The following is a 72,089-nucleotide window of genomic DNA, read 5'->3' on the forward strand; positions in this document are numbered from 1 at the left end:
GATTTTTTTCTTGGTTTTAATCTTGGCCATTGTTATTATTTTTGCTCAGCATTTCTCCATTAGATTTTCCAATTTCATCTTTCAAAACCAGAAGCAAATGGGGCTCATTATCAGTGAGGCGTTCTTCTGATTAAGAAAGGATGGCACAGGGATGAAGAGGCCTTCTGAACTGTCAGAAAAATGATAGCTAAGACTGTCGATATCATTATTTTGGTTAATAATGTGCAATGAACACAAATTAAACATGCACATGAAGAGAAAAGACCAGAAGAGAGTAGAAGGCCCTTCCAAAGGGTAGCTATGGACAGACATGAAGCAATGGGAGCCACCATGACAACTATTCCACCATACTGATGTTACAGTACCCTTTGGCTTTTCTAAACATCTCTTTCTTCCTTCAAATTATAGACATGCTATCTTATGTGTTCCATTACACAACCCCAAAGATGCACGGAAGCTCTAACCCCAGTACTTATAAATATGTCTTCATTTGGAAACAGGATCTTTGCAGATATGATCGCATTAAGATGAGGTCATTAGTGTAGGAACCTAAACTATCTGTGTGCTTAGAAAAAGAGAAAATCCCTTATGCTAATATCGGCCAAGAGGAAAAGGCCTGGTGATGACTCAGGCAGAAGTTCGTATGAGGTAGCACAATCCCATGAATATCAAGGATGGACAGACATCTCCAGGAGCTAGGGACTGACAAGGAAAAATACCACTCACAGACAGAAGGAACCATATCCTGCCAACAAACTCATCTCATCCTCCTAACCTCCAGAACTGAAACAAGAGACCTCCATGGCTTCAAGCCACCTCGTCTGTAGTTCCGTGCTATTGAAGTCTTAGAGGACCAATGCAGATCCCAGCTTGCCTGGTCAAGCTTTTGTCAGAAATGAGTGAGAACAGAGACTGGAGCATTCAGCCCTAAAAGTGGTTGTTCTGAGATCATGCTGGCCCCACTTCATATGGGGTGATGTTTTCAGGCAGGCTTGGACCGTAGAGCTGTAGGAGTATCACAGCTGCCTTAGGGCCCTGGTGATTGAGGGTTTGGATTTTCGAAGAGAAGGAATCACCAGCTTCACTTGTCTTCCTGTCAGCCCCCATCCAGTTTTTGGTCATATCCCCAGGCTTCTGCGCCTGCTCTTCAATCCCTGAGTTCAGAGCAGAGCAGGCCGGCAGGGCCTTGGATTTTTCCTTTTACTGCAGCAGGAGATGCCCCAAGCTCTGTTGCTGGCCTTGCTCCCGCGTAACTCAGGCTCTGGGAACATTCCAGGAATGCAGAAGCTAAATCCAATCGCCCTTACCTTGTGATTCCAGTACTGTGACCTCCAACCAGACTCTCTTACCCAGAGAATGTCTGGGCATTGCTAGAGCCAGGATTTGTGCTATCTGCATCCAGAACAAAGACCAGGAAAGTCTGGCATGATGGCAAGTCTCACATCTCTAAGCATTTTTGGAAGGCTAGATACCTGGAAGTGCTTCCAGAATATACCACTGGATGGTCTCCCAAATGATCCCCGTTGTTTCTCATCCTCTAACATTGCTTGCTCTCTTTTCATTTACTAGAGAGGGTTTTTACCAAATATCTGCTTATTGAAGTGATTCACAACTTTGAGAACTTTAAAACATTGGTTAAAATGTCAAGAGCAAGGAACTTGACACAGATGGCCTGAATTTAAAATGTATATTTCATACTCGCTATGCGTCCTTGTGTGAGTTGCTCCGTCTATCTGTAATGGAATATTATCATCTGGTGAGAGGAAGTAGCATTGTTCTGAGAACCATCTCATAGAATGGATCCGAACTTGTTCATCTGCCTATATAAGGGTTTAAAAAGAGAAATTCATTCATTAATTCTTTCATTCAACTAATAACCATTTAAGTCCTATTTGTGCCTAATCCTTTGCTAGATGTTAGGGTTAAATAATGAATCATATATTTGAAGTATCTGCTGTCATAGATCTTAAATCATAATGCAGAAAACATGAAAGTAGCAAACAGATGCATGGACATATTTGCAAATATATAGTGCTAATTTATCATAATTGTTAAGAAGGAGGAAAACAAGATGAGGCGGAGATTAAGGAGGGGAGACCTCTAGTTTGACGTGTGGATAGAGTTGTTGTTATCAGAGTTTGATTCTAATTCTTTATGCCTGGAGGGAAAATCTGGCAGGCAGAATTTGGCTTCTTTGTTGTTTTCTGTATTTTCCAGTGTACTCGGAATTCTCCACACACCTGTTTGCCTTACTGCTTCCTAGCTCTACTCATTGGATTCCAGTGTGTGTGCCTTCTAAAAGATGCTGGGAACCTTCTCTACAGAGTGTTGATCAATTAAGAAGGGATTTAAGTCACATGAAGCCAAAGTTTAGAAAGCAAGTTTTTATTGATGAGGAAAACCAGATTTTAAAAGGTTAAGCCTTCCTTTATATAGTAAAAGCAATGTATGCATTCTGAATCCAGGAATTCCCAAACCAGATCAGGAATAGTTTAGCATCTGCTTATGGAAAAAGTCCAAGAGCTAAAGGAGCATCAAGTTCCCTACACCTAAAGAGAGAGGAGGAGGGGAAACTGAAGGTGAATGGGTCAGATATGTTTCTCTCTGGTAAACACAGCAAACTTTGAGAAACATGCTTAGAGAACACTGTCGAGCAAGCTTCCTTAGTTGTCTAAGTCTTAGTTAGTAAGATGGCTATCTCCCAGGCATCCATCTTCCTTTCATGGTCCAAGAAAGTAGAAAAATGGAACTTAGTTACAGGGTGGGACTTAGTCTAAACTAGTGAGATGACTCCAACCCTCTATATGGCAGCTGGTGGCAATCAGCACATACAATTCTTCTGTTGACTCTTGCTTGTTCTCAGCTGACACAACCAAGATGAAAGGAAAAGCCTTTGAATGCAAGGTCATGGGGAGAGCTTTATCTGCTTTCTTGACGATAGGGGAAGCAGTGTTATTTACATTGGGCTTCTGACCATGAGGGAAACCAGCTCTGGAATGAAGCCAGCAGTGTGGTTTTCAGAGTGAAGCAACAGAAAGAAATAGCTCTACCTGACATTGCCGAGCCCTTGAGTCAGCCAGGCCCAATGCCAGCCTCTGTATTTTGTGATTTAATATTGCTCTTTCTTGCTTAGTCCGCTTGTGCCAGGGTTTCTTTTCCTACAGTCCAAAGCATCCAAGATAATACAATAGAGAGGGAGAAAAATCACACAGTTCTGGAGAAATGGCAAGAAATGGCAAAACAAGAAAATAAGCTTCCTTACTCTCACCAGAAGATACTAGAAACACTTCAGTGTTATTAGTGTTATCAGAGTTTTGAGACTCAAACTTGGGCTCCAGTTATTTCCAAAAAGTGACGCTAAGCCACCTGTCCTTTAGCAATTTAAAGAGAGACAAGCTATAATGAAAAGCAGAGGAAGGAGATTTATTCAATATGGCCATATTTGTTAGAGGAATAAAGAGGTGCCATGAACCCCAAGCCTGTCTTCAGAGTTCAAAGACAGACCTGTTTAACTTGAGGACAAGAAGTATGTATGACTAAGCAAACTAGGTCAAGATGTGACCCCCTCCTGCCATCTGTCCCTCATTTCTAGGATCTAGTCTTTCCCGAAAGATGGTCTGACAAACTGTCAGAACTCTGTGAAATCGCTTCTGGGAGACAAGTTCCTCCCCTGAATGACACCAGGTTTCAGCCTTTTCATTCCCCTAGCATGGGATTCCAGGAGAAACTTCAATATTTTGGGTTCAATATCCGACAGTCTGGTGGCCAAAAGGAAAAGCACCTGTGTCTCTCTTTAGAACTTTTATCACTTTGCCAGAATGGCTACATCAGAAAGGTCCTATGCCAATAAGGAGAGACCAAAAGAGAAGGTAAGTGGACACTTGGCACAATGTAACTGGGCTGCAAGAATATTTTCCGTTACTCTGTGCTTTATAGAGAATCCAGGATCTCCAGAATAGAAGGCAAGTAAGAACATTGAGAAAGCCAGCTTGTGACTCTATCAAGTGACTCCTCCATGGGAAACGTGTAGTGATTCAGTAGTAGATGGGTACAAGGAGGGTTATTCAGGCTGACGTTGAATAGGACTCAGTACCATGTCCCAAAGAAGAAATTTACCACTAAGTTCCAGACAGAACAACATTAAGGACAGACTATGTATTGCAGAAGACATTGAGTAGTAAATGTAGAACGTTTGGAATTTTACCAGTTGAGAAGAGAGCTATCCGAACATAAAGTTATTGGGAGCTAACAGAAAAATCACAAAGGAAAGAATGAAAACTCCTCTCTGTGCTCCATCCCCACATTAGAAGGGAAGATCATGTGTAAGAGATATTGAGAAGCAAGAGATACAATCTTGAGACCACATTTGAATCAGAAGCAATTCATCATTCATAAAAGTAAGAGTGAGTTAATCAAAAAGAGACTGAGGAAGCTCAATCTACTAAAACCCACCTCAATAAGGTGGTTGTAGCAGAGAATTCTAACATTTTTTGCCCATTCCTGTATCTGTGCCATTTGTCATGTGGCCTTATAATTTCTCTTTCCAATGAGGTAAAAATCGAGGGCAGAATCAACTTGTGCACTTCTTGAATCTGGGGCTGGCAACATGACTTGCTTCCATGAATATTATGAAGCTGAAAGGAGAACCTTTAAGTGTATTTCCCACAATGCCTTGTGATTTGCCATTGCCACAAGAGCACACCGGGGCTTATGGACGGTGTGGAAGAGAGCTGAATCACTAGTCATCCCCACTTGATCATCCTAGATCAGCGGGCAGCTGCACATGTTTAGTACATTAAATTTTAATTCTCTCTGCAGCATATTGTCCAAATCTTAGTGCCTAAAACAACACAAAATTAATATTTATGGATGTGGAAATCAGAAGTTTAAACTGGGCCTGAAGAGTTACATTCCTTCTAGAAGCTAAACAGAAGAATCTGGTTGTTTATCTTTTCCAGCTTTTATAAGCCTTTATATTATTTGGCCTTTAACTTCTTCTTTTCCCATCTTCAAAGTCAGTATCATATTTCCCATATAATCTCTCATTAAGCTTTTAAAGACACTTGTGATTTTAACAGGTCAGCCTCAATAATCAAAGAGTACCTTCATCTCTAGGGACCCTTAGATGCATCACACATGCAAAGCTCACCACGCAAGGTAACACAGTCAAGATTCAAGGTAACACACGCAAGATTCCAGGGAGTAGGACGAGGATATCTTTGGGACCATTTTTCTGTCTTTGCTATCAATGCATGGACTATACATACCCAAAGCAACCAAAACATATATACAAGCACCCAAAAACTAATATATTTTATATGGGGTTTGGGGACCCTTTCTTGTGTAGAATTGCTATGCTAACTGATAATTGATATATGGTTAACAACTGAGTAACTTTTAATTGATGAATTTAAAATGATACCCTGTCATGAGTATAAATGAAAAATACAGAGCAAGATGAAAGCCAAAGAGTAATTAGAGTTACTTTGAATTTTTCTTATAAAAAATGTCTATCTTCCCATAGTTCTTTGTTTGATCATAGAGAAAAAAATGTCAAAAATTAAAACAAAAAAAGATGCTTTAGAAATAAATTCTAAACAAACTAATCTCAGATATGTATTTCTTGTATTTTGGTGCATATCCACCCAAAGATTGTCAAACACTTTTTCCTTGGAAGTTCAGTTATAGGACTTAAAACTAGAGACTGAATTGACTCAGGGAATCTCCCCAGCCTCATGCATAGAAATCACAGAGCATGTCTGACTATATTAATGAGGAACAGAGAAGGTCAGAGTTAATATATTTCAAAGTCGTGTACTAGAGTAAGATGCAGATCCACATGCATCGTCTGAATGACATGCTTCAATGTTTAAGAGAAAGCATGAAGCTAGTGGCCAGAGAGATGGCTCAGTGATTAAGAGCACTTGCTGCTCCTGCACAGGACCTGCATTTGATCCCAGTACCAACATGGCGTCTCACAACCACCTGTAACTTCAGTTCCTAGGGATCTGACACCCTCTTCCAGTCTCTGTGGGCACTACATACATGTGGTTCACAGACATGCACAGAATCACAGAAAAATAATCATACCCATGAAAAAACACATAAAAATAAACAGAAGGAGAAACTACAGCATAGTGGAAATAAATGTGACATTTGAACCAGTGGAGAAAGTCAGAAGGAAATGAACCTCGTGTTCAGGAGCAGAAGGGCAAAACAAAGAAAAGTCTCCCAGAAGAAATATAAATAATAAGATTAAGGGATAAATACGAATATGAAATTAATGACAATAAATACAGTTACATTATACAAATCGTAGGGCAATCATATTAATTAAAACTTGTAATTAGGGATATGGCTCATAGAGCATGTACCCATCATGGCATGGCCCTGGGCTCAAACCCATACAGAAAACAAACCAAGAAGCAAGCCAATCTATCCATAGATGTATTTAATGTAAAAAGATTAAGGATGGTGAGAAATAAGACAATTAGAAAGGAATTTGTTATATGAAACAAACATTAAACAAGAGAAAGCTGGCATTAGGCGTGGTCATTAAAAATACAAATGAAGTCACACACAAACTGATTGTTACAGCAACTCAGAAAATAACCTAAATATCCATATGTGTGGAAAGATAAGTAGACTTCTATGAGGGAGTGCTGTGTGAAAGGGTAGAGCCATGCAAACCAAAACAGATAAAAATAAATGCAGAGGGGGAAAAAGAAATGACAATATATCATATTCGGTCTGCTAATATTCAGCTATGTAGAAAAACAACTCTATATATTTTCTATGTGGGTGGTGAAAATATAAACATCTGGACTAAGGGCTGATTGGCTGGGAAAGAGAGAAACAGAATGGAGATTCAGCCCTGTTCTATAATATGTTAGTTGTTTACTTAATGAGATATAATGAATAAGTGTTAGCCTTATCATTGCATGTAGTTTTCTGTACTTTGAGAGAAATTTCAAAATATAGGAAACATAGTTTAAAATTTAATCATTGGATCTGTGTGTGTGTGTGTGTGTGTGTGTGTGTGTGTGTCTACATGTACATACATGTATACAGGTGCCTCTGGAGGCCAGAAGAGGGCATTGAAGTCCCTGGCGTTGTAGTTACCATAGTTGTGAGTCATCTGATCTGGTGCTGGGAACTAACTTTGTCTTCTACTGAGGCTTCAAGTGCTTTTGAACAGGTGAGTTATCTTTCCAGCTCCAAGATTATAATTTTGTTCAGATGTCATCTGCTTGTTCTTTTCACGTAAGAGCACAGCAGCTATAAATACAAAGCGGAGACACAAAAATAGTTTAGGAGACCCTGACAAAACAAATGTGACCACGTACAGCTCACTGTACCCAAGCACCACCCCAAATACGGACCAGATACAGACAGTTTTATTCCCTGGCAATCTGTGTTTTTTCCAGGGTTGGAGGTCACTGGTCACACTAAGCATTGCCATCTGTATCACTTGGAGCTGCTGTATTTGGCTCCAGGACCCACCCCCTGGCTCAGAATATTACTACTTCTGGCTTTGCAATAGACTTTTATTTCCCGGCTGAAGATGGTTTCATCCCATGGCTCACAATGCAACCCCATTCAATGCTTCTGACATTGAAATAAAGGACTTTTGTTTTCCAGTGGACAACTCTATTTTAGTTTTCTAATACTAGGGGGACAGTTTTCAAAGGGAAACATTATTTCCCCAACATCTTTCAAAATATTTTTTATTATTTTTAATTATGTACATGTGTATGTGTGTGAACCCATGAGTGCCGGTGCCCTTGGAGATCAGAGGCATCAGATGCCCTGGAACTAGAGTTACAGGCAGTTGTTGGGCACCTGATAAGGGTGCTGGGAATAGAACTCAAGTCCTCTGCATGTGCAGTTTATGTGCTCATCCTCCCAGCCATCTCTCTAGCCACCCAGCATCCCTTCAAAGCAAACCCTGGAATGCTCAGGGCCCAGGAATTAGAAGTGGAGCTTCTTTGAGGCATGGACCTAGAGCACCAAAAGCTTTCAGACAAGACGGGTTAATCTTGACAAATCTTCTTTTCAAGGAAGAAATAACCCCAGACACTAGTTAGAGCAAAGAAGACAGGAGGTCTACCTCCTGATGCTCAAGAAGATGGCAAATACCAAATAGTTTTTTGGTTTTGCCTCCATTAAAAATGACATATTACAGATAAGAAACCTCAGAAAATACCATCAATTTAGTAAGTCAAAGAGAGAGAGAGAGAGAGAGAGAGAGAGAGAGAAAGAGAGAGCGAGCGCTGAATTTATCACCACAATGTTACTTGAAAATTATTTAATAGTAATGGTTTGAGTCCCTGAGAATATTTGCATGCCCCAAAATTACCATTAAGACTCCTTAGCAAATATATTTTTCCATTTGCGAATGAGGCTTCCTTCCCTGTCTTGTCAGTACACAGAGGACTTCTGGAGCAAAATGAATCTCGATTAATTTCCAGCATCTCTTACTGTCACAGCTTGTGCTAGAAATTAGATTTTGTGACCAAGAATAGTGGAAAGGGACACCTGTTTTGTGCCTGGCTTCTGTCTCCCAGCCAAGGATCTCTATGGAAGCGTGCCAGACTGTTAATTTAAATGGTCTCCTTGGACAGAACAGCAGCCCATGCCCTGGACCCTGGCAATTCCCAAAAGAGGACTTATTTACTATGTGCCTTGCTTTGTTGGCCACACTTTTCTTGCCAGAAAATGCTTATGCCCTCCCTAAATATCGAAATAATCTCTTTGATGTAAGCATGTATTTCTTTTATGACAAACAGACCCTACATTTACTCTCTCCCAGCAAGCTAAGCGGCCAAACATAAGTTGGTGACACTTTGGCATTTGTCACAAATGTACCTGCTGGAAATAGCAACTACAAAACTGTCAACCAGCTAAGTTGAGTGGAGAACAGCCCTCCTTTCTTTGGTAGATACATTCATAATAATAATTGGGGCTTATACACAAGTAAAAAAACAGTAAAATAAAATGAGACTCACAAGGGGATCTGATACAAATATAAAGCAACAACCGTGGAATAAAAATTTCGCAAGAACCTAGTCTTCAAAAGGATGCAAAGTTGTCACAATCAACCCTGATGTTCTCTGGATGGGCAAATAAATATTAGGGCACAGGTGTAGCTAATGGAGGTCCTTGCAAAACTGGAGTATCCTAGGACAAATCGAAATGTTGCATGGGGCTGAAATATCAAACACTGTGCTCCACCTGGTCTTCAGATCTTCCACTCCAGCTCACTGTTCACTTACTCCACTCAAACATGCTGGAATTCTTCTGCGGACCAGTGATTGGCTCCAGAGCTAAGAGGGTAGCTGTGGATGCTCTGAAGACAAATGTGCATCTTGACTATAACTTCCTTCAAAGACACAGTACAAGGGTTTCCCAGTGTGTGGTCCGGAAAACATCTGCAACATTCACAGTGGGCATCTCTGTCTAATGCCTACTTCTAAGAACAGAGGCTAATTTTTTCTAAAAAAAAATTTTCCACTCACTATTTGAAGCATCACACAGCCTCTCCCACATTTTCATTTCCAGCCCTTCAACAGGTCTGTTCTCCAGGCTTATGACTACGTGAAAAGTCCCTAACCCCTTAGGCTATTCAGCATGGTAGTTCTTTTAAAAATCATTTTCACTTTCGCCTTTCACAGAAAATTCCAGTAAATAAAATTATTTACTGCAGCATATGGAAGTCTTCTCCTTTTGAGTATGGTCTGCTAGAATGTTGGCTCTAAAGACCCCAGCACAGCACGTAATGAAAAGCAATAAACATGGTAGATAAGATTTCACTTGTGCATCTGGAAGAAAAATAAGAATCAGTCTCAGAATTCATTTACAGCCTTTATGAAAATCCTCTCCTCTCCCAGCTCTCAGAGCTTGCAGATTTTCCCCTCCTCTGAAGCTCGCTCTTTCTGCACACCAGCTTTTTCTGTAGACTTGCACACATGTGGCTTTCCTGTCTGTTCTGTCGCTTCTCTCAACTCTCTCCTCCCAGTTCTACATTTTCTCCACCGGTTATTTAGACTCCACCAAGACAATTGCATAACAGGTCCCCATCCAACAAAGGCAGGAGAAAGGACAAAGCACTGAAGGATCAAAGAGAACACGATCAGAAGCAGGGAGAAGAGCGTGGGGTTGGGAAAGGCTGAGAGCCCCATCAGATGACAGGGGTCACACTCAGCACACGAATAGACAACTATCTCTGACATATTAAGCAGCATCTCCAGGCCATAGCACATGGAGATGAAAACCAAATCCAGAGGAGGAGTCAGATGGTCCAAGCCACACCATCAAAATACTAAATCCTTTGCTCTGTGTAAACAGAACCCACTGTCCTGTTTTCTGAGTTTGTTGAGTAATTATGAGAATAATACTATTCAATCTTCCTCTGTAGTAAGTTTGGATAATGTATGTCCTAACTGTGGCACAGAGTTTATTAGAATCACTACGACCTGTGCCTTATGGGAAATAACCTTTTAAAGGAGCAGAGTATGAGGACAGCAGTAAGACCAGACAGAGCCTGGTCCTTACACGATCAGAGGAGGATGGGTAAGCTCATCGGCTTTAGTTCCTTTTCTGCTAACCAGGGACGGAGATTTAATTTATCTGTGAGTTCTTGTTGGCTCTCTGCCATGTGACTTTGCAAGACTGTCCCATCAGGAAGTGGAGCTGTGACTTGTTTTGACTAACAGAACGGCGCGAAGCGATGCGGAGAATGTTCTGAATCTAGACCTCAAGGGATTTCATGCAATTTTGTTTTCACACTTGGAACTTCGACTCTGTCATGTGACCAAGCTCAGGATGGGCTGCTCAAGGGGTAGAGACACTTGGCCTAGTCACCTTCAGACAAGACTTTAGTCACCAAGTTCAGAAACAGAACTAAGGATATCTTTAAAGTGAGCCTGTTTGTTTTTGTCTTGAGCTAGTATGTACCATTTAATTTAATGGTAATGTTTTCCACATTTAACAGACACACTAACCTATCGTGGCTCTTAAAGGGCGTTGAAGCAAGAACTCAAGGCATAGGTGTTTCAGCCTCATCTTCCTCTTTGATAGCCATGAACTTGAAAGTACAAAAGCACCATTTCTTGTTTCTTCGTCTTCAGCCTTGAATACCCAAACTGCTTGTTGGGTATTCGGTTATGCCAGAACTCATTTTTCTGCAATCCAATGTAGCTTACAGTTTATGTGACCTATGAGCTCTGATAGGATGTCTTGCACCACAACTTCAGAGGCTCACATGGCTTCAGGAATCTTTCAGTCTGTTGGGTGATCTCTTCCATGTGGCCTTGACTTATAGGGGGACTTTCTACGGGTGGTGACAAGAGGGTAGGTGGGAGTCGGTCTCCCATATTGTGCTTTGCTGAGTGGGATTTCCAGAGGAACGGTTTGGTGGGGAGAGGCAACAGCAGCACCTACCATTAGGATGATGTTTCCGGGCTTACTGTGGGTTACAGTCACCTGTGCGAACTGTTAGGAAACACTTGCATAACAGTGATTTTCACGGTGTCAGAGGTGACCTGAGAATCGGTATTATTTTAAACCAAGCAGTTCTAAGACAGAGCCTGGGCAGAGACTTAACTGCTAAATTAGGGCTATTGATAACTAATTGTGCCTTAACTCCGGTGTGCCCGGTAAAGCTATAGGTTTCCTACCCTGGAGGAAGCCACGGGAGTGGACTCCCATGGAAGCCGAGGAGTGGACTCGGGTAGAAAGGTAGCAAGGTTAATGAATGGTCCCTAATGGGACGCATATCAGCAACCACCTCCTGTGAACACAAACTGCCAGTCTCCAAGGCAATTTCTCGAGTTCGATTTTGAAGAACTTTTGTTCGTGAAAGCTGAAGCTCAATGAAAAGAGCAGATTAGCTTAGGTGGTCAGAGAGGCCTGCCCGCCCGCCCTCAGTCCCTGCCAGGGATTTAAATGGATAGAGAGCTTCTGGAATAGACGACCTTTCTGCCTGTCGAGCTCCAGCCTGGCCACTGGAGGGGGTGGAGCATCCCAGGTCTGCTGCTGCGAGGTGGTAAGTGTTGTTTTTCCTCAGCTGGTTGGAGGACTGGATTCTCCTCATCGCTGAGAGGGAAAGTTCTGGCCAATCACAAGAAGCCAACTGGAGTCTGCGAATGTGAGGATGAGATGGCAAAAATCCGTTCTCAGTGCCGCAGGAGACGCACCTCTCGGTGCGCAGAGATGCCCCAGAAACTTGTCAAGCTGGCGTTGGCGCTGGCAGCTGTGACAATCCCTGGTGCGGGGCGGGGGGGGGGGAGGGGAGGGAGGGCGCGTTAGAGGCTGCAGCTGCCTGAGGCTCCGCACTCATTTTTTTTTTCTTTTTTCTGAAGTTGAACTCTGGGCGTGAAGTGGGGGCTGGGGGGTTGGGGGTCTGTTAGAATTTTAACCTGGGGGGAATGAAGGAAAAACTTAAGGAAAGGAAAAAGGAAAGAAAACGAATGGGTTGGAAACCGCACTCCTTTCTGTGATTCTTGCCCGCATCCCTCCCAGAATCTCAGTTTCCTAACCTGGAAAGTGGGCACTAGATGCCTTCTAATACTCTTCCAGCTTCTAGATATAGGAGGTTACAGTGGAGGAGCAGTCTGCTTTTCAAGCAAGTGGCATGGGGGGGGGGGGTAACATTTTGAGCACCCTTGCTTATTATGAGCAAAAGACTTTATTTAAATCTAGTCCTTTTCTTCCCTCCTGAGAGTGTTGACTCTGATTTCCTTAGTAGAAGGCCTGCGGGGGGACAGTCCACGCCTACCCAAGGTTTTAGTTTCTCTACTACCTGAGGGTGGGCTTCAGCACTTCTGCGGATAAGGAGTGTCAGTTCCCTTCCGGTTTTTTGTTTTGTTGGGTTTTGTTTTTTGATCTTCTCCCGTCCTCTGCTCCCCCTTCTCCTTCCTTTTCTCTTCTCCCCACTGCTGTTTACTGGTCTCCCAAGTTATGATGACGCTCCGGGCACTTTGCCATAAGCAAGGGCCCCCGAATCCATCCGGGGGTGGCTTAGAAGTTTCTGGTCTAAGGGAATCTCCGGGGGCAGAAGTCGAAATAAACAAAGAGTGACAAGGCAGTGACAGCGCAGGGCCCCGAGGGCTCCCGAGGAAATGCGCACAGGCTGTTTGGAAAGCCCGCGGGACCCCTGACCCAGGGGATGCCTCGCTTCGTCTCCTCCGCAGCTTGGTCTCCTCCGCAGCTTGCAGGGGCGGGAGTCGAGACTCCAGCAGCCCCGCAGCAGCAGTGACTCAGGAGACCGCCCGCGTACCGCCGCCACCCGCTCACTGCGGCACTGGGGACACAGTCCCTCCGCCTACGATCAGAGCTGAGTCCCTGGCGCCCTCCCCGCCGGCTTGCCCGGGCTGTGCCACCCCCACTTTGTGTCCGCCGCGACGGCTGCCGGGCTAGGGGGGGAGTGGGGGAGGGCAGCTCCAGGAGTGCTCTGCTCTGGGGGAGCTACAGGAAGGAAAGAGAGACACAGGGCTATTGGAATGACTCAGGGTTTTTGAAGCAGCTAAGCCATAGCAGGAAGGCCTCATTCTAGCTTGGGGGAAAGCAAGCGAGCCTCCTTGAGAGCTTTCTGGTCTTAAACACAAGTCCTGCCCAGCCTCCCAGCTTGAATTCTGCAGGAGCATAGAAATGCACTCATAATTTATAGCTCTAAAAATATCAATATTACTCAGAAAAAAAGGAAATGGGGTCTGGAAGCCGTGAGTACCCTTAAAATAACCATTCTGCTGAGTTCTTCAACACCACCAGCCTTAGCAGTCCATCTTAGGGAGTCAGCAGCAGCTAGGGTCCTTTGATTCTTAACCAACCAAATGGCAAACCTCGACAACAAAATCTCCTACTTCCAGGAACTATAGTTGTTCCTGCTTGGATTGAGCTAGAGGGACACTTCCCAGACCTCCTCAGTCACTATGGCAGCCTTCTGGGGCCTCCCTGTGCTTCTGCTTCAAGCAGGATGGTCACTGGCATGCTTAGTAAAGCACCAGATTCCCGATGCAGCCTCACAGAGAGGCAGTGGGAAGCTATCTGCCTGTTTCTCTAGGCCATTCCCAGCTGGCTTCTGAGAAAGGAGAAGGTTGTCATTCTTTCCTACCAAGATGATTCAAGGTCACACTGGAAGCTAAGACAGACCATACTTTTGCCTCGGGTCTCTTCCTACGCAAAGTCGTAGCTAAGCTGAGATGACCCTCCATAGCCTCTACCTGCCATTTCTTTCTCATCCTCTGCTCTTCTCTCAGGCCTCTTTCTGCTCTAACCATGTGGCCTTCCTGTTTCTTTACACTGAGCACCTGTGTCTGTGGGTCTTCAGCCATGCTGACCCTTCTACACACAGGTAAAGTGAACCCCTAGGGGCCTCGAAGACTCCTAGCTGACAGATCCTGTCCCTGCAAGGTGCCAAGTGCCACCCGCTTTCATTCACATCAGTATGCATTATTGTTCTGTGAATATGTGTCTCCTCTAGTGATTGGATCACTAGACTTGGATCTTGGGATCAAAGACTGTATTTTGTCAGTCGTTCCAGTGCCCATGACTGGCACATTATAAGTGCTCAATAAATACGCAAGGAAAGAACAAGACAAGGATGGGCCGTAAAGCTTGTTCAACTCCATACAGTTAATGGCCTTTCCCAGAACATCTCTCTTGTCTTACACTGCAAGCTGGTTGGCTAGAAATGACCTTGAGCTAACGTCAGAGCAGACTGTGACTGCCCAGCAACCTGGACATCTATACAAATGTAGATTTTTAGGATTTCTCAATTTTGCTGTAAGCTCAAATGTCCCATGTCTTCGGAATATAAATATTTTTAAGTGGTTAGTTCAAATAGATATTGATAAGCTCACAATACACTGTCAACCAGTGTTCTCTCTTTATATCTTTCCTTTGTCCTCTTTTGAAGGCTTTGCTGGGGGCTTAAAGGCTTTGGGATGTCATACTGTAGCTCCTACAACCCCCTAAGTTACTGTAGAAAGAGTCGATGCTGCCAGTTGAGCACAGAATCATAAGGTCTGTGCTGACATGCAAGTGACACGTATGAGTGCCACTCATCTGGGCAAGAAGAACCTCACAGGCGGTCATCTCTTCCAGTCAGTTTCCAGGCATGCCGGCTTGTTCCTTTCCTTAGCAATTTTCTTTTCTCTGGTTGAATCTTATAATGACTGTCCAAGAATCACAGCAACAGCGGTGCTTTTAAAAAACAGCACGATGTGAAGAAATAACAGCAAAATTGGGTTTAAGTCTGGGCTGCTTGATACACCAGCGGGGGCCACTTCTTTTTACTCTGAGTTCTCATTTGCACAGTTGGAGTCCTGCTACCCTTCCGCCTCCCAAGACCACCACTGTGAGGGTCAGATGAATTAACACCAAATAAAGTGCTTTGTGAGTGTCAGCATTGGGCACTCCAGCAGCCAGCATGATGCTATTAGAATGTGTGTGTGTGTGTGCACACACATGCACACCTAAGTAACACTGAGAACCAAAGCCCACCTTTCTGGAGCTCTGCTCAGGGGCTAGGGGCTGTGTATAAACACAGTCCAGTTGAGGGATATTAAGAAAAGGACCGAGAACCCAATGGAAAATCTATAGGCATCAAGAGTTAAGTAGGAAACGAGCTGTGCCAGAGATTAAAGAGGAAATGAGATCAGAGAAGACTTTGGGGGATTTGTGATGTATGAACCATAGGTCTGGAGCAAGGCGGATTGGAGGAGACAGGCAGATAGCTTTGATCAAACTGAGATGAAACAGAGTAGGAAGATGTTGGGGTGGGCAGAGCAGGGGCTGGTCACTGGCTTGCTCTCTTATTTCTTCACCCAGTGCTTACCAGATGTGCTAGGCATAGTATTTTTCCATCGCCTCCAGGAAGGGTTCCAGAGAACGAGCCTTTCCTATAAGTGGGCAGGTATCTGAACATTCTTCTCCCACTGTAGCTTGGGAGTTGCTTCAAGCATGCAAGAATTTGAACCACTGAAACAACCCGAAGAGTCATATAATTCTTGACAGGTTAAAGTTTGTTGCATGTTTCTTGGGAGGAAACAGAACTGGGTTTTCTGGGGCTTTGGAAATTATGGTACAGTCAGAAACACTGAAATGGTAATCATGCCAGACACCGAGCCTAATCCTTTTATCCCCAGTATGTCCCAAACCAACTCAAGTCTTCTACCAGGTGCCAAATTCTGCACTGTCCGTTTTCATTAACAGTCCTCTAGGGGGTGGACATCTTGCCATTTGCAGCACACCCGGCATCAGGCCACAAGGCAAAGAAGCTTGAGAGAGTTGGCTAATCACAGTGTGTTTTCTCTAACTGAGTAACATAAAATAGCTGTCGCATGGCCAAATGTTTTTAGTCACCCCTTGACTAGCTGTTTCACATCTTACAGTGTTTTCTTTTCTGGTTGCTACTTCATTTTCCTGAGTTTTACTCCCATCTCAGTTCCTAGTGAGACTTTTATAATTCTATGATGATACTGTCTCTGATATTGAACACGCCAGTGACTTGTAACTTAGGAAGAAGAGGCAGTTCAGGGCCTGTAGAGAAACAGCAATCACAACAAGGCGCAGATTCTGTTTGCACTGAATTAAAGGTAAGAAGATGACAGAAAAGTAGTGGCAGGTATCAGTCAGCCATTGCTGTTTAACAAAACCGCCCCACAGTAATAACTAATAACATCAAAAGAGCAAAGTCAGGCAATCTCATTTCATCTTTGCTTACGTAACACTTGCTAGGAATCCATTCAGTGAAGCAGATCTCAGTCCCACAGCTGTCTGAATGAAAGCGGACTATATTCTGCTTCAAGTAAGATCTGCAAAAGACCATGAATACAGGGAGAGGTTCAGAGCTGACACAGACGAGGTGGAGGAAATTCATGGCCTTCTTTTGAATGTCTCCAGACTATGAGCTGCTGCTTTGCTCTGCCCGCTACTGTGGTGACTTCCTGAAATCAGACCATATGGCTTAGGCCATTTTAGGACAAGCTGAATTTTTTTTCCCCAGTGAAGACTCCTTTGATTGGTGGCTCACAGGTCAAAGCCAGGTCAGATTCATTACCGGACAGAATCAAATGAACTTAGGTTAAAGTCACCATGATACAGTTCCCCTGTTGTGCCCATGAGTGGTTATTTAACCTCTTTGCATCTTCATGTCTTTCTCATCTATAAATGGGTTAAAAATCCATAGGATTGCAATAAAGTTTAAAATCAGATATGATTTTGAGTATGAAAGTTTTCTGTACACTGGACATCACTGAACATGTAAGACAGAATTTCTGGGCAGAGAGCTCAGGGCCTTTGATGGATACTGCTTGTATGGGAGATTTGTGAAATCCATTTACTTAACTAATTCTACTGATTCAAAGACCTGCATTACTCTTAGGACTTGTCAGTCTTGTCTTGCAGCAGCCAAGATTGAATTATGAAGTACTTGGAGTTGGTGGTAGGGTCATCAGGGCAAATTATTGGTAAAGGGCCAGGAAAGAGCTGAAATATTCAAGGAACTATTCACTGTGAACAAGTACTGGGTACACAAGAAAGCGAGTTCTAGCAACCCCATTTCCAGTCTTGTATTTCTGGACGCGAATACTGCCTCTCCAAGACCCTGCAGCACACCCTTTGTTGAAGATGTCATACTGCCTAGTGGTTTCTCTGGAGGGTGGAGCATGCTGTAGAGGCCAATGTCAACAAATAAAGAATAATGCACAGCTTCCAGGAGATCCTTGTGTTTTCCTTGGCTTGCTTTTAATTTTACTTATGAAAATCTTGATTTTCATGAATCCACCTAAAATACATACTTATTTAACAACCTTAGCAGCTACATCATGCATATTCATATCTGAAGTGCCATCTGTTCCATCTCTTGGAAAGATTCAGTTCCTAAGTCTGTACCATCTAACCTCATTCAGGAGATAGCCCGGGGAGTCCATATGGCTTCTGGCAATTTTCTGGCTACACCAGAACCCAGGCTGAAGCCCAGAAGTGACCTGGGATTATAGATAAGCATCAAACCAAATGGACTGCAGTATAATTTGGCTTTGCAGCCTGAGAGGAGAAGAGAAGGAATGAATATTTTTACAATAAGAAAGTGATGAAATTCATTATGTAGAAGGATTTATTCCCAGTTCAACTATCTAGGCAAGGCCAGTGGTATAACCTTAGGTTTTCTAAGAAGAAACATCTATCTCACATTCTGTATGGGTTGAAAAGTAAGCTCAAAATATGATAAAATGTGGGAAAAAATTAAACCAAAAGTAGCATGAAGTGGCTATACAATGAGGAATGTTGGTTTCAAGCCTTAGCTTTGTCTAGGATTAGGTATGAAGTGTTAGGCAAAACCTTTCATTGATATGTGCCTCTCTCTGTATCTTCATCTGTGACAGAATAAATTGTTCAGATGCTATTCGAGTCCTGTCCAATTTTACCATCTAAGGCTTTGTGCCTTCTCTGCTCTTACTGCAAAGATAAGGAGATAGATGTCATTTCAACACGTGATTCCACAATTGTACTCTCTAACAGGAGTACAATGAAATTGCCTTGCTGCCCATACCTTTATGGGGAATACTATGTTAAGGTGTGTGACTTTTCTTTATGCTGCATTTGTTTAACTCTGTGAAGCTGTGCTTCATTGCCTGTCTAAAACACCTGACGGCCTAATAAAGAGCTGAATGGCCAATAGCAAGGCAGGAGCATGGATAGGTGGAGCCAGCAGACAGAGAGTGTAACAGAAGGAGAACCAAGGAAGAGGAGGAGCAGGACAAGGAGAGAGGACGCAAAGGTTCAGCCACCAAGCCAGCCATGGAGTAAGAGCGAAAGTAAGATACACAGAAGTAAGAAAGGGAAAAGCCCAGCGGGAAAAGGTAGTCGGGATAATTTAAGAAAAGCTGCCAAGAAACAAGCAAGCTAAGGCTGGGCATTCATAACTAAGAATAAACCTCCCTGTGTGATTTATTTGGGAGCTAGGTTGTGGGCCCTTCCAAAAGGTCAAAAGAGCAAAACCAGCGCTCATAGAACAATACCTGTTCTGGAGACAGTTAGAAACTGCAAAACAGAAAGAAATTCAGTAAAGACACGAACATACTTCTCATATTAGCATAAATAGTTTGCTTAAAATGTTCAAATATAAACCGAGGCAATGGATTCATGGTTGAGAACATTTGCTGGGTAAGCATGAGGACCTGGTTTTGAGTCCCCAGGATGCTAACTAAGGTTAGGTACTGCTTCATATGCCTGTATCCTCAGGACTGTGGGAGACAGAGACAGGAGAATCGGTGGGACTTGCTGTCCACAAGCTTAGCCTGAGTTTTAGGGACAGACACTGTCTGAAGGAAACAAACTGGAGAATGATGAAGTTCACCTCTGGCCTTTACATGTATGCACTCAACCCACACATTTACCTCTACCACCACTAGCAGCAACACACACACACACACGGGGGGTGGGGTGGGGAAGGGAGGGAAGGCAGGAAAGAAAAATTTAAACCTTTTAACATAACTCTTAGACAACATCCCAGTAGGGAGTCAAATGGGGAAATTCATTATTGAGAAGCTTTTCACTTGACATGTAGCATTTGGAGTGTATGTTTCCAGCAGAGCCTCATACCTACTGAGTGTGTGTGTGTGTGTGTGTGTGTGTGTGTGTGTGTGTGTGTGTGTGTGTGTGTGAAGATTAGGAGGGAGGCATCACAGGAAGAAAATAAATCCGGAGATTAAACCTATCTATGTTGCTCATCTTTTCGGGTCACCAAATTCATAATCTTGGTGACACTAAAATTCTTTTCGTGGAAGGACTTGGACATTGTCCCTGTTTTGGAAGTCTGAGGATGGATTAATGAGCATCTTTATGTATTGGCTTAATCATGCTTTTACTTTGCTTTCTCTCCTAAAATCTTCCACCCCTGACCAGGATTTGTCCCTAGTGCTTAAAATGGCTTTTGGAAACCTATTCTCTTCAGAGGGATACCTTGTTCAACCTAGATATTTGGGGGAGGGCCTTGGTCTTGCCTTAAGTGATGTGCCAGACTTTGTTGACGCCCCATGGGAAGCCTCCTCTCTGAGGAGTGATTGAAGGTGTGTGGAAGGTGTGGAGAACAGGAGGAAGAGAGGGAGAGGGAACTGGGATTGGTATGAGAAAAATGAGAAAAGATTGTTTTAAAAAAATAGATATATAAAAGAAAAACAGTAGAAAAAGAAAAACAATCTTCCCACCCCTCAACTGTAGTACATAAAGGAGAGAATTATCTGAGTGGGATTTCAATCTGTAGTTTTCCTCCTTGTTGTGTGACTTTTCCTAAAAAGATGTGTAGAACACCTGCTCACCTCAGCTGGAACATAAGTGGCAGAGTAAAGGCACAATTCTACCAAAGTCTAACTAACATGACGAGTCAGTCAGTGTATTTGGTTACTTACAGGAGTATAGTTGAAGGGTTACTTAGTGGAACAAACAAAACATGGGGATGGGGCATGTAGGAAACTATGAGTAGATGTTCCCTTTCTTATCAAGAAATTATGGACCCAAATAACATGTTCTCCAGATCACAATGCTATGATTCCCCCACCCCGGCCCCAGCAGACATGTAGTCTGATATTGTCTTGTAATTCTAGACAGTGAGCTACATCTCCCTGTTGACCATCAGATCACGAGAGGAATAACTAGTAGTCTTTAGAGTGCTATGTGGCTAAGCTAGAAATTTGGTAGCTTTGATTTCCATTAGCATCCACTATCGGTGATGCTTTTATGAAGATATAACCTTATCATAAGTCAAGTAATATTTGCAGCAGTAACTTAGTTACAAGGTGATACCAACAAATCATTATATAAGAGGGAATTGAGACAGAAAGGAGGGCAGACAGTTAAGATCAAATCACTTTGTCTCAATCCTACTGGCATCCTCCAATAGCCCACAGAAAGCATAGGCTTAGCCTTATCCCAAGGAAACAGGACTCTGAAGTGTTCATTTACTGGCTCTTGTCATTCTGTTATTGAGAGCTGCCTCACACAGCTAGAGAGCACATAGCTGCTCTAGATTTTCTGGAGTGAGCCTTGGAGTTTGGAGAAAATAGTGCAGTGGTTAAGATCTGAAAGGGCACAGTTAGTACAGCTCACCTGCACTTGGAAAATTGGCACAGAAAGAGTACCACATACTAAATGCCTAAATGCCTAAATGGAAATAAGAGAGAATCCCTAATTCAAACTTGAATGATAATGGAGGTGTACTAATCCAACACCTACATGTCCAAAGATCAGCATGGCTTCTTAAAACAGCTTAAGTTGGGCTTCTGTGTGTTTTTGTCAGACCTGAGTTTCTTTTCTCAAATCCCTTTCCCTACTTGGTGTATTTTGATTCCATTCTTTAGTATTTAGTTTTTATCTTCATAGCTGAAAATAGCTAATAATTGCTTTTAGAGCAGTATTTTCATGGCTCAATATTCAGTCACAAAGAAAAAGAATTGCTTTTCAAATAGCTTAAAGAAATATCGGAATTAATTCTTGTGGGCCATAATTGGCTTGTAGAAGGTCATGCTTCCACCCTTGACTCTATTACAGCAGCTAGGTGACTTACGTCCTTCAAAACTCACTCTTGGGTGGGAGGGGTGAGGTGGTGCTAATTCAAAATCTGATGCTGAGAAATCTGAACTCTCATAGCACAGGTACCGGAAGTGAGTTAATCTGGCACCTTTAACATCAGTAGCACTGATGGTAACAACCTTAAGCAACGGAGTCAAATGCTATTTATTGTTATTGCTTCAGTGCCCTGATGTTCAGGGGACACAGAAAGAATTTAGTTGTAATGTGTTAAAGGAAGGTGTGGAGTGGGGACAGGCAGGAAAATTGATGTTGAAAACCGCAGGTACCCAAGCCCCTCCAGGGAACGGAATTCAGACTGTACCTTTGACAATGCTAATGCTCGGTAATATTTATTTAGCTGAGCCCAATAAGCAGTGTAAAGAGTTTCATCTCTCATACTGGCACAGCAGGGGGCCATAGCAGCCAGGCTGCTGATAATTAACAGTGAAATGCCTGGCGCGCTCTCTCCCTGAAACATCCTAAGGGATGGCTGGGACTGCTGGGCGAATTCATTTTCCTCTTGCTGGCTGGGTAAAGACAGAGTTGCTGCAGAAAATTACTGGAGAGGCAGCCAGCCAAAAGAAGAGCAAAATGGCTGTTCTGAGCAAGCAGCCTGAGGAGGGCAACCAATCTCCTGCCTGGGCAAGATCATATCCTCACACCCCCAGTGCGTTCAGCTCTCACAATGGATTCTAATACAGGCAAAGGGGGTTTACATCATTTATAGATCACAAGTGCCACATTTGAAACAGTAGGTGCAGAATGGTGGCATGTTAGAATTTATATAACCATAGAGATTTTGTAATCCAACCATCTTTACTGATGAAGAAAGAGGGATTGAGAAAAGACTGTAGTGTATGTAGCAACACAGTGAATTTATTATAGACTTCACAGAAGAACCCATGTGCTCCTGTCTGCCAGGCTGGTGTCAATAACAGCAATATCTATGGTCTAAGTTCTCAAACTCCCATGTGGATATAGACTTTGTCCCTCTCTGCAGCTGAACTGATAAGTGGTAGCCCTATAACCATATGGTAAGAGAAAAGCCAATTTTAATCATCTCTGCCCACAAATAATTATGGAATTTGTCTAAACTAAGACCATGAATGATAGTAATACAATAAATACATAATAATTACTCAGCTTTCAAAAGATAGCCAAGTACTGAGTTAGACCATTTGTAAACATGATTATTTTAAATTTCATTCACCATAATAGCTTTCACATGGGTGTAATTCCCAGTTAATATAACAGGATGTTGATGTTTGCAAAGTCTATGGACTTGCCCACAAACCATACCCTTAATAAATGGTGGAAGGAGGATTTAATCTCACTGATCCCATCCCAAAGCCCCGACTTACTTTGGCTTTTCCTTCTTGGCTCATTCAGTGCTTCAGAGACTTCCTACACATTTTGATTCTCCAATATGAAGTTCTGAATCATGATAAATCAGGCATAATTTTCTTTACTTCTAAAGAGCATAATAAATTCACCGTACTTTGTAGAACTGCTGTTTAAGATTTTAGAAATATTATTTTTTTTAAAAAAAAATATGAGGCACATTTATATACTAAAAGACAGCTTTCCTAAATGTCATTTCTAAACTATAGATAGATTTACTAAGATTTGGAATTGGAGTTCTTTTTCTCTCCCTTGCTGGCATTCCTTACTGGGAAGAGTCTGCAAACTGTACCCTAGAATTCAGAGGGGGAACCTAACCCCACCGGGAGACTCCTTGCCAGACAGCCTCTCCTTTTCCACATTTCCCACCCCTTATCTGTGACTTCCAATTCTCCTTCTTGCATTTTTCTCCAGATGGCAGACATATTTCTGCCTCCTGGCTCCTGCAACTTCTCTCTGCTGAATGGAAGCCAATTCTTGAAACCCAGCTTCCTCTTCAAATGGATGTGCGTAAGCTTCTACAAGGACCAGCCCATCTGACTCTATTGCCTGCTGTCTTCTCTCACCAATGTCCTTGCTTGACCTAAGCTTCCCTTTAACTGAGCCTTATGGAAGATGACCATGACTGGGCCTTCCTTGCATCTGGCTTTCTTGTTGCTTGGTGTTTCATCCTAATGCCCCCCCTTTTCAGTTTCTCCACTAAAATTTATTCTCTAATTTGGAGTTGTTTCTACCCTCACTATAACCCTCACTATAAAAGCATTGTTATAATTGAAGGCAAAAGTGGATTGACTGATATTTTAAGCTTCAAGGTGTTTTGGTAATTAGATCAACAGAATATCAATGATGCCAAAGAACTGCATTTCCATCCATAGGGTGTGGGAAGACCTGCTCAGCAGAGAAAAGCACCCTACAGAAGGACAGCTTCTGAGACAAAGGCATGAAACACACAGGGCACACCTAAGAATGGCAAACTTTCCTAATTTTCGTTCTCTTCCTTATCTTAGTTCACAAGTACCTGCATTTTCTCTTTAGTAGCTTTATTTTATATTATTATTTTTATCAATTCTATCTTTGTCTTATTATTTTATGTGGTATAGTCCAAACTACTCCCAAATTGTAAGTGAATATTGTCTCCTGTTTCTAACAAATTTCCCCTGAAGCATAAAGGTGCAACTGATTGTGACTTGTTGAGATACTACCTTTTAAAAAAAGAAATATGTCTTTTGCTCGGTTAATCTTGCCTCCAACTGCAGCAATTCTTCTGCCTCATCCTCTCTAGTTACTTATTTATGTTCAGTGTAGGCACTTCATCTGCTGTCTGTCAATGTTTATATTTCAATTTTAAATTCTTTTATGCAGAACCTTAGTAAAGTATATGAGTTCTTTCTCTCTTTTCTCCAGGATAATGTCCAGTTATTGCACACACATCAATTGCATCCACAGCTTCCAAGTGCTCATTGCCCCTCACCCACAAAGGTTCATTGCTGATCCTGTGATCAGACTGGCAGTTCTGTTTTCTAAACACTGCCACCTCTATGATCAGGTCTACTCCCCCCCCAAGGCATAAATTCCCCTCCCATTCTTCAATGTTCTAGTAACTTTTTATGTACCTTATCTCTTCGTGCTTTTCCATACATTGTTCACTAGACAGATTTGGAGTGCCGTCTCTCATGGCCTACCATGAAGAATCCCATGCATTGTTCTCCTTCCCACTAATTAAAACATATGTGAATTCTTCTCTAGTCTAAGCACCAGACATAAAAGGCATATACACAATTCGGATTCATGGCTTCTTTCTTTACTTTCCAAGTCCCCAAAGATTTTATGTCTTTGATAATACTCGAGAGTATGTAAACAAAACCTTAATAATTATTGGAAATCCATTAGTATAAGTCATGTTTATATTCATTTATAAATAATAACACAATTTAAACATACCTAATGAATTGTTGCATGCCAGGCCCTGATTTGGGTACTGTATATAAGAGCAGCTGAGTCACTAAAGTCTCTCCTGTCATGGAACTTCCTTCATATTGGAGGAAGGAAGAAAGGAAAAAACGGCAAATAAAAACCAAGAGATGTTTTCAAACACAAGGAGTTTGAATTTTTGGAAAATATTCTTTTAAAACTGAGTTAGATATTGTATAGAAAGTACAGAATTTTATTTTTCACTAGGGTGATCAAAAAAAGCATTTCTGATGTTTTATTTGAGACCCGAGTCATAAGCAAAAGCTGGTCAGCTAAAGATGGGCAGAGAAAATATTTAGCTAATAGAAAGGGCCTGAGATGGGAGCTTTCTGAGAACATCAGCGGGTCAGCGAGGATGAAGAATATTCTTAAAGAAGTCAGAGATTTCAGTAGAAGCAAGGACCTAGACTGACCCTAAATGGCAAAGAGATATCTAAGTTCGCAAATTCGTTGAAACCTGGCACACCGGAGTTACCTTTACACTGTTGTGACCTAAGGAAATGTTTTGCAAAAGAAATAAATACTGTTAAGAAAAGTTTTATATCCAAGTTATTTTGACAATGTTAAGTTGCTCCATATTACAACCCCAAAATGCTCTTCCCAAGTTACATAATGCATGCCCATGGACACAGTTGGCAAAGAGGAACTTTAGCTATTAAATAACCACCCTTGGATCTCAATTTCCTCCAAGGACCATTGCAGGGATTTTTATAGGACTCTAGCAGCCCTACTTACTCTGCAAGTTCCCATTCACTCTACGGTCGTTGATTCTATCTTATCACTGCAATGGTTTATAGCTTCTGGAGTTTTACAAGCTTCAATCTGCTCTTGGCTTTTTGCCTCTGACATTCAATTTTTCACACCTACTTTTATGAATTCAAGAATGGTACTAGACTGGCTTCCTTTCATAGCTCTTTTCTCTTCCAACTTACTGTCAAACCTTCCTTTAGAGGCTTGTATAAAACATGTATGTTCAACTCTAAAAGTAATTATAGAGAAAATACTTCAAATACACACATAGCTACTGCATAAGTTAAGGAACCAGAATGGTGCAGGTAGGAGGTGGCATTTTACAGCTGCAACCATCTTTAGAAACAGAATCGTCATGTGGAACCGCTTCATAAGTAAAACCACCAAAGTTCAGAATTGACAAGTGGTATTATACAAGTTGGTGACCAACCAAGCTGGCTGGGAGGCATGAACTCTAAACTAGCAGACTCTTCAGAGACCAGGGCCTTACTTTCTCAGGCCAGGTTGTCTGGCCTACAGCTGAGCCTTTTCAGCAGTTAAATTGTCTTATAAAGGGACTGTTGCTTGACTTCCTAGGAAACACTGGTAGTCTCACCTGAAAACGTGTGCTAGTCTCATATGTTGTTGGAATTTTAACATACAGTTCTTTTTTTAAAAAAAAATCACCAACTTGGCTCATATTTAGAGACAATATTTCCTAAATATCATAATATTTGGGAAGTAAAACTGAGTAGTTGATTCAGAAACAGTTTGGAGTTCTACCTAGTGGTTTCTAATTCCAAAGACTTTTAATTGGAGGATTGGGGGCACTGTACACAAACTGGATCCTTTCCGAGTAGAGTTGAGATTCAGATCTGAATCATTGGGTTATTATCCTCTCTACCTCTCCTCCCTCTGCCTGACTCTCTAGACTCACATACAAACAAATGAGTCAATCAACTCTCATACTTAGGAAACTCCATAAAGGATGGAAACGTGGCCATGAAAACATCTCTGTCCCTCCATATAAAAGCTGTTTCCTGTAGAGACTTTCTTGACCTTCCATAGACAAATGGAGAGAGGCAGATTTGTTTCTTTTGAATCCTAAGAATTCATTCAAAAGTAGGAAGTGCAGTGTTTTTCCAACAGAAAATAAAGGCATAATGAGTTGAGAATTAGACATCAAAAATAGTTGCAGATTATGATCCACCAGAGATTATTTGCCCAGGCTATAGGCATTTGTATTCACAAATTGAAAAAGCGATTGATGCGACAACCAAATAAATTTATTCGCTAGTTGGAATTAAGCCTATTACCTGCTTCTAAATTAGTCATTTCTAAAGCTTTTCAGTCTTGTCAGATCAAATTAAAATTGCTAAAATGTATATGAGAATGAGGGGGAAAATTGCCAAAGTACAGCTCTCTGGTAGTAAAGATGAAGAGACGGGTGGTGAGTGGAAAGGGCGCATGAGGAGACATTCTCTACCAAGTGTGCTGTCCTTTGGGGAGCTAGCATGACTTACCATTTCATCACCTTGTTCCTGATAGATGTGGTTTTTCCCCTCTAACCTGTCTTCCAGTTCACAAATTCCCTCTTTAGCTCTTTCTATTCTTCTATTACAATGACGTATTAATTTTTATTTTGCCAATGTATTTAGTTCTAAAGTATCATTTTCTTCTTTAAGAAATCTTTACAGTTCTTTGACATTTTTATTATTAATTTCTGTTTTAATATAGAAAAGCACTTAAAAGCCTATGTGTTAGGTGAAAATATGAAAAGAGCCAATGATTCCGTTTTTTATCCAAATGATTTGTAATTATTTTAATAGCATTTTACATTTTCCTATTTTAATCTGATTTCCTCTTATAAAAGGTACTATGCTTAAAAAAACATTTGCGAATGGGATTTAGCCTTGGATGAAATATTCAGAAAAAGATTTATTTCTTTTTGTCATGTATCTCAGATACTTGCCATTTGTAGTCACTTTAATAAAATTTATGGATTTATACATCTATAAATCTCAGACAAATCTAGGCTGTGCATTTAAGCTGGGCCTCTGAGTCCAAACTCTGTACTCTGGGCTCCCTTTCGGCCTCTCTGATATATCCTTTACACAGACCAGCAGACACCAAACAATGATTCATCTCTAGTTTTCCATCTTTCCCTGGTTATTGGTTTGGTAATTATTCATTGTCTTATTACTTTTTTGTGCTTTCAGGCTACTGAGCTAAACCCAAATACAGATCTTTCTTATCTGTATCAGTTGAGCTGCAAGAGATAAAATAAGGCCTATTCATCATGTGGCTTCTGCATCTCATACATTTATGTGTATGTGTTTGTGTATACATATATATGTGTATATATACACATATTTTTATGTATACACACATCTACATATGCATATGTATACATAAGGATAGATGATAGATAGATATAGATATAGATATAGATATAGATATAGATATGGATACAAATTTTGGTGAATGATCAGAAGTTGAAGATATAATATTTTAGAAATTAACATAAGATTTTGAGAAGCAGGCCATTTTCTCTTGATGAACTTGAGATGAGTGATACCTTTAGAATCAAATGAGTTATTTTTTTTTATAAAGTTCAGCTGAAAATTCAACTTCGTTTCAGTACATTCTCCTCATAGATTTGAAAGTTGGCAGATAAGCCTATGAGTTATAAAAGGGTTTCTTAATTTTCCTGACATAAAATTCTTTAAACACAAGAAGCATTCTTTTTGTAAATTTCTTTTTGAGATATAAGACATATATAGGAATATGAATATATTATAAATAAGTAATTGAATTAACTTTGAAGAAGTTAACATATATATATTCATCTGGAACCTAAATGCAGAAATAGCTTATCATCTCCCCAGATGCCTCTTTAGTTTCCCCTTCTAGCCCATCAAGAATGTTCTGAATCCTCACACCAGGGATTTTACATGTTTTAAAAATTTGCGTGAGAATTACTTAGTCAGTGTTCTATATTTTGTTGCCTAATTTGTTTCTTTCAACAGTGTTTGCTATGTATCAGTGTTTCCTGGCATTTCTAGATCACACATTCTCAGTTTTTATATCAAAACCTATAGCATGAATTATAATGTGATTTAGTCAGTCTACTATTGATGTGAAAGCTATTTCAGTCTATTTCTTCTGGCTATGACAAAGGTCTGTATGCTGAAAAGTACTAGATCAGTTGGCCAATGTAAAAAGGCTCTTGTGTTTCCTCTTGTCATGATTGGTAAAGAACAGAGAGGGCACAAATGAGGAAGGAGGACACATTTCCTCTTTTGGGGAGAAAGGCACCAACCCAGCCATGAGGGTTCTGTTCTACAACCTAAATGCCCTCCACTAGTCCCCTACACCCCCATATGAGTGCACTGAGGGATTAAGGTCTAAACAAATGAACACATGAGAAGTACACCCTAACCTTACAGGGATCTTCTTTAATAGATGGAATTTTTAAAAACATCGTTTTGCTATTACAATGGTGCTGTTATCAGTATTCTCATAGATCTGCATTTTCTTTTAATAAGTATGGTTTTGCTTCCTAATTTATGCTGTTCATCAAGACTTTGAGTTTGTCCTTGAGTTTTTAATTTAGGCAGTAATTGATGTCAGATCTGAGATAGTTTCTATGGGTTGTTTTCTGAATGACCTTAGGGCACTTGGTCTATAGACCGTCTTTCACTTGAACCCCAAGAATCTAGTAACCAAATAAGTTTGGCAACACAACAGAAAAAGAGAAAAGTCAATAAAGAACCTAGTTTGAGCTGAAAACCCAGGCCCGTATCATGACATCTGTTTGCCGTGCTACCCTCAGGTTGTCATCAAATTTATTTCTTCTTTACACAAGTAAGGTTTTCATGTAGCTATATACATGTTGTATATGCAATCCCTTCTGAAAGTTATTATAATACTACTAGATAGAATTTGTGTGAATTTACAAGAGGAATTCTTTCTGTCAGAACCTAAACTTGCTTATAATTGTATAGAACAATTGTCCATACATTAGGGAAAACTATGCTTAAAATGGGATATTATAACCAGTTTGAGTATCATCATATAGACCTCAAAGCTAAGCAGATGGCTTATGGGAAGTAGAATTACTCATTCATTCCACAGAGCCAACTGAGCCTCTGCTATCTGCTACTCTCTATGCTAATGCAATTTACATTAAATTATATTAAATCAAATGTTAATTATATAACAGTGTCGTCATAGCATGATATACTATAATTTCAATAGAAGAGCTTCAGATAAGAGGAAGGGATAAAATAAATCAAGTCAGGGTTAAGAGTGAGAGCTGGATGTAATTTCAGCTTGGACTCTCTGTGTCAAGAAATGTCTTTGGATGACGTTGGTAATATGAGGGAGCATATTAGATCTCAAGGAAAGTAAGGAAGGATATTAGATCTCAAGGAAAGTGTTCTGGAAGACACTGCCAGACCAAGTCTCTGTATGGCAATCTCCCAAAGAGAGGAGAACAAGAGGACAGTGTGGTTGGAACAAGGTGGAGGAGAGGAAGGTGGTAGATTTTATTCCAAAGGTGATGGGATCTGTTGAGCCTTAGTAGGTTGTAGCATATGTCACCTAACGGATGATTAGCGAAAGTTGAGAAGTAGGAAGGGGCAAGAAAGACAGGAAAAATGGTTTTCCAAGTCCAATGAAGATAAAGCTAAACAAGCAATCTGCTCTTAACTCCTCCCACTTCTGAAAAAGAAGAAAAAGTCCTGGACTGCTATGCATTTTGAGAGGATGTGGTTTCCTATAATGGTGTCCATCTATTGCAAAAAAAAGTTTCTTTGTTGAGGGTGAATACTACACTTATCTGTGGGCATAATGCAGTCAGGGATTATGCTTGTTTAGTGAAGTGGTATTGCAGTTTCTTCCTCAAAATCCATGACTTTACTAACCCTGGGAGTGGGCTATGTTTCCAATACCAGGCATGATTTACCTCCTGTTGAATGTGTCTTAAGTTCAGTTTTAGTGCAGTTGCTTACGAATGGAATGTACGCCATTGCTGCACTCTTAGGGTTACTGTGCTGTGCTGGTCATTGTGGTTCATGGTTTATAAGCATAATTGGGTGGGACTGGTAGTTGCTTCCTTCCATTGGAAGTCTGCATGGTACCTTGTGGTACCGTGAAAGCTGGTTCTCAGGGAGAAGGTTTTCACTTCACTTCCAATTCAGGGGCCTCTGGGCTCTGTGCATGTGTGGATGTCATAATTTTAAATGAACACAGAAGCCATAAATTTGAAAAAGAGCAAGGAGAGGTATATGGGAGGATTTGGGGGAAGGAAAGGGAAGGGAAAAATGATATGTTTGTAAATTGAAAAATAAAAAATATTTAAAAACATGAACAAATTAATTGTAGTACAGAACTCATTCGCTCTGTGTTTGAATGGCTGTTTTGCTTTCACATGACAGGGCAGTATTTGTAAATGTTTCCTTCCAGGGACACAGAGACCTCCATTGCTCCTGAGAAATTAATGGACATCTCAGGTCCATAAGATCTCACCGGGCTTTTCTCTCTGCATGCTTCCCACTCTTCGGCATGGAACGCAAAAACGTATTGCTACTTTCCCCTGACGCCATTCTTCACAGTCACTGGAGAAGGCACACAAGAGTCCAGCATCATTCTCAGAAGATCAAGTGCCATGTCAAGGTAATGGTAAGTCATCTGGAGCATAGCTGTGGGTGTGTAGCTTTAACTCCATGATGAAGGCGACCAGTCACAACTCTGGCTTCCACACCACACCAAAATGTCTCCAAAATATTTTCCTAGTCGGCCAAGAAATCACTCAGCAGAAAGACTCCCAAGCAATTAAATGAATTAGAAATGTATTTCATAAAAGCAATTTAATTATATGAAGCCACAGATAAGCAGATAGTGAATATGGCCTACTCAGCTGAGTGTCTCAATATAACATTTTCTAGAGGCCAGGCTTTTGTGCATGAATTCTGTCTTTCTAACTCTTGTTCAATACACTGTGTTCATAATTTTGATACTCATGTGATATAGGCAGAGGCAGCTTGTTCATTTCTCGGTCACCTAGACCTGAATAACACAGAAACTGTATTAATTACAACATTGTTTGGCCAATAGCTTAGGCATATTTCTAGCTAACTCTTACATTTTAAATTAACCCATTTCTATTAATCTGTCTATTGCGATGAGGCTGTGGCCTACCAGTAAGCTGACTAGTGACTTATGTCTTACTCCTTCGGCAGCTACATGGCATCTCCTTGATTCCACCTACTTTCTCTCTATATCTCTGTTTGGATTTCCCACCTGGCTTTACTGTACTAAGTCACTGGCTGAAACAGCCTTTTTAGTAACCAATGGTAATAAAACATATTCATAGCATACAGAAGGGAATCCCATGTCAATGTGATATGGCAAAGTTCAGTAGAGAAAAGAAAACAAGGATGGACATTTTGATTAGGTTTAGTACAGAGAGATAAGGACCAGAGCAAAAATGGAATCTGGTTTCTATGGAAAGTCAGGACCTGTGGTTGTCATGTTTTCCCCTCTTGCTTCTATTGCTACCTTGAGTCCAAGACACAGTGGCTAGACAGTAGTAGACAGTATACTCCTGAGTCTGACTTTTGCACGTGCTCAATTCTCCTAAGGATTACCAACCATCAGTCTGGACAGCTCTGCCTTTTTGAACTCATGCGATAGTACCCACATGGCACAGCACAATTCCTATCTGGGTCCCTAATTGACAGGGTATCTGAAAAGTGTGATTTTACATATATGCTTCTCTTTGGAAGACAAAAAAGTTGAAAGAATGGATTTTGGAATATGCTACCTGAACTTGCTTTCTAAATTTTGCTTGCTGTAGAGTTCACATTCATTGCCGTTGTCCTTGGTTTCTCAGTCCTCCTCCACCGTCAGCCACATTCAGAGAGCCCGGTTTGGTCCCCTGTTCCATCAGTTCCATTCCAACTGGACTTGGTGGTCTCCCGTTAGATCTGTCCCACCGTCTCAATGGGTAAACGCACTCCTCACTGTCCTGACTTCCTTGCTCATGATCTCCCTCCTTTTGCTCCTCATCGGGACCTTGGGAGCTCAGTCCGGTGCTCCTATGTGGGGCTCTGTCATTTTCTCCATCCAATGCCAGGTGAAGGTTCTCACTCAAGATGGTGTTTTCTATTTCCCTCCATTTGCATGCAAAATTCAAGATGTCATTGTTTTTTACCGCCGAGTAGTACTCTAATATGTATATATTCCACACTTTCTTCATCCATTCTTCCACTGAAGGGCATCTTGGTTGTTTCCAGGTTCTGGCTATTACAAATAATGCTGCTATAAACATAGTTGAACAGATGCTTTTGTAATATGATTGGGCATCTCTTGGGTAAATTCCCAAGAGTGGGATTGCTGGGTCCTGGGGTAGGTGGATCCCAAATTTCCTGAGAAACCTCCACACTTCTTTCCAAAGTGGTTGCACAAGTTTGCATTCCCACCAGCAATGGATGAGTGTACCCCTTACTCCACATCCTCTCCAACAAAGGCTATCATTGGTGTTTTTGATTTTAGCCATTCTGACAGGTGTAAGATGGTATCTTAACGTTGTTTTGATTTGCATTTCCCTGATTGCTAAGGAGGTTGAGCATGCCCTTAAGTGTCTTTTGGCCATTCAAACTTCTTCTGTTGAGAATTCTCTGTTCAGTTCAGTGCCCCATTTTTCTTCACCTGGCGATGGATGGAGATAGAGACAGAGCCCCACATTGGAGCACCGGACTGAGCTCCCAAAGTTCTGATGAGGAGCAGAAGGAGAGAGATCATGAGAAAGAAAGTCAGAACCATGAGGGATGCATTCACCCACTGAGACGGCAGGACAGAACTAATGGGAGACCACCAAGTCCACTTGGAATGGGACTGATGGAACATGCGACCAAATCGGACTCTCTGAAAGTGGCTGATGGTGGAGGCTGACTGAGGAGCCAAGGACAATGGCGATGGGCTTGGTCTCTACGACATGTACGGGCTCTGTGTGAGCCTTGTCAGTTTGGTTGCTCACCTTCCTGGACCTGGAGGGAGTTGGGAGGACCTTGAACTCAACACAGTGTAGAGAACCCTGATGGCTCTTTGGCCTGGAGAGGGAGGGAGTGGGGGTATGGGTGGAGGGGAGGGGAGGGAAGGGGGAGGAGGAGGGGAGGAGATGGCAATTTTTTAATAAAAAATAAATAAACTGGAAAAAAATTAAAAATAAATAAATAAATTTTGCTTGATGTGAGCCTTATGTTTAGGCTGTGCTTGAAAAGCTGGGCTCCTTTGCTGTTTAGAGAAGGTCCTTGTATTAGTTATTCTTCTTATTGCTCTAACAAAATATATGACAAAAGCAAGTTAAGGAACAGTTCATTTGGTTCACAGTGTGAGGGTTCCGTCTGTCATAATGGGGATTGGTGGCAGATGTGTGAGGCAGCTGGTCACACTGCATATTCAGACAGGAAGCAGAGTGCTGGGACTCAGTTTACTCTTCCCTTTCTATTCAGCATGAAGCCCCGCCCCATAGAATAGTGCCACCCATCCTCAGGTGTGTCTTCCTACCTCAGTTAAAACTCTCTGAAAGCACCAAGGCAGCCAAGCCAAACAGGACTACCATACACAAAGTTTGTATAATTAGTCTTGATCCCCCACGCAGTCCTTTTCCAGAAATACTCAGGCACATTGCTTGATGTGGACCTTGGAATATCTCCAATCATGGTGTGAAGTATGTAATTCTTCACACCTTGAACATTGAATTTGGCATGTTACTTGTTTTGACTAATGACATCTTAGTGAGGGGGGGCACGTTGAAGTGTGAACATGATTTGGTTGGACCTGTTCTTTTTCTACTGCCATCAAATGAAGCATTTGGTCCAGGGAGACAAGTGTAGCAGATCTGAGTCCAATTACCAGTGTGGGGTCAGGTCACTCTGAGCCCAGCCGCTATCAACCGATGCACAGAAACACTCTGGAAGAAAACAAGTGATTGTAGTTTTAAGCTTCACTAAGGCTTAGGTGGTTCAATGCACACCCAAACATGACTTGGATGCATGGTATTTAAGGGTATTGTTCTTCGTGCTAGCATCATTTACATTCTCTTTTCTTTCCTTCTTTTGAAAGACACTTGACTTCTAAGTGCTGTTTCAATTGTTGGTAGCTAGAAGCTACGTAAACCAATGATTATTACTTTCCTTGCCTTATAGCCAAAAAAGATGTACTTTTCTTGTCTTTCGACATTATAGAAAGACCTCTGCCTCAGGGCCTTTGCATTTGCTGTTCTCTCAACTCAGAATCCTGTATTTCTGTGTTATTCATACATTCGCCCACTCAATCATCACTTCCATTCTCTAAATGTCATTTTCTTGGTGTGGTGTTTCCATGACAACCATGTTATAGTACTTAAACCCTCTTACTGACATTTTTTTCCAAATCGGTTTCACTTCAACTTAATATATAGTATATTGTATTCACATTTATTATTATTTACTCTTGTATTATGTATCTTTCCTTACTAGTTTTTAAGCCCCATAAAAGGAATGATTTGAATATTTATATTAACTTACCAAGGATAGACACACAGAGTACAATTCATAAATAATGATTAGTGAATAAACAATGTCCATTAGAAAGTGGGCTACTACATAAAACTCAAATTGATTCTTTATTAGTAAGAGCTGTTTAGAAAATCTGTGTTCTAGGCAGATGGTAGAGAAGGGTTCGGGAATGGAGAATCTAGTAAGGGCTGGGGCATGGCTGAGGGAAGAAGAGTTAGGAGGCCAACGAGTAATTTAGAGAGTGATAGGATGGCTTCCAAGAGAGGGGGATAATTGGAATTAAAAAGCTGTGAAGCCCATGGCTGCTTAAATGTTAGGTACAGTGAAGTGGCATAAACGAACGACAAACAGAATTAACTAGGCTAGATATTCAGCTTTAATAAAAGGGGAAAGTTATAAAACCAGAGTTCCAGAGAAGAGCAGGAAACAAAGAGAGAGAAAACAAATGCACAGTGATGTTTTAAAGGTCTTTGGGCCCCGGAGGGGGCACGCCCCTCAAACAAGGGGATTGGTTAGCTCCCCCATCAGTATAGTGGTAAAGTGACTTCTAGTCCCTGCCTTGTGTAGCTGTGCAGATACTGCAACTGCCCACTTAGTTTGGGATACTACAGAAGAGAAGGCTGGAGGACAAGCACAAAGAGAGAAATGTAATAAGCAGGTGCTAGTGGTCCAGTAGATGTCTACCAAGAACTTGAAGTTACCGCTCGGGGGATGGAGGTAAAGATCTGGGAGCCATTATTCTAAATTCTGTGCACAGCATTCACAGTTGGGAGAGGGAAGGGTGTCCAGGGCAATACCATTGTTTAGGAAAATGCATATAGGAGCAACTGTGAAGACAAGAAACAAGCTCCAGTTAGAGAAATGGAGGAGACGAGGGAACTATTGTCATAGGAATCCCAAGAGTGTCCCAAGTCAGAAAGACACAGAGAGGAATCAAAGGTTGACAGTGGGCTTGACATATGGCGGCCGGAAGACAAGAGTGATCATTGTAACAGGAAAATCTCTAGTGCTTTCTCCATGAATGGAGTCCTTAGACAGTACCTATGGTGTCAAAATAAATCTTTTGTCTGGTATATTTGAGACCCATGTTCTGCCCCCCCCAAAACCAGAAAACATTCCCAATACTTAAAATCAAAAATTATTATTTGTCAATTCCTTTATGTCATAAAACTTGGTTTTCTGGAATATTCTGGTACTGGAGTCAAGGAAACCTGGTCTAGCTTAGGGCCAGTTGTTGCTGAAAGAATCTTGTACAACATAGAATTTATCTTTGACTTCAACTTTCCTTATTTATAAACCACAGTCTGATCTCATTGAGATCCCTGGAAGAATATCTGGAAAACGTTGAATTTACCTTTCAGCTATAAAATATTTCAATTAATGAGATAATGCTAGATATTTATTAAAGATACCATAATTGAGTAATATATATTCTACTCTAATAATCATTTTGCTTTTGGGTGCACTCCATTTCCCTACATTATTCTTTAGAAAACGCAGACACCTAAACAGTGCAAAAGTTCTCTGATGGGGTTATGACTAACGCAGAGCACATGTGAAGGCGGAACAAAACAAGACTATACATCTGTTGGAGGCTTCTGGCTGTTGTCAAGGTACTAGCAATTTCTTTAATATTCCTTCTGCAAAGAAACAGAATTCTAAATATAGATCAAATCGTTTGCATGGATGCTTAAGGTTCTCAAAAACTGTGAATTTTCTTACTAAGACCTTACTAGTTTTGCCTACGTGGCTCAAATGCCAGCATCAACTCTATCATCAACTGCCTTTTAATGGAGCTGATGGCCAGGAACACAGCTCAGTGGTGGAGTGTTTGGCTAGTGAGTAAGGCCCTGGTTTCATCCCCAGTATGATAAACCAACCAACCAACAACCAACCAAAAAATAAACAGAGAAAAGGAGAGGCGAAGACTTACAGTTCATTCCATTGCCAGTGTTAGTTCTGAAATGCGGTCATTGAAATACATGTGCAAGAGAAGTGTGGTCTTTCCTGCCCAGCTGGGGGTGATCCACTTTGATTATGGGTCTTTATTAGTCCAGTGGCGTATGGGTGGAAGTGACAGATTGCTGTGTGCCTGTTTAGACCTAAAAAGACAGTGTCTGCTTCTGGGGGAGATTTTGGATGCTTTGCCTTCCATCATGAGAACTTTTCCTAGGTAGCAGAGCTGCCTTTATAGCTCAGGGCTCAAAGAGACATTCATCTACAAACTCTACATACCCCCAGTCAATCTTTAGACCCAGAATTTGTGCACAAATTACCAAGTTCCTGAGTTCCATATTGGTTTGCTTAGCAACATGACCATGTCAATAGTTAAGGGAGACACTATCAATTCATATAATAACTTTCCCTATGCACTCAGGGTCCTTTGAGATTTCTATTTTCTGCAACTGCTTTGCTCTGGGCCTCACCGACTACAAAGTAATTGTCATGGCAGAGCACTGCTTCAAGCAAAATTAGTTTATAATTTTTAAAGGCTCACAAATCAAATTTATCCAGTGGATGATGGTTTTCTCAGACTAACTCACTGATACTCAACTAGGGGCAATTTTGTATTCTAGGGCTATATGGCAAGGTCTGGATACATTTTTGGATTATCATGGTCCAGGGAAGGGGTGCTATTCTCACCCTGCATATAACATGTGGATGGTAATTAGGCTAGAGATAGAAAACTTGAAAGGAATAATCCTGGATCGATAGATGCATGAAGGGATGAAGAGTGAGGAGGGATAAAAGCATTCAGGGGAATTCTTCTTGAAGTTAGCAGTGGGATCAGGCCAGGAATGCTGGTGACCATATGGCCAGTCATGCACATTTCCTTCCTCCAGCAAGGAATTACATACTACCAAATCTTCTCTCTCTCTCTCTCTCTCTCTCTCTCTCTCTCTCTCTCTCTCTCTCTCTCTCTCTGTGTGTGTGTGTGTGTGTCACTCCAAAGGCAGGTAAGGTATTATATTTGAAAAGCACAGCCCTAAAACAGCTATCATTCACTAGGACCAAACATGAAGACCTGGACAAATAAATGTGGCCTCCAGACCAGGGATCAGAATCCCTCCATTATTAATAAACCCATCGACAAACAGAAACTGAAAGCAATTACCTCCCTGCTTTCTGAGACTTTCACAGGATTTCAATGCTTCACTCGGACAGTTCCTTGAGACATTTATTTCTTGGTGACACTGTAGGAAAATTCCGTGTCCCTCAGCTGAGAACAGCCACAGGATTTAGACATTCATTTAAGTTATTATGTGTCTTCATCCACTCAGATTATTTATGGAGCACTGATCATGCACCTGACACCATTAGGATTTCTCATTACCAAGATATAAAGTTTAATACTGTGTCTTGTTTCAAAGCAAGCAGATAAGAGTACAGGAAATTTCAAGTTGCTTTTGAAGTACCAGAGAGTGAACAGTCTGTTTGTCATGCATCATATACCTTTGAAGACCTCTCCCTGTGTTAGGAGTCTTCAAAGGAAACAGAACTCTCCATAGTGGAGACATCTGACTTGTGTCTTCCTACTCTACATCAGCAATAGCTGCATATAACTGTGTATGGCTTGGTATTAGACTATAGCAGGGACCTGTCTGATGTTGGCCATAGGCATCTGCAATGGAGGCGTCCTGATGCCTTTCCCTGGAATATTAGTGTATTTCATATGTTTAGTATCACTTGTGCTTTTCCTTTGTTTTAGTAGTGCCCAGGATCAAAAGGAAGGTCTTGATGTTATAGGCAGGCACTCTGTCGTTGGGCTACATATCTCACCCACGTGCCAGGTTTTGCGAACAGATTTTATGAGAAAGTGGTATGCCAATGGAATTTGATACCACCAAGTTCATGGTGATGATATTAAGCTTAGAACCATGGTCATTCCAAGACGTAACTCATTGGTTGGACTGTAAACTGCTCAGCAACACATTTTTGTTCCTTGAAGCACAAGTTTTCTGCAGATCTACAAGGATTCTCAAAGATGTCAAACCTATTGAAGTCATCCCCATTTTCCATAATGGGCTCCAAGGGAGGATGACTCAACAGGGCGGGTTCTGGTCCTGAAAGTACCTGTCTCAGTACTCTCTGTGGTTTTCTCCTGGGCAGCCAAATAAGCATTGCCCACTGGGTCAGGGCTTGGGAGACAGGATGGTGCTTTGACCTGTGCTGAATATCTGAGGAGTACAGACAATTTCATACTTGTAAGACACAGGAATGTCTGTGTCTTTTTGCAAATTCCATCTGGCTACTTGGATTACAGTCTAATATCTCTTTCGTATAATGCATTTCTCCCCTGTATGCAGCTGTGGAGAGATTAGAAGGCAGTTAGTAGGCAAGCAGCAGTTTGAGAGCTAAAGAGAAAATCAGCAATGGAATTAACATGCTTTCTTCCCACCTCTGCAAGAATATGATGAAAAGGCTTAGTTCCTATTTTTCAGATAAGAAAACTGTAGCTAGAAGAAGCGATCTCAATGCTAACTGAGGTTAGTCTGATTTTCAAGTCCATTTTCTTTCTTATTGCCTGCAAAAGTATATGTAGACTCCCTCTAATAAACAATGAACATTCAAATTAGTATGACTTTTTACCATGGAAAAATCCCAATCCTATTCAGAGAGAAGATGCAGGCATGCGGATTCAGCTCCTTTGATGACACTGCATTGCATGTTGGCTTCATCACCTGGAGGAGCAAGAAATCTGCTCTGAGTTTGCAAATTTAATTTTAGGCATGGAAGTTATGTCAGTCAGTCTGTCTGCCAAGGGACAAATTAGGGCCAGGTGACTGTCAAGCTGTTTTCTGTCCCTCTCTGACCCACTTGCTCCATTTAACCAAATCATTGTGTAACCAGAAGACCAGCACAGGAAACGGTGGCTTCATGCCCTCTGTGTTCTGACTTCAACTTCTAATAGGTACATGTCATTTGAAACAATAAAACAATCACCCATTACCTGCTCTTAGGAGGAGTAAAGAAATCCAGGTAAGTCTTTCTGCATTCATTGATAATGCAAAAGATAGCTGAGATAATCAAGTTAAAATGGGCAAAGATTTATTTTGCTTCACAGTTTTAAGAGGTTTCAGTCCATGGTGGTCAGATCTACTGTTTGGGTATCTGTGATGGGGCAAAATATGCTGGCAGGGAGTGCACATTGCAAAACAGCCAGGAGAGGGAGGAAGAAGCAGAGGTTCCCAGGTTCCAAGGTTCTGGTGACAAGGGCCTGTGCTCATTCCACTAGGCCCCGCCTCCTAAAATTTTCACCACCTCTCAATATCACCATAGGCTGGTGTCCAAGCCTTCCACACAATGTCTTTGGAGAACACACGGCTCCAGAATAAAATAGAAACAGGTAATAAACAGATATAATTGCAACATATGTATACAGACAGCAAAGCTGAGTAGGGAGGGAAAGCTGGGGGTAAGGGATAACTGAATTTGAAGATGAAAACAGGGTAGGCCTTTTGATTAGATCATACTGAGAAGATCAGCATAGCATGTGGGGAGAAAGACACGCATATACCATGTGCAAGAGCCTGTCAATCAAAGAAAACTCAAAGGAAAATGAAACATAGCAACTCTGCCTTCCTTATTGGACTAAGGAATAGAATAATATACATGGTAATGATAGCAATGACGACCGTTAGCTTTCAGGACTGAATGATCAAGTTCTGTTCCATCCTTTCCCATATAATACAGATGGCTCCTAAAGTAGTTATGCAGTCTAAACTTAAGAACCTGTCACGATTGGGAGTAGGATCTACTGCTTTTGCTAGGTGAGTTTTCTTAGTGAGGGGGTGCCTCCTTCACTGAGCTGGGTCCCACCTGTGGGGACTGTAGAGAACATACCTGCTACCCTTTCCACGACCATACCTCAAACATTTGAAATACTGTTTCATCTCTGTTTCATGAATTCCTCCAACCTGTTCTCATCTATAGAGTTCCCATATTTCTGACTTTCATTTGTTCATTTAAAAGACAGAAGATATGCTCATCCCTTGAAAGACACAAGAAGAATCCTCCCCCACTCAAAAGCTTTTTGGTAAATCGTAGAGTTTTTATGTAAAGAGCAGGATGTCCACTCCGTTTGGTGGGTACCCACCATGTCTGCCTATCATACACACCCACAGCTTGCACCAGTTTAAAATGCATCTGGAGTACGAGTCATAGAATACTTCTTGAGACTGCAATGAAGAAAAGAGCGGAGGTGTTACGGTGGTGGAGAGTTACATGTTTGACAGGTCCAGGGTGTATGTTATTACGTGGGTAGAAAGGGAACATTAGATCAATGGGATTAGCTGAAGACTGAAAGTCCTACATTCCAGTTTATATGAGGCAGCCAGCTAGGGTTTGCTACTCCGCTGTACCCCCGCTCCATTTTGCTCATAAACAATCTGCTACCAGTCACCTCATAAACATAAGCCATGGACACAAATCTTACAGAGCACATATGGGCCAGCACAAAGCTGGAAATGATGCCAAGAAAAATCTCAGTGGTGGTAGATAGCTTGGACCAAGATTTTTGCTCCCCTTTGCTTAGATTTCTGAAGCTTCTTCATTATGGACTACATTCCCATAAAGAATCATTTCCTGCCAGGCGGTGGTGGCGCACGCCTTTAATCCCAGCACTCGGGAGGCAGAGGCAGGCGGATCTCTGAGTTCGAGGCCAGCCTGGTCTACAAGAGCTAGTTCCAGGACAGGCTCTAGAAACTACAGGGAAACCCTGTCTCGAAAAAAACCAAAAAAAAAAAGAAGAATCATTTCCTCTGATTCATTTATTCTAGAAGCACAGCTATTGTAGATTGTAGGTAAACTCAGAAGATAACAGTAAAGAGAGTCTGTGTTTTGAGCTGTTTATCCATTTGTTTCACTGTTTAGGTTTGAAATGAAATCTTAATATAATTAAACTGAATGTAATATGGGTTGGTGAAAGAATAGTCAGGATACCCATCCAGAGTGATTCAGTGTGAAACAATAGCTCCTAATGGCAGCTCACCATGATTTATCTCCTAATCTGTGCTGTGAGGAAGTAGCAACCTCATCAGCCTTTCTGTGATGCCACTTAAAGACTCCTTTCCTAGGAACTGCCAATTGGCTGAATAACTGGGGGAAAGTAGTGAGCTGGTTTCTCATTGGTTGATCTACTTGATTGGCAAGTAAGCTGGACAAGTCAAGAAATATTTTGTGGGCTGGTCCAATCCCAGATACTTAGGAATCTGACCTCGAAGCTGTCCGAACTAGGCAGGTTGCCATCTAGGGATCCTGACACTCTTAGATACGAGAATTTGCAGACTCATTCTGCATGACTCAAAGCTTTTGCTATTGTCGAAAATGTGTTTGCAAAGTTTTACTGCCTTCTTCAGCTTGCATGTATGTATGTATATATATATATATATATCACTGGAGGTGGAAGATTACATTCCTCTGGACTTTCTATGCCCAGCTAAATCCAGACACTCTTCAAAGGCATACTCCTGCATAATGTTTTGTTGATAATCAAAATGCATGGTAATCTCTCTTTCCCCAAAACTTGTGGAACTTTCCTTGTCTAGATCAGTGAATCTTAAGCTTCAATATGTACGGAATCTTCTGGGGATTCTCCTTAACATGCAGCATGTCTGGGTCTCTAACAGGCTGACCAGGGGATGCACTCTTCACTAGTAGGAAAAGATTGTATTGTAGAAAGTAGAAAGGGACTTTCTCATTTCTCTGAAAGTCCTTGAGTTTTTCATGGGCATTCTATGCTCTCTTCCTTAGTATACTCTCCAGCACCCCCAGCAATGCTATGCAAGCAGGCAGTGCTTGACAAATATTTGTAGGAAAAACAAACATCCATCTACATTGTAGAAAGAATTCTGATTCCTCTCCAGTGCAATTTATGTGCTTAATGATTGTTATTTAAGTAAATGGAGGAAGATCCTACCAGGGTGTAGGTGGTTAGTGAGAGAAGATTGAAAAAACGAAATCTAGACTCTGATTCAGGGAAACAGGTGGGGAACATACAGATGCATGTCCAGAGGAAAATGGTGTGTATGGTATACAAGGTTAATACTTTCATATTCTTACCATGTAGCATCCAACACACTGCATTTTTCCCTCTCTGTATGTGGGGGATTTTTAGTCTGAAGATTTTGTTTTATCTTGTTCTAATTTCCACTGTCACAGCTCTGTTTGGGGTCTTGTTTTAAAGGGGTAGGAAAGGTCAGTGGTTCCTCTTGCAAAGTCGTTAGGAAGGAAGTTCTGGGCTGCTTGAGACAAAGAGTCACATTCACACAGTGGTTTTGACCTACTTTCCAGTGGCTTCAACTCCCTGTCCCCATGTCTGACCACCGCAGATGTACATTCTAGCCATAGAACTTTCTAACCGTGGTTTAGAAATGTGACTGTCCTTTCTTCATAGCTTCATTTCTTTGGAGCCTGGACCCAGAGCTCCTACCACACCACTTGGCCCCAACTGAATATCTAGAACACGGATGTTCATAGACGGGGACCATTTCCCAACACTGAAGGAGAGACAGTGGCGATGAAGGGTGAAGGACTTGGGAGCAGACTTAGCTACTGGGAGGAATACGGAGGCTCAGGGTCTGCTCTTTTGCCTTAGGGAGTTCAGTTGAAGGCCCAGCCTACACTGGGGAAACTCAATGCACATATATAGTTTTATAGCTCTTCAACTTGTCTTCATGAATCCTTCATAATCCTTCTCTCACTAGACTTGATATTCCTCCCTTTGTACCATCAGAACCATCCCTTTTGGATCAGTAAACAACAGAAGCTGCCTTTGGAAGGTTACAGCTGACCATCCCTTTGATGTCCTATCCTGAAGTAGGGTAGAGGTTTGAATGTTTTCTTGTCGCCTTCCTTTGATGCTGCATGAGCAGGCAGTCCCACCCACAGGTGTTATTTCTAACCCTCTTCTAGAAGGGAGTCTGGAGAGTCAGGTAGGGTTTACTGACCTGAGATCTGCTGATGCATAATCATCCTGGCTGTGGAATCGATACTGGACTAGGGGTCAAGTGGGAGCATTTGGATCTCCAGGACAAGGAGAACAGTCTATAACCCGGATCTGCTTCAGGAAGGAGCAGAGAGCAACAATGAAGCCATGGTGTCCCTAGACCCTGCAGAGACCAAACCGTGAGTGAGTTGCCCCTGTCTCGGGTGACAGTGCTGACTTTCCAGCCTGTCCTGCAGTCTGTCTTTATGCTGCAGAACCTTGGGTCCTCCAGATGCAGGGGGCCACTGATGCCCCACAGGCCCCAGGAAAGGTGTTCCAGGCAACCTTTTTCTCTCTGCATAGCCCTAGGCTCTGCAGTGGGGACCTGGGCCAGCTCTGGGCTGACTGCCAACAGCCGCTTGCAGACTGTCACAACACAAACCTCTCTGACTGCTGGCAAGGAAGGAATAGACGGTGAAGCTGGGATGTGCAATGTATCTTGCTTTCGCTTTCCCTTCTTTCCGCACCTCCTCCGATCCTTCAGGTGATCTATGGCTCCTGGTTTCTTTTGTGTTGCTTCCCAACCCCCTCACCATATTTACCACTCTGAAGTATTTATATCCTTCTCGTGGCTCCTTATGTCGTCAGTGCATCTCTTAGGATACTGCACTGTAGGGAGAGCTGGATGGAGGGCATGACGAAGTGTAGGCATTTCAGCAGCTCTCCGTGAGTAGTAAGGGAACCATTTGTCCTCTAAAAGTACTTGAACTTCCTTCTAGAGAGGCCTCCCCTGGGACAGAGTCAGCAAGATGCCCTTGGCATATTGAGTACACCTTTCTGCATCTTGTTGAACCTGTCTGTAGAATGATGATTGTTCTTCCCTTTTCTGTTTTGGAGAGATCTGTATAAAGTAGCAAGTGGGAGAATATATTGCTTTATCAACTCTAATATGCCCAGGAATTACCTGGAGGACTCTTGTTAAAATTCAGGGACTGGGGTGAGGCCTAGGATTCTGCACCTCTAGCAAACTCCCAGGTTAAAGGATAGCTGGGTAGAGGAGAGAACAATTGAACCGTATGAAGTAGCAGACAAGTATTTCATGTCAGTTCTTTTATAGATCTGTCCTTGAAAGAAAAGCATATTTGCCTCTTAGAAGGAGCTGTCTGCATCCTTAATTCAAAAGCAGATCATTATAGCAGCTCTGGGGAAGAGGGACTCACGTAGCTCCCTATTCCTTCCTTCCTTCTCCTTTCTTCTCTTAAGAACGGGTCCTGGAATCAGAGGCAGGTTCTGACTCCAGTCATGATGACCAATAACTGCATTTAGTTGCTTCCTAGGCTAGATGATGTACAAAAGAGGGGCTGGTTAAAAGCCACCGACAAAGATAATGTGTGACAAACTGCAAGGAGGAGAATGCTCATAGCAGAGCTGTTCCTAACGCCAAAATCTGGAGGAAGCTCGTGTGCCTCATAGCAGCTGCAGAAGAGAATAAGTTGTGTTTGATTCATACACCGGAACAAATGATTGTAACATGCAGTCCCTGTGGATGAGTCTCATAGACAATGTGACAAACAGAAAAAGCCAAATATATGAGTATATACTGTACGAGTCCTTGTTTATGGAGCTCAAAGCCCAGTAAAGCTAACCAGAAGTCAGGAAACCACTGTCCTGAGATGTTCATTTCTGCTGAAGAGGAATCTGTGAGGGAATCCGTGGGTTCCCAGAAGCCCCATCGTGTTGGTCAGGGGCTTCTTCTACCAGTTTACTAAGCTGGATGTTTAAGATTTGCATAATTTGCTATGTATTTGTTAGATTTGAATAAAGACGGAATACTTGAAGCTAAACATCAGAGATGGCTGAGTTCTAATTTCATCTGCTCCGTGTTCAAATTTCTGACCCTTCTCTCTTTTCCTACATTCCTCATAAAGTGAAAGTCTTTGTTGGTCCCATCAGTCATTCTCTCTTATTTGCCTCTTGCGAGCTTCCCAGGTACTTTTTCTAGATTACATATCAAAAATAGAAGCTGCCAACTCGTCACTTCTTTCCCCCGTGACTTCAGGGAAGGTTCAGGCTGTCTTGTCTGCAGCACAGAGAGCTGACCTCTGGATTGGGAGCCTTTCCTGCCCAAGTGCTGTGTCCTCTGGCCACCAAAGGCCTCCTTAGTCTCCATGATCCTGAATTGGAAACCTCTCTATTAAGTCCAGAGCCAAATTGTTGGGAGAATTTTCTCCCCGGGGAGGGAGGAGACTAGGTAAGTTCTATACCCCTCTTCTAAGGTCGTGATGACAAACCAAGCTTCAATTCTACCCAAATTCACACCGATGAACCAGTAACTTTGTTGTGTTTGGTTATGGAGCACAAATGAGGGGTTACTTGTAGGAGCATGAGTGACCCCAAATCAGTCTCTTTTTGACCCAGCATGGATGATGGCTTCTTCATGGCCACATAGATAGCTCCCTCTTGTCCTTCCTAGCCTACATACTATCATCCCCTGCTGAGACCCAAAGCCACATCTAGTGTGTCAGAATTACATATAATTGGCTGGAAGGAGCAATGGCTATTCAGGCGAGGGTCCCATGAGGCTGCCAGCCTCTTTCTCCTATGATTCAACAAGCCTAGCCATGATGCTCTTCTGTCATCGGGATCAGCTGAGTTCACGAGGACAGTGCTGGACAACACAAATGCACAGTGCTGCCTCTAGGTCAGTCAAACACTTCTGATCCAGATTGGATTTCTCCCAGGTTAAGGGTGTACAAGACCTCAGCTAACTGCTGTCACAGCAACGCTGCTTAACAGACTCCAAATCTTGTGTCTTCAATCAACCCATTCCTTTTTCTCAAGTTACTTTTTCAGTGGATGTTCCTTCAGCCCTGGGCCCAGTTTTTTAGATCTCAACTGTGCTAGATTGAAATTTTCTAGTTGGCTAAAGAATGGGTGCACCAGCCTTTCTTACCCATTCTTGCTTGGAAGTCGATTGGCTGCTGTTTGGGGCAAGAAGTCTTGGTGACGTTGATACTGGCAAGAGGGAACTCTGTAGTAGCAATTATGGTCCTGACACTAGAGAACAGACAGATAAAACTTTCAGCTGGAAGGAAACAGGTGTCAAGGATAAAGGGGCAGCAGGAGACTCAGGCTGCCAGCCTTGGGTGGGGCACCGAGGTAGGCAGACGTTTTTGTAGGAGTGGTGTGGGACTGAGGTTCATGACTCATGAAGATGGGGCCTTTTTCTCTTTAAAGGCTCTTCCCTATTGCTTAAAGGCTTTTCCCATGGGGGGGGGGGGAATACAGATGGTGGCAAGTTGTCTTTGGAGATCCTAGCTTTATAACTACCTGTTGCAATTTTGTTGTTTGTTTGTTTGTTTTTTCCCTTATGATAATAAGAAGAGATAAAGGACATTGACATTTCAATTGACATTTCACTGATTGCCGACAAAAAAGGAGGAAAACTTAGTGGCTAACAGGTGAGGGCATTTGTAGTGGTATATTGTTTGTATTTTGATAAGTTAATCTTGCTTGAATACCAGAGGTAAAACTAAAGCCACTAGAGGTCAGGCAATGATGACACACACCTTTAATCCCAGGATTTGGAAGACAGAGTCAGCTGGATCTCTCTGAGTTCAAGGCCACCCTGGGCTACAGAAGATCAATGCAGAAATAAATCCAGGTTGGCCTACACCTTTAATCCAAGTACTGGGGAGTCATATGTCCTTAAACTCCGGAACTAGATGAGAGGAGAGAGAGGCTGTCTGCTTAGTTTGTAGTCACCCAGCCTTGGTAGACATAAGACTTCTCTAGTAGCTTGACTGCTTTGCTTTTCTGGTTTTCAGGTTAAACCCCAATTTCTGTCTCAGGGTTTTTATTATTTGTTCTACAGGCATTATGGAGACTCAACTCCAAAAATAAAAGCAAAAGTCCCCACACGTTAAAACTTGTATCTTGACTACGCCAGCCTGATTCAACTACTTAGGATATTTTAAGCAACAGCCAAACGTTTTGTGTCCTCTGGCACCTTGCCCTAAATGGCCAGTCCCCTTAAGGAGAACTGGTGCTGTCAAGTTCATCACTTAACAAGATCTAGATATGGGCCTATCCAGATATAGAATCCCCACAGAGGCACAAGGTGGGAGAATGCGACCCCCATTAACAGTTGTAAAAGAAACCCCAACTCCTGCTTGTGAGGGCATTTTCTCTGAGAACTGGCCGTCTGTTTTGCTCTACTAGTGTTTATATACGTTACAAGTCTTTTTATATTAATTCTCATCTGGTAAAAACATTTATTCCTTTTACTTCTGATTTACAGTTCCTGGCATGACATTTTGGTGGCCCACACAGAGAAGTCTCTCCTTACCATTGTTAGGCCCTTGTCTGCTCCTAAATACTTTTATACCTGCCCTCTCTCATATCGTTGGTTCATCCTTCTCTGTACCACATCCATGAGAATTTATCTGCTCTCGTTCCCAAGCATTTTTATAGGACATGTGAACGTCCGATGAATGTGGGTCCTGAGCCCTCTCTTGGGGCTCTTTTCCTACTGTTGGTTTGCCTTGTCCAACTTCAGTGTGATGGTTTTTGTTTTATCTGTTCTTTTTCAATGTGAGACAGAAAAGGGGTGGATCTGAATGGGGGTGGATGGAGAGGAACTGGGAGGAACAGAGGGAGGAGAAACTGTAATCAGGGTATATTTTATGAGAAAAGAATCTATTTTTAATAAAAGGGGGGAAGAAAAATCCATATATTTGATGGTACCTATTTCTTTTTTTTTTCTTTTTCTTTCTTTTTTTTTTTTTTTTTTTTTTTTTTTTTTTTTTTTTTTTTTTTTTTTAGTTTTTCGAGACAGGGTTTCTCTGCAGCTTTAGAGCCTGTCCTGGAGCTAGCTCTTGTAGACCAGGCTGGTCTTGAACTCACAAAGATCCACCTGCCTCTGCCTCCCGAGTGCTGGGATTAAAGGCGTGCGCCACCACCGCCCGGCTTATGGTACCTATTTCTAATAGGTTTCAAAGGCATCACTGAATCACGGAGTTTGGGAGGTCAGAGATCCATCTTCCTTATGATCTTTCATATCTCCTGTCAGTGCCCAGCCAGCCAGAACATGTAACAAAGAAGGAACTGTAGCTAAAACCTTATAGTGCGAGGAATGTGTTTGCCCTGACTATCTCCCTTGCATGCCCCTTTTTTTCTGGTTTCTAGTTAGAATATTGTGTACTCAATGATATGGGATCCCCAATATTGCCTCCTCTTCTGTGATGAACCTAAGCCCTGTCTTCTATTATCTACCTGGCAAATGTCCAGTCTCTTTCTTGTGTATAGAAGAAGTCATACCCCAAGGGCAAGCTTTTTATTTTCATATTGTCCTGTCCAAAATTCTCCCCTTATATAAAGTCCAAATCTGCCTCTATTGAGAGTCTAATTATAGGTCTCAGGTCCACCCATAAAAGAGTTCTTTACCAGTCACCAGAACTCATCAAATATCTAGAGACAGTTGTTAGGCCTCTTCTATACTTTCTCTTATTCTCTGAAGTTTAGAAATAAGCTTCTGTGTATATACATTGCCTTCTAGTGATAGCTACGTTTGGGGTCAAGTCCAGATCTTTTTGCTGGACCATATATCCATTCTCTAGCTTCTTTGAGTACTGACTGGTCAAAGCTCAAGCTACACCCTTCCCTCAAACATTGCCTGTGTTATGAGAGTCACAACAATGGAGATATTATGCCAGGCCCCCAGGCTCCCAGTCAAAGACAGTCTGTCTCATGAGCACAGCAGCTTCCTTGTCTCAAGATGGGACCATTACAACCATACCAGGCTCCTTACTGCTGCTGAGAAGCATCCCTCCACTGACTACTTGACATGAATCCATGCTTGAGCCCCTTGTAGGAAATTTCATCTAAAACACTTCTCTTGTGAGCATGAACATCTGTGACAACTCCTGTCACCCGTTCACACACACTGACACCCAGTTATTTGATCAGTGTAGATTAACACGATTCAATAAGCCACAGAGGAGCAGTGCACAAAAGATGGTTGAAGAAGAAGTCTGACTAGTTTCATAAGGTCCTTGTTATACCTACAGTCCAGGAAGACTGGATCGAGCCACAACCTCACATAGACACACTGCTAAAAAGAAATGCTAAACTGAAACCTATAATACAAACACAGAGGACCTAGTGCAGGCCCTGTAGGCCCTGTGCTTGCTGCTTCGGTCTCTGTGAGTTCACATGAGCTTTGCTCTGTATGTTTAGAGGGCCTTGTTCTCCTGGTATCCTCCATTCCCTCTGGCTCTTACACTTCTGCCTCTTCTGCAGGGTTCCCTGAACTCTGAGAAGAGGGATTTGATGGAGATAACTCATTAAGAGCTGTGTGTTCCATGATCTTTCACTTTCTGTGTAATGCCGGGCTGTGGGTCTGCTGCAGGAGGAAGTATCTCTGATGATGGCTAAGTAAGGAACTGATCCATGGGAATAGCATCAGTGAGTATTGCTCATCACCAGGAACCATTTTATTGTTCCCTTTTTCTTAAAGACTGGTGAGTTTTGGTAGTATCCAGTGACCAGTTTTACCCTAGGCCACTGGACTATGTAGTCTTTGGTGCCCAAGCCGTATTGGGTATGGATGTCATCTTGTGGAGTGGGCCTTAATTCGTATCAGACATTGATCGGTTACTCGCACAAGCTTTGTGCCATCATTGTCATAGCATATTTTGCAGGCAAGATAGATTGTAGATCAAAGGTATTATGGCTGAGTTGTTGTTTACGGTTCTCTTTTGGTAGCCTGCAGCTTACCTTTTTGTACCAAAGATCCTAGAACATAGGGGTGAAGGTGTCCATGCTCAATAAATTGGGTGTTGTCTTCAGCAATGGGGCCTTGCTTTCAGTTTGTTGGAGAGACATCTATGGTCTTGGCAACAGCCTGGGTTGTTTGAATATTTCCATGGGACCCCTTTGGTCGATAAATCAGTACTGGAAGCTTCATTTGGTGGCAAAGAGATCTATGAAGAATTGTGTTAGAATTTTGTTGGGCATTATGTTGAATCTGTAGATTGCTTTTGGTAGGTTGATCATTTTTACTATGCTAGTCTTACCAATTCATGAGCATGGAGATCTTTCTCTCTTCTGATGTCTTCTTCCATTTCTTTCTTCAGTGTCTTAACGTTTTTTATCATAGGAGCCTTTCACTCTCTTGGTTAGAATTTACCACCCCCATTTCTTTTTGAGGCTATTGTGAAAAATATTGTTTCCCTTATTTTTTCTCAGTCCATTTGTCATTTGTATGTAGAAAAGCTACTGATTTATATACATTAATTTTGTATCCTGCTACTGTACTGAAAATGTTTATTAGTACATGGCAGACTTTTTTCTAAACACAGATTTTCTCTCTTTATTCCAGTTATTCAGTAAAATCACTTGGGAACTTTTTTAAAAATTCCACATCTTATATTCAGATTTCTAGGGGCAGGTGCAGGAAGCTCCAAATTTATACATCTTGGATAATTTTATTCTAAATTATGATATTATTGTATTAGGGGCAGCAGCTCACAGACATTAACTCACATCAGAATCACCGACCACATTTAGTGAGCCATGGACTGCCAACCTTCACCCTCAAGGTATCAGTTTCTATAGGTCGAGGATGGGCCAAGTTTGCATTTCTGTCTATCTCCCAGGAGATTCTTATAGAGGACGCCCGGAGTGACACTTAAAGCATTTCTGTTGATATTCAGAGTTATTTGTATACCAATCCCTGGAGATCGTTGCAAAAATGAGTTATGATTCCTGATTCTATTGGTTTAGGATGACACCTGCAAATCTGCATTTCTCACATGCCTGGGTGATGCTGCTGCTGCTGCTGCTGCTGCTGCTGCTGGCAGGAGGACCACAGTTTCAGAAATGAGTGTCTAGATTTAGTTCCTCCCACCACCAACCCATCCTACCTGTGCTGACTTGATATGTTAGCATTCTACTAGCTAGATCTGTGCTTGGGAGCTGGTGGAGGGAAACTGTAATCCAATGGGACGCTTACTAGACAATGGAGAGCCTCATGGAGTGTCATCTGGAGCTAGAAGTGCAAGGTAAAAGATAAGTCTATTGTCGGCATAAGAGGTGATTTTCTCAATTAAATTGAAACCTCCGCTACTAATATGAGAGAAGTGTCAGGGGAAAATGACATATTTCAAAGTAAGTAGATCTGAGAGCACTTCTTTATGAAGAAGATATTGATGCATAACTTGCGTGTAAACTAAGAACTTCTGGACTGAAAGTAACATTATGATATGAAAAATTCCACAGCTGAAGTGAAATGAAGTCAGAACAAACAAACAAACAACAACGTGAACCATCTTACTTGGGCTTCTGGTTAGGCGGCCAATACCTGAGGCATGCTGGGTAAAAAGGAAGATGTATTGGGGGCTACAGGTTTTGAGGTTTCGATCCATGATCAATTGGCAGCATTCTTCAACTTGTTGAACCCAAGTACACATTTGCAATTGTTAATTGTTTCTAAGCCTTCTTTGGTTAGTTCTTTAATACTGCATAATTATCTTTTTTTTTGGTGTAAGAAGAGGCTGAACAACTAAACCCATTTGCCTGGCGTGGGGACTGCTGCAACTGAGCAATGCTGCAATATGGACCAATTGCACCTAAAGGTCTATGTGTTAAGGGTCTATTGAGGGGGTTGGTGAGAGGGTTGTGGGCCTCAAAAGAGGAGTGTGGGATGCCAGGCTTTTTCTCCCTGTTTTGTACTGGCCTCTTACCAGACCAGGCTTTCCCCCAGCTTCATCCACCATGCCTTCCTGCCACATTGTACTGTCAGGCCAAACAATGAGGAATTTCCAAAATAACACTAAGCATTTAAAAATTTTTTTACAAGATTGAACTTCACATAGGGAAAGTTTTTAGCACTCTTTTAAAATAGATTATGTTTTTTTTGCCAATATTATCAATTATACCCAATTACAATATTATAATTTATCACTATAATTTATGTAAATATTATAAGTTCATATTAATAATGACCTAAAATATTTTCTATCAAGCCAGAATTGCAGCATTGCTAATTAGCTACCTTCCATCCTTTCTTCATTCTTACTTTCTCAATTTAACAGTGAGAGTTTTTTGAATAACACAGCATCCAGTAAAATACAACCATTCTAACTTTCTTGCTCAACCTCAGCATTGAAATGTGACTGACAATCATCACTAGCTGAAGCTTCCAGAAACATTTCAGAAGATACCAACCTGCATAATTGATTTACCTGTTAGTTATCCTTCATCAGTTTTCATTCTGCCTTAAACATGGGTAAAATGTAGATTAATGAACCTATCAGGGACCTTAAAGTAATTGAAACTGTAGAAAATTTACCAGCCTATGTTGGCATGATGAAAAGGCAGGAGGACCATCAATTTTTTTGTATAAGTTTATTTTTATTATTATTATTTTATTACTTTAAAAAATACCAATCCAAATTCCCACTTTCTTCCCTCCTCCCACTCTCTCTACACTCCCTCTCACCCCTTCCCTCTCCAATCCTAAGAGAAGACAAGGCATCCTGTCTTGTGGCAAGTCCAAGGCCCTCCCTACTACATCTAGGTGACCATCAAATTTTGTAACATCTGTCTAGAGGTGTTGACTTCCAGGATTCTTGTGCCCCCAAAGAGTCCTCTATTGATGTATACCATGATAGCTCTGCTTCTGTTTCTTGTAGATCTAACCATTTAGTATGCTTGGACACTGAGCTAACTGCATCCTCCCTCCCCTAAACCCATCCACTTACATTTTAGAAGTGGTTCTGTTACAAAGCTTCTCAGACTTCAGCAAGCATTGGAATCATCATCTTGAAGCACATTTTATTTTATTTTATTTTTCCCACAAGACAGCGTGGGAGAGTGTTCGCACAAGCACACACGGATAGACACGAATCACAGTCACACATGGGATTCGAACTGGGGAACACACGCACTCACTCACACGCGCGAGTGAGCGCCTTACACGATGAGCCACCACCCGGCTCTGAAGCACATTTTAAAACTCAACTCTTGAGTCTCAGCCCCAGAGGTTCCAGTTCAGATAATCTGGGGTAGGACCTGACAATTTGCATTTTTAATCAGTTTACAGGTGATGCTGGCCTTTGGAACAGTACATTAAGTGCTCACTGATTTGGGTGTATTAAAGAAAGAGAAAAATCTGTCTGTGATGCTGTGATGGTTTCAGGTGAGAGCTCTGAGTGAATTGACACATCAACGTTCGTTTATTCTGTTTATGGCAGCTCAAAGACTCGGATATTATTGATTCTCAGCTGTAGGTTCCCAGATATTCAAACTCAAAATGATCACAAAGCTACTTTCAGGCCATCCTAGGAGTTTCATCATTAGGTAGAAATAATTCATTGGAAAAATACATACCAAGAAATTTCTCAGGCTCTGGATCATGTTTCTCCTCAGCTCCCAGCACACTAATAATAACTTTTCTCTATTTGCAGCATCTTGCTTTTCAGAACCATTTCCTTCTAAAGTTTGTTTGAAAGCATCCCCTTTCCCTCCTCTAAAATCCACAAATTTAGAAGAAGCTCAAGGTGACATTGTCTTCCTACTCTTTTATTTTATTAAGCCTTCCATACTTTTTACCAATCGTTGCTAGCTTCCCTAAGGAGCTGGAGGAGATTAGTATTCTACAAAAGCTAATTTATGATCAGCCACCTCCAATGAGATGACCTTCCTGACTCATTCTCTGACTCATGCTCGCCTCGGAATACTCATAATAAAATCTCTCCTTTAAACAAAAAGTCTTATGGAGAAACTCCAAGATCTTCTCACATTTAGCAATTAATCTTGCAGCCAGGTAGGAAAAAAGCAAATATAGGCTGTTTACAGAGTAGTAAATATGAGATCGAGTTCCAGTTTCTGGATTGCCTTGAATTTGGCTCTGTTGACCCTTTGCCTTTCATATCCCCTTAGTTCCTACAGTTAGAGATAAGGCTGACTCCTCCTCCATTACAGGTCTTAAGAAACTTAAAATTTGAGACACTGCATCCAAGTAGGGTGATGATGATGATGATGATGATGATGATGATAATGAGTTTAGAAAACATGTCATTATATTAATGCCTGAACCCTGATGTTTTAGGAGGTCATTCGTCTAAATAATGACCTTCTGTGATGGGCCTCACATATCCCTCTCATTTCCCAGTTGTGTAATCTACGAGAAGGTGCTAACTTGCCTACATTACAGCCACTGGGATTTCTACTGGAGCATTAGAGTCCCATCAAGGTTTCTTAATTCAGAGATGCCCTAACCAAATAAAACCAAACCAAGTCTAACAAAAACATCCAACAAATGGAAAATAGCCTGACAAGTGGTACACTCAATTCAGGGTTGTTTTTGTTTTATGTGACTTTGACTTAAATCTTGTATCCCCGAAAGAAGCTGAGGCAACATATTTTTTTAAAGGAGGAAATCCTGTGCATATCAAGCAAATTCTAGTTCCTTTAAGCTTTTAAATTAGCAGTTATATTCTATCCACAGTGTGTTATATTTATGTGTTATATAATTCTGTATGTTTATATATTACACATTATGCAACGGACACATAATATATTATTATCTATCTAAATGATACATGTTGTGATTTGGGTAACCATCACCCAAAGCATCATGTGTTTAAGGACTGACCTTCATGGTGGTGCTACTGAAGGTAGTGGGGCCTTTAGGATCTGGAGTCTGGTGATGCTGCCGTAGGTCATTGAGGCTGTGCTCTCTCTTGCTCTTATATTCACTGTCACCTGGCTTGTGATGTAAGTACCATTTCCTCTGCTGCATAGATAATGTGATTCCTCAACACAGATTCAGCTTACTGGCCTGGAGCCTCCTCAGTCAAGAGCCAAGACAATCCTTTCCTCTTCATTATCTTCTGTCTTAGTCAGTGTCCTATCATTGTGAAGAGACTCCATGGTAATAGCAATTCTTATAAAAGAAAGCATTTAATTGGGACTTGCTTATATTTTCAGAGACTTAGTCCATTTTATCATAGCAGGGAGGAGCATGATGGCACATAGGCAGACATGGCACTGGAGAAGTAGCTGAGAGTTCTATATCCACAGGCAGCAGGAAGAGAGATAATCACTGGACCTGGCTTGAGCTTCTGAAACCTCAAAGCTCATCCTCAGGCACAATTCCTCCAACAAGACCATACTTGTAGTCTTTTTAAATAGTGCTACTCCCTAAGCATTAAATATATGAGCCTTTGTGGGCCATTCCTATTCAAACCACTGCACTTCCTGGAACCTACATTATAATGCAAAATTGCATTTAGTTCAACTTCAAAAATAGACTATGTGTCTCAACCCTGCTTAAAAGCCCAAAGCTCAAAGTCTCTTCTGAGATTCATGGCAATCTCTGAACTGTAATCCACTGTAAAATCCAAAAGCAATCACATATTTCCAAGATACAATGGCACAGAATATGCATCACCATTCCAAAAGGGAGGAAAGGGAATATAGTGAGGAAATACTGGACCAAAGCAAGATTAAAAACCAGCTGGGAAAACTTCAAACTCTTAATTTCCATGTCTGATGTCAAAACACTCTTCATATCTGAATTTTGTTTCAACTTTCTTGAGTGCAGCACACTTCTATCTCTTGGGGTTGACTCCATTCCCTGTGAGCAGCTTTCCTCTTCAGTTCAGGTATCTTCAAAACCATCTTGGGATCTCCAACAAAATCCAAGCTTCACTTTCACAGCTTCACACAATGACCTCTCTGGGCCTCCATGCAAGGATAAATACCCTTGACATACACCTTGCCTCCGAGGCTTCTTAGTCCTGGAGGGGGATTCTATAACCCTTTCTTGTATCCTTGTCCCTAAAGCCAGCAGCATGTTGCTGAAGCTGCCAAGTTCTGCTGTTTGTTAGGGCTGGAACATTCACTCTCCTCCTTGTTAAATTATATCTGCATCCACTTTCTGTTTTTGACTATTTCCTCCATTGGGTAAGCCTTTCTTTAAGTCCTTTTCACAACTTGGAAGCTTAGCTGGGTGGAGTCTTTCCGTGAGGTCACCACTCCCTTCATTCCCTCTAGCAACAGACATTTCTTTAATCCTTTTATCTCCTGATTACAGACTGAGTCCACTATACTTCCTGGTACTCGTTTTATCCTCAAACTGTACATTTTGTATTATCCTTTGGACTTTTTAAACCTCAAAGCTCACCTACAGTGACAAAATTCCTTCAACAAGACCATACCTCCTAGTTCTTTCAAATATTGCTACTCTCCAAGCATTCAAATATATGAGCCTATATTATCCAAGCCACCACTTCTAGTTTCTCAAGAATTTTGCTACTTCAAACCACCACATCACTTAGTTCCTCAAGTATTTTGTTACAGTAATGGGAAGTTGACTAATATAATATACTATAGTGATCAAAACATATTATAGATGTTGATAATTTAATACATATAGGTTCTGAAACATATTTACTAAGATATAATTCATATACCAGAAAATGTGTATATAATTCAGTCATGCTTAGTAAGGTAACATCATGTTCAGTCATCCTAGTGTCTAATCCCAGAGCTTTTATCATCACCTTCAATAAACTATTACACACATTGACAGTTACTCTTCAGCTCTTTCCCTCCCTTCTTATCCCATTACCTGATGTGACTTTTCTTCTGGTTATGACCAAATATCCAACATAAAACAATTTAAAATAAGAAAAGTTTTCTTTGGATTAGGGATTTTAGGAAATAATAGTCCATTGAGGCAGAGAAGGGATAGTAATAAAGCATTGGAAGCTGTTCATATTGAATCCACAGTCAGGAAGTAGAGAGATGAATTCCAATGCCTAGATCATCTTTCTGCTCAGCTTGAAACCCAGTCCATGGGATTCAGGGTGGGTTGTCCCCATGAAGTTAAACCTCTATATAGACAATCTTAGGGACACATCCAGAGATCTGAATCCTAGATGATTCTAAGCCTAGTCAAGTTGGCAATGAAGATTAACCATAATGCTTGGTAACCACTAGTTTACCTTCTGTCCCAACGAAGTTGCCTATTCTCCTTTAAATAAAAATACAACATTTTGTCTTTTGTCATGGGCCTTTAGATCGAAAGGTCTTTTAAAAAGTAACCTACATTTTCAAATGAAATAATACAGAATTCCATTTTATGGACAAATTCTTATATAGAATATGTGGCATTTTATTATCAGTTGATAGACATATGGCTTGCTTTCACTCTGTGATCATAATAAAAGAGCTATCAGCATCCATGTTCAAGTTTCTCTGTGAACATGTCTTTACTTTTCTTGGTTATCTATGTAGTCATGGAAGGCAGGCATAGCATATTTAACTTTTAAACAACTGTTAGACCATTTTCAAAAATGTTTGTATCAGTTGACAATCTGAGCAGTACATGATGGTCCTAATTCTTTCACCTTACCAACATTTGCTTAGTCCTATAAGGGATGTAAAACGGTATTACACTGTCATTTTGATGTATGTTTATGTAACGTCTGATGATGTCCAATGATACTTGATAAAAATGTCATTATGACAGTTATTTCAGTGAAACATACTGACAATTGCCATAGCAACAAATTTGCCTTCATTAATATTGTTCTATCCTCACTTTTCAAAAGCTGACTTCTGTTTGAGCATGTGTAAAGACATTACTTTGACCCAAGTGATTTGTTTTTTTTTTTTTAAGTAGAGTCCCACTACATTGTCCAGGCTGGCCTTAAACACTTGATCCTCTCATTGCAGCCTTTGGAGTGATGGATTAATTGTGTGACACTGTACTGGGCTCTGCTCCAAGTGATTTGAGAAGCTACCTCATAAGTGGTTGAATACTTTTATTGCAGAGAGCACAGCTTTTTGCAAGTGTCCAGTAACACCTTCTGTGATACAGAAACATCACTTGGGAGGAAGGGTAACTGATGCTCTAGAGGGTGGGAAGGGAGTTTGCTGTGGGGGCAGAGGAAGCAGAAGTTTGCAGAGATGCTGCTATATCAGAGACTCCACACACATCTCTAGATGAGGGCGTGCTCCAACGGGACCATGGATGTCAGCTCAGGGACACTGAGGAGTAATTGGTAGAGATGGAGAACAACTGGGCTAGGCCCTTCCCTTAAGATCAGTACGCTATAAAGATCAGGACTCTAATTACTAGTCACTTGAATGGGACTTGAGTCCTGCTCTGGCCATGAATGGAGACTTGAAATCATAAATAGCCTAGAAAGTTATTACTTGATAATTATTTAAAACTGGATTCCTCATGGTACAGATTACTGCGCTGTCTACAGGTCCAATGACAGGAAAGGGTGTGTGGGGAGTCCACAGATGGACTGATCAGGAATTTGACTAAATGTGTGGGCTGAGCAACACATGTTAATAGATGACAGAATATTGAAATGTTTTCTTTCTAAACATCAAATCTACAGGCTAGATAAGAATCATCACTTAAAAATGATTGAGCTGGTTATCAATATTCCTCAGTGTATTTTAAAGCAACAGCATTAATCTTCTTAGGAAATGGTTTTCAGATTTTGGTTAATATCTACCTTGGGTTTGTGTTTTGAAAGTTCTCCTTAAAAGCAAAATAAGAGAGTATTTAAAGATTCCTGAGCTGTTTTTTTTTTGGCCACATCAGAGTCATGATTCTCCTGTTCCTAGTAACTAATGGCTTCAGTCCTAGGTCTCATTCTCCTTAAATTGTCCTGTAGCTGAGCAAGAGGCTTATAATTTTCTTTGTGTGTATTTGAAATTGAAAGGTTAATTAAATTACACGCTAACTATCTTCTAAATTGAGTGGACATCTAAGAGATTTTTCCAAAGACATTTAAGGGGATATTAAAATAAATTATACATTGAATCACCAAAGCCCCTGCAATTATTTTACAGGACCATTTTAGTTGAGGCACAAACCCTTGCAGTATGGAAAGTACTATAAAGAATGGGCTGGACAACAGCAGGGTATTTGTGAATAAGTGCAATAATGTCTCTTTGAGAATGGAGCCTAAAGAATTAGTTTCTCCAGGCAATGCCATGCTAAGGTCAAGAACAAACCTGGGCTATGATGCCAGAGAACAAGTCTCCCAGAAAGAGATGCCTCACAGTTTTAGAAACGTATTTCACAGCAAAATACACAGTTATGGCTCCTGGGTTTTGTTTAACCTTTCCTGTAAATTATAATACCTACCACAGCAAAAGCAGAAACACTAAGCTTTTCTGGCCCAAACTATAAACAAGCTCATTTCCCCTTACCAATTTCTAATTATTGGCTCTTTGGTAAGTTGTTAACCAGAGACCTAAGTTTCCTGTTGCTTTTGTTCTTTTTTTTTTTTTTTTTTTTCTTTTTTTGGTTTTTTGAGACAGGGTTCTCTGCAGCTTTTTTAGAGCCTGTCCTGGAACTAGCTCTTGTAGACCAGGCTGGCCTTGCTTTTGTTCTTTACCCAAAAGAAGAGCCCAGTACAATTAACAAAGGAAGAAATGTGGAGAGTAATGGAGACAGTAAGGGGGGATGAACACTGTTGAGACTGGATGAATCATTTTCTGCAGAGGCTCAAGGGTTTGAACACTTTATGCATAGTCGTTTAGGGAGGCCATGAAATCTTTAGGAGGTGAAGCCTAGTTTGAGAAAGTGGGTGCTGTGGGATAATGCTCTTGTAAACTGTAAAGATTTGTCACTCATATTGGTTAAATAAAACACTGAATGGTCAGTAGCTAGGCCAAAAGTATAGGCAGCACAACAATAGTAGGAGAATTATGAGAAGAGAAAGGGCAGAGATGTGTTTGCAAGCCAGACACAGAAGAACAAAGATGAGAATGCCTTACTGCGAAAAGGTACCAAGTTTAGGTAGGTGGCTAAACATAGATAAGAATTATGGGTCAATTTAAGTTGTAATGAGCTAGTTAGTAATAAGCCTGAGCAATAGGCCAAACAATTTATAATTAACATAAACATCTGTGTGTTTATTTGGGACTGAATGGCTGCAGGACCGGGTGGGACAGAAACTTCTGCCTACAAGTGGGTTGCTATGGTGTGGGTATTGACCTTAACCCATCCCACTTCGAGCCTGAGCTCTCTGTTTCCTGATGCACAGAGGTGTAAGGAATTACAGAGTATTTCCAATTGCACACCCCATTGCCATGAACTCCACAATGGCTTGTGCCATCTCAAAGAGCAAGTCCAATTCAAACTTTCCTCCCTTAAGTTGCTGCTATTTGGTAGTTTGTCATAGCAGCTAAAAAAGTATCATGGTGGTCTGTGGTGTTGCATTGTAGCACCCCCATAGAGTGGACTGGGTGAAGACGTTTGAAGGAAAACAATACCAGACTCCGAGGTAATGTCAAAGAGAAGACCCTACCTGAGATTGACAGCAGTGCCTAGGTCATCTGAATTATCTTGAGGAATAATGGGATAACAGGAGGATCCCCAAGTCTGTGCTGTATATACTGTGCAAAGCCATTTGGGGAACTTAGGGGTGGGCAAGAACTTACTGGGACATAAATCTTTCTTTTATCCCAGTTAAACAGGGAGTTGCAATAGTCAGCTACAATTTGATTTTTTTTCTTTTGAAGATTAAAGCAGAATGCCATTTTTATAATCGGTAGAATTTTTGGAAGCAGAATCAGCCTGCCAACTTGAGTTAAAAATCCTTCCTCCCTTTGATCTCTGTGTTCTTGGGAAGGATCAAGCAGGCATGAGTCAGCTGAACACCTGCGACTGCTGGAAGACCTGCTGGTCGAGATAAGTCTCCAATGATAGAAACTCTCCCCTTGACATTGATCAGGGATCCTCTCGGTGGATAATGTAAAACCAGAGGTACTGTAATAGGACAGAGCCAGAACACCGGAGCTAATCACAGAGTCTTCTACCTTGTCAGAGGTAGTATGGGGGATGGATGAAGGCACTGTAGGGTTTCATGTTGTATGGCCTGAAGAATATTATTTCATCCTCTCTTTACTTTCATTTTATAATGTGTAAATGAGGAAATAATAGAACATCCTATAATATCATGGTGGTAATTAAATGAGATTTTATATTCAAAGCTTTAGAACAGATCTGTATATAGTCCCTGAAGAGAAATTGTCAGGCTAAACACTTTTGTGAATATCCTGACTTTGAAATGTTCTCAGAGCCTGATAAGTTCTTCTTAAACATCATCAACATCAGCATCATCAGCATCACTACCACCATGTCATTTACTGCTACTTGCCTGAGAGTACTGAACAAATAGGCCTAACAGCAGCTGTTCCTAACACATGCCCGCAACATCAGAAATCTTTTAAAAATAAAAAGTGCAAGAGAAATCTAACATAAGGTATTCACTATCTTTTTGTAAAAAAAAAAAAAAAAAAACCAAAAACAAACAAAAAACAAAAAAACAAAAGAAAAAACAAAAAAACCCTACTTGCTTAAAGAAACTAAAATGAGTTTTGCACTTAATATTGCAAAATAGTCCAGGGAATATCCAGTTTCAAGAACAGCTAGCTGGCTTTGGGGTTCAAAATCATTGGGATAATTACTATTCCTTTTTCCTCTCAGTTGTGCTATTGCTCTGTCCTCCCATTCCCAGGACCCACAGATCCTCTCTGTCATCATCACAGGATGGCTCCAGTGGCTTTCAGAGCACCATTCTTCTCACTTCCCATCTGCTGAAGAAGAATGGGCACATACGCTCCAGCGTTCCCCGTGAATGTCTCAGTGCCGACTTCCATTAATCTAGCTATACCAATTAAGTTGTACCAGGCCAAGGGAATGTGCTGCCCTAGGTCACATGGTTTACCTCTGAGGCTGGGAAGAAGCCCCACCCTAGAGGACAGAGTAAGAGAATGACCTGGCTGTTTTCCTGTCAACTTGACAAAAACTTGAGTTTTCTGGGAAGGCATCAAATTGTTTTCCAGCAGGTTTGTAGTGCATTTTCTTGAATAATGATTCATGTGGGTGGTCCCAGCCTGGGACAGGTGCTGCCACCCCTGGACATGTGGTCCTAGGCTGTATAAGAAAGCTGAACATGCCACAAGAAACAGCTGTGCTCCATGCCTCTGTGTCAGCTGCTAATCCCCAGGTGTTTTTGAGTTCTTTCTCTGACTTTCCCCAGGGATGGGTGTAACCTGAAAGCTGGAAGCGGATGTAATTTTTTTCTCACCAAGTTGCTTTTTGATCACAGCAATGGAAGCCCTAATGAAGACAGGTAAAAAGGTACATTTACTCTCTTGCTTTGCATCCTGCCTCCTGGGAAGTCTCTTCTTAAAACACAGACCTGAAAATTTCTAAGAGTCCAAACAATTTCTAAGTTTGCAAATCTTATCAGAGCAATGACTGCAGTAGAAGCTAAGAGCTGAAACATCTCTTTGGGAAGGAGATACTGACTACCCCTCAAACCATTGCTACTATTCTGCAAAACACTGCCTTGTCTCTGTGCACACAGGGCAGTATTTCCCATCAACGACCATATTCCTGGTGGGAAGGAAAATCATGCAAGTTCTGCATCATGCTATATGTAATATACCTCCTGCTCTGTTTATTCATTATGACAGAACCAACATTCTCAGAAAACAATGACTTAGGTCTAAGGTCAACTAGGTTCCTCTGGATACCATGGGCAGAGAAAGGTGCCTCTGGTTACAAGCGAGCAGACTTTATCACTCACAGGTATGATGCCTGGTTTGGGAAGATTTTTAACTAGGGGTTTTTTGACTGGCATGTTCTCCACTTCCACACATACACCCATGGCAGCTATGGGTTTCTTCTCAGGATAAAATTACATGATCATTTTTGCTGCCACATTCTATTGATTATCAATGAAATAACTAAGCTCCTAATAGGCTCAAAAAGATGGAAATACAGCTCTACCTTCGGGAGTAGGATAAAATTATGTGTGAAACTCTTAAATTTATCCTAAAGATGGAAAACAAGATTTACCTTTCAATGTTATTACAAACCATGTTCCACATCTCCGTGTGAAATAGCACTTTAGAGACTGGACTGGTCATGTTGCTCTGATTCTGACCTGCTCTTGATGGAAAGAGTGTTGAGGAGGGGAGATTATCATGATGTAGCAGGAAAACTGGTTTCTTCAGGGATCATGTGCTGGAAAAGAGGCTTAGCTAGCCCATGCAAATGCAATGGCCTCCATCTGGTCAGGCTGACCTATTTTGAATAGCTGTGATCCCTTTTAGCACTGGAGATATTGCAATCCTTCAGGGTGTGAGGCAGCTTAGGCGTGCGCTATGGCAACAGCTAGAGTTGTGAAAGACATTAGCTTTACTACGAATTTAGTCATAACCACGAGGCACTCCGAAGGGACTGTGATACAATCTAATATTATCACCTGCAGTTTGTCCTCAAGGTGAGCTCCAGTGTTAATGGTAAACTCTGACAGTCTCGAGTGCCAGGTAAAGTGGAAGTACACCAACATCTACTACACAGAGCTCAGCACTCTGCCCTTGGGGACCACTCAGTCCCTGTGACAATTACCAAGGACATTATTGACTCAGAAAGCGGGGAGACAGTGAAATGGAATGCATCAACACAAAGTCGGCTAGAGAAGCCTGCTCCTCGGGTGTCTGTGCAGGTGCTGGAGAGCGGAGGTTGCAGGAGGGAGAGTGAGAAAGGCCCAACACCTTTTATTGAATCTTAAACGCCTTTGACGTAATGGAGCAGTAAAACTGCACATTATCATACTGACTTGTTGTTAGAAGGTGGGTTTTACTGAGTAAAGAACACTATGTAAAATTATAAAATCAGCAAAGACACTCGTGGTCTGTTACCTCTTGGTGAATTCCGTGAATTCTTGTCTTTCCTGGTGATTTTACTGGCACTAATTCTGGCAGCATTAACTCTTGGGCCTTTTTCTTAAGGTTAAAGACTCTACCAGATTAAAAAGCAAATTATGTTTTAATGTTTGGTCACTGTGTTCATTCAGCAGACACTCAAGCTTCATGTACTGAGTGTCAACATCATACAAAGACTGTCCTTGATCATTGGTTTACATACATGAACAAGACAGTTGTAACTTTGATGTGTGGAACCCAAGGTTTAACATGTCTTTCTGGAAGAATCGCAATGGTCGAGTGAAAACCTATTCTGTCCATTTCTATCACAAAGCCAGCAGTGAGGGGTGTGGTGGGAAAAACCTTTGTGACGTTTATGGTTCCTTTTAAGTTAAAGTTTAGTTGGAGGCTTCTCCTCCTCCTCAAGAACTTTTATATATTATTTGTAGAAAAAGTAGATAATACAAGGGTAGCTACATATAGCGTGGGAAATGCTCCAAGTAAAGACTAACATAAGCAGTGTGGGGAAGCGAGGAAGCCTTGAGTAAACATGTAAAGACCGAAAGAAGCCTCAAATAAATATGAATTGTACACATGGGCACAGCCATGTCAAAGACAGACACCAATGTCTAAGACCCGTGGGCATGGTAAAGTCTTCCCTGTAAGAATCAGGCTTAGAACTGCAAAGTGTTACTTCAGTTTGTGTGGGTATGTTAGTAGTGTGAGCAAAAACTAGCAACTACAGCTTCCTCCTTTTGAATGTCTACAGTCTGAGACTGCTCCCCTACAGAGATCCCCCACACACACCACAACTAGATATCTCCCTTTCCTGTGCACTATATAAGAAACATGCTGAGTTTATTGGCTGTTGCAGAGTTTGTGCTGCTCCATCATGGGGAGCACAGCCTGCCTGATCCCAGCTTTTCTGTCTGTCTGTCTGCCTGTCTTTTTTTCATTCCCTTATTGTTAAGGTACTAAGTGATGGAGGATGCAGTGGGACAGACAGAACGCAGTGCCAATTCAAACAATTACTAAATTCTTATTGATTCCAGGAATAGCACCATCAATAAAGCACGGTGACTCCCTTGTAAATTATGCACACATGGGGTGGGGGAGGTAGATAACGGTACCAACAGACAAGCTCTGCAATAGCAGAGTGTGGTCTGAAACACAGGAGAGGGAAGTGCAGGAAGGCGACAGGAGCACCTCATGTTTTAGGTAAACAATTCCCAACAGAATTTTCAGAGGAGCTGAGATTTAGACCCTATCCACTGTGCAAAAACGGGCCACAAAAAAATCTCTAAAAGCAAGGTATATGATAAAGGGAACAGCATGAGTAGAGTCAGAGATCTAGTAGGCTATATTAAATCACAGAGACACAAGGGACAGAGTGACCTGCAAAAGCACACGCCCACTCTGTGTTGAGCCATCAACTGTGGGTTGTTCCTAGAAGGAAATGACTCAGTTACTTAAACAGAATTATGTATACCTCAGAGCCAGCCCACTGATCAAACATTGGAAATATAGGCAAATAGCTTTGACTTAAGCTGAGCTAAGCAAGTCCAATCAAATACCATGAAGAGACATGGAGAGACAGAAACAGGAAGAGTCTGGCAAGTTTTGGCTGGGGAAGCATGCGATTTTAGAGGGTCAGGTTGCCTCTTTCGGTGAGATGAAGATGGAGGGTGAGTGTTTCTTAGTTCAGGCTGCTGCTGTAGAAATGTGCTGCAAGACTGGATTAGCGTGCTATTGACAGAAGTGCCTAGTATTTTTAGATAAGCTATTTACAACAGTCTAATGTCACCAGCACATCAATGTAAGGCTTAACCACATAGCGTGTGCAGATGGAGTTAAATACATGGGGCAGTGGTGGGGAGAGGGGGAGATTGGGAGGGAGGGAGATAATTCAACATAGCCTGTTCTGTTCTGGGGCAGGCATGTGCAAATCATAATTTTCCAGGTGTATCATTCTACCAAGGAGCCACAATGAGTAGAAATCTCAGCATCACTTATTTCGTACTCCCAACCCTAACCGGATGCCAAGATCTTCTCTTTAACTGCTGGACTTGGTTCAGGGATTCATGATTCTGTAATATTAATCCATGGTCAAGCCAGTTTGCTCTCCATGATCTGCAAGGTCAACAGACTTTTCATTTTTTTTCTGAGTTGTCATGGGTAAAGGATAGATTGGACATTGTTTTTATGTTTGTTTGTTTCAAGTCATGTGATTTCTACCCATTTCTTTGTGATATCTGGTCTACCTTCCCAATCTATCTGACTTCTCTTTATGTGCACTTGCTCCTTCTCAGGAGTGAACACTACTGTGCTCCTTTTATCTGTCTTCATATGGTCTACACTGTCTCATTCAGGGTATTTAGTAGACCCTGTAGTTCTTGGACATGCCAGAATTAGAATAGAGAGGTTTTATAGATATCACCCATCTTGGAACCAGCTTTTTTCTTGGTTTCTTCTTGCCCTCTGTGGTTATTCTAAGTGTTTTCTGTTTATCAGTCTAGAGACAATACTCAGCCCATTTTTGGGCTCTGGTAAACTTTAGCCAAGCTTTTCATTTTTTCTGGGTACATATATAAACTACACTTTCAAGACTCCTCTCCATATAGCTGTGGCTCTGTGAGTATTCAACAGAATATGCGCCTTGAACTTGCTCATGGGCTTTCTTCAATTTCCGTCTTTTACTATACATGTGTCTAATGGAAGGGAGCTTAATAAACTGGGATGGGATGTCAGAGATTAAGACATCTGGGTCTTACCAACCAAAAACATCTTCATTGGATGCTATGTGAATTAGAACCAATGTTTTCTAGTGACAGGCTACTGCCATGCAGAAGTTGTTGGCTGTCATCCTCACAATCATGCATTAGGTAGCATTCTTTGACAGGAGAAATTTGATGCATGAAATTCCCTTGAGTCTTTTGGTCACTCAACACTGACTTCTTAGAACCAGCTTTCACAAACAGGCCCCAATACCAAAGCTGTCACCCTCATAGAATACTTTTATGCTATGAACATGTGGTTCTAGACATCAAGTCAGCAAGGAGAAAGCAGGAGTGTCATTAGAGAGCATATTTGTCTCAGATTTTCTACATGGCTTTCTTTGAACATTTATTCCTTTAGATTCTGAAAAGATAAGGTAGACAGTTTTATCAGGCTACAGTGAGGTGTTCAGTTCATACAATGGAATTCATTGTGAGGTTATCAAAGATGATAGGAGTTTTAGAGTACAGAAACAATGGAAAGAGATGGTAGAGATTTTGCTAAGAGATGGTTGAAGGTAGCAGCAAGCAGTTGGATCAGACATCTGCCTTCCAGGTAGTAGGACAGCTTCAGTACTCACAATTGCTCAGCTTCCTGAGGCACACTGGTACAAGGAAACGGAAAGATGTGGAGAAGTGTTATGTACACAGACAGGCTGGGAAAGGGAGATTAAAATGGAAGATTCAGTGAGCCCTTGGGACCAGCAGTGCCCTGAGGTTTGAGGGCACATCCCCAGCTGCCATACATGTAGTGGGTTTTATCCCCAAGGAATAAGCCAGCTGCTGTTTTATTTCCTTGTTGACTTTTGTGCTGCACCCGGGGAGTCTTGGTAACTGTCAACAGAGATTTAGAACACTAATAAAGGGTTAGGCGCCCATGTGGTTAGTTCTGCTTTTATGAAAATCTACAGTGTTTGTGGCTGGATAGTTGGTATGAGGGACTCCAGCCACAAAGGATGGTGGGGAGCTGGCAGAGGCCAGGGTCAGGGGGTGGGATGAGAAAAAAGGAAGCTGAATGCTGACTTTCCCCCTGCCTCACATACTATTTTTAGAGCTCAGAGTTTTGGTTATAATAGATGTTTGAGTGAGTGTTGGTTTCTTTAGGCTCAAGGAGACCTAAATTGATGCAAAAGCAGATCACATTTCTTACACTTCCCCAACCAGAAAAACCAATAGCAATGATTAACTAATACAGGGAGATAAAAGATCATCTCCCTTTCCTTGAGGTGGGGATCACATTGTGACTTATACTGCAGTGTCTTTCCCAAATGAAAACACGTTTACCTGAGTGAAGAAGGACGCTTAAAAGAAATCCCACACTAGCTCAGAATTGAGTATAATAGAGGGTTATTTATTGAGAGGTAGACTCACAGATCACAATCCTCTGCTGGAACAGAAAAGAGGCCGGATGCCTGCTTTACATGAGCATTTATATTATAAGAGGCCTCGCCCAAGTGGGCGGGTAACTTAAAGGCTACTGGTGGTAGGAATTCCTATATCACTTGAGCACACATCTTCACATGACTTCTTTCCCTACAGTTCCTGTTCTTTTTCTCCGTTAGATGCTCTCTTAGCTCCCCTTTGTCAATGAATCATGTATACTTGATTTTCCCTGTCGTGGGTTCTATTTCTTGGGAATATGACTCAGCTGGCAGCAGGAAGGCATGACTTTGAAGCCGGAAACCCTAAGAAATGTATGTTCAGGGAATATTCTTTCTTGTGTCTGGAGAAAATGGCAGGTAGAGGGGCAGAGGGTTTGTTGAGAAGCAAGAATCATTCCCAAGGGAAATAAGTGGGCTAAGGGTGGTCATTAGTGCCTTAAGCTCTAGTACGATCAGGCCAGAGAGGAGGAGAACTAGATCCTCCATTGCTAGAATCAGAGCCAGCAAATCCAGGGTAGGAAGCACTTTGACATTTTTGCTACTGAGGGGCACTGAGCTCATGTCTGACTCATCTGATCCCTGGTCTGTTTGTGGTGAGGCTTACATAGTTATTAGTCATGAGAGGCTAGGGAATTAATCTTCATAACAGAGACTTGGTTTCTTTATCTCCAATACAGTAAATAGCATGCACTACACTAAAGAAATAGCAAGCATTTTACTATATCATTATAAACCACAGTAGGAAATGGTATTTTTTCTTATGTAGGTAAGACCTGAATTTCTTTTTTTCCTATTATTTATTTTTATTTTTAAAGCAATCTTATTTTATGTACCAATCACAGTTCCCTCTTCCTCTCCTCCCAGTCCCCCTCCTTTTCCCCTCCCCAACCCCCATCCACAACTCAAAATGACTGAGGCTTCCCATGGGAAGTCAACAAAATCTATCACATCACTTCATGCAGGACCAGACCCCCCCCCCACTGTATCTGGGCTGAACAAGGTATAGCTCCATAGGGAATGGGCTCCAAAAAGCCAGTTTCTGCATTAGGGATAAATACTGGTTCCCCTGCTAGTAGTCTTGCAAACTTCCCAGGCCGCACAACTGTCACTCACATTTGGAGAGCCTAGTTTGGTCATATGCAGATTCCACAGATGTCAATCCGGAGTCAGTAAGCTCCCACTTGCTGTGGTCAGCTGTTTCTGTCGGTTTCCACATCATGGTCTTGACCCCTTTGCTCATATTCTCTCTCCTTCCTCTCTATGACTGGACACCAGAAGCCTCATCTAGTGCTTATCTGTGGATCTCTGCATCTGCTTCCCTCAGTTACTGGATGTAGGTTCTATGATCACAATGAAAGCAGTCATTAATCTGATTACAAGGGAAGGGTAGTTAAGGTACCCTCTCCACTATTGCTTAGATTCTTAGCTGGGGTCATCCTTGTGAATTCCTGGTAGTTTCCCTAGTGCCAGGTTTCTTGCTAACCCCATAAAGGCTCCCTCTATCAAGATAGCTCTTTTCTTGCTCTCCTTCTCTGTCCTTCCCCCAACTCAACCTTCTCAATCTCCCATGTTCACCTCCCCTCTCACCTTCTCTCCTACCCACTTCCCTTTCACCCTCCCCCCTCCCCACATGCTCCCAATTTATTCAGGAGATCTTGTCTATTTCTGCTTCTTAGGGAGATCTTTGTTTTGTGGCTTCTCTGGGGTTTTGGACTGTAGGCTTGTTATCTTTTGCTTTATGTCTACTATCCACTTATGAGTGAGTACATACTGTGTTTGTCTTTCTGTGTCTGAGTTACCTCACTCAGGACAATTTTCCTAGTTCTTCCATTTGCCTGCAAATTTCAAGATGTCATCATTGTTGTTGTTGTTTTTTTTCTTCACTGTGCAGTACTCCATTGTATAAATGTGCCACATTTTCTTTATCCATTCTTCGGTTGAGGGGTATCTAAGTTGTTTCCAGGTTCTGGCTATTACAAATAATGCTGCTATGAACACAGTTGAGCAAATATCCTTGTGGTATGAGTGTGCACCCTTTCAGTACATGCCCAAGAGTGATATTGCTGGGTCTTGAGGCAGATTAATTCCCAATTTTCTGAGAAACTGCTATACGGATTTCCAAGTGGCGGTATAAGTTTACACTCTCACCAGCAATGGAAGAGTGTTTCCCTTACTCCACAACCTCTCCAGCATAAACTTTCATTAGTGGGTTTTGATCTTAGCCATTCTGACAGGTGTAAGACGGCATCTCAGAGTTGTTTTGATCATTTCCCTGATCACTAAGGATGTTGCGCATTTCCTTAACAGTCTTTTAAAGTCATTTGAGATTTGCACTTGAATTTTTATATAGGACCCCACTAGAACAGCAATGAAGACACAAAGAAAGATACAATTAGAGGCTAGAATGGATAAATCATTAGAGTATGGTGACTAAAGCCCATAAGTTTAAGACTAGCTCAACTATATAACAAGTTTACAGAATGAAATCCTGCAGCAAAACCTACCTAAAAATATATGACAGCAGCAAAAGAAAACAAGCTTTAAAAGGTAACAAGAAAAATATCCAAAGCAATTGGGGAATCTAAGAAGTTGCTTGCATGGTGATCTATGGCCCAGAGAAAGCATCCTTTTAATTTTTAGAGCTAAAGCCACAAAGAATGGAAATCTGTGTGTTTGAGAGAGGGTGAAAAATGAAGAAAAATAGGGGATAAGCAGAAAGAGGAGAAGGAAGAGAATCAGGGAGAGGAGGAAGAATAGGCAGAGGTAGTAAAATTACAGTTATGAATTAGCAAAGAATGTAAGTTTATGGTTGGGGGAGTCACTACAACATGAAGACCTGTATTAAAAACTCACAGCAGGATGGGAAAACCACTGATCAAAAGCACAGGTACAAACAAAAGAACAGGAGGATACATATCTTTCCAAACCTGTGACAATCTAGGGCACTTTTAGACATCCACACTGTTGTAAATTACAAAGTCTGTATGTTTCAAATTGTGTAGAGCAG

The sequence above is a fragment of the Arvicola amphibius genome, chromosome 5, assembly GCF_903992535.2.
Source record: "Arvicola amphibius chromosome 5, mArvAmp1.2, whole genome shotgun sequence".
NCBI lineage: Eukaryota > Metazoa > Chordata > Mammalia > Rodentia > Cricetidae > Arvicola > Arvicola amphibius.